Source organism: Aulostomus chinensis, chromosome 1 (genome assembly GCF_037954235.1).
Source record: "Aulostomus chinensis isolate RoL2024-O1b breed Wild chromosome 1, RoL_Achi_v1.0, whole genome shotgun sequence".
Taxonomy (NCBI): Eukaryota; Metazoa; Chordata; class Actinopteri; order Syngnathiformes; family Aulostomidae; genus Aulostomus; species Aulostomus chinensis.
Window position 1 is genome coordinate 28565197 of NC_141320.1, and position 72089 is coordinate 28637285.

The 72089-nt window shown below is 38.6% G+C and overlaps 2 non-coding genes across 2 annotated transcripts; both read right to left on the reverse strand.

The window, feature by feature from the left end:
• Positions 1–25815: 25815 nt before the first annotated feature.
• trnaa-agc (transfer RNA alanine (anticodon AGC)) lies at positions 25816–25887 on the reverse strand. The gene has a single exon. It is a non-coding gene; the product is annotated as a tRNA-Ala (tRNA).
• Positions 25888–29758: 3871 nt separating this feature from the next.
• trnaa-ugc (transfer RNA alanine (anticodon UGC)) lies at positions 29759–29830 on the reverse strand. The gene has a single exon. It is a non-coding gene; the product is annotated as a tRNA-Ala (tRNA).
• Between the last annotated feature and the right edge of the window lie 42259 nt (positions 29831–72089).

A 72089-nucleotide genomic window follows, 5' to 3' on the forward strand; every position in this document is an offset into this window, starting at 1 on the left:
TTGTAGACATCACTGTCGCATTAAATTGAGGTTAGTAGCAACTCTTACTGCATGACTTTCAGCATCACTTTGAGGTTGTTCGAAACACTTATTACATCACTTGAGTTTATAGCAACTATCACTACATTACTGTTAGCATCGTTCTGAGTTCGATAGCAATTCTTACGACATCACTGTCAGCATCATTTTTAATTTACTCGCAACTCAAACCACATGACTGTCAGCATCACTTTGAGGTTATTCGAAACTTTCACTCCATTACTGTTAGCATCATTTTGAGTTCATTAGCAATTCTTACTACATTACTGTAGCATTATTTTGAGGTTCGTAGTAACTCTTACTACATGACCGTCAGCATCATTTTGAGGTTATTCGAAACTTTCACTCCATTACTGTTCGCATTATTTTGAGTTCATTAGCAATTCTTACTACATCACTGTCGCATCATTTTGAGATCATTAGCAATTCTTCTGACATCACTGTCGCACTATTTTGAGGTTCGGAGCAACTTTTACGACATCACTGTCGCATTATTTTGAGGTTCGTAGCAACTCTTACTACATGACCGTCAGCATTACTTTGAGGTTATTCGAAACACTTACTACATGACTGTAAGCAACACTGAGTTTATTAGCAACTATCACTACGTTACTGTTAGCATCGTTTTGAGTTCAACAGCAGTTCTTACTACGTCACTGTCACATCATTTTGAGATCATTAGCAATTCTTCCGACATCACTGTCGCATTATTTTGAGGTTCGTAGCAACTCTTACTACATGACTGTCAGCATCACTTTGAGGTTCTTCGAAACGTTCAATCCATTACTGTTAGCATCATTTTGAGTTCATCAGCAATTCTTACTAAATCACTGTCGCATCATTTTGATATCTTTAGCAATTCTTCTGACATCACTGTCGCATTATTTTGAGGTTCGTAGCAACTCTTACTACATTACTGTCAGCATCACTTTGAGGTTATTCGAAATGTTCACTCCATTACTGTTAGCATCATTTTGAGTTCATGTGCAATTCTTACTACATCACTGTTGCATCATTTTGAGATCATTAGCAATTCTTCCGACATCACTTTCGCATTATTTTGAGGTTCGTAGCAACTCTTACTACATGACCGTCAGCATTACTTTGAGGTTATTCGAAACTTTCACTCCATTACTGTTAGCATCATTTTGAGTTCATTAGCAATTCTTACTACATGACTGTCGCATCATTTTGACATCATTAGCAATTCTTCTGACATCACTGTGGCATTATTTTGAGGTTCGTAGCAACTTTTACTACATCACTGTCGCATCATTTTGAGATCATTAGCAATTCTTCCGACATCACTGTCGCATTATTTTGAGGTTCGTAGCAACTCTTACTACATGACCGTCAGCATTACTTTGAGGTTATTCGAAACTTTCACTCCATTACTTTTAGCATCATTTTGAATTCATGAGCAATTCTTACTACATGACTGTCGCATCATTTTGACATCATTAGCAATTCTTCTGACATCACTGTCGCATTATTTTGAGGTTCGTCGCAACTTTTACTACATTACTGTTTCATTATTTAAAGGTTCGTAGCAACTCTTCCTACATGACTTTCAGCATCACTTTTAGGTTGTTCGAAACAGTTACTACATTACTGTAAGCGTCACTGAGTTGATTAGCAACTATCACTACATTACTTTTAGCATCATTTTGAGTTCATTAGCAATTCTTACTACATCACTGTCGCATCATTTTGAGTTAATTAGCAATTCTTCTGACATCACTGTCGCATTATGTTGAGGTTCGTAGCAACTTTTACTACATTACTGTTGCATTATTTAAACGTTCGTAGCAACTCTTACTACATGACTGTCAGCATCACTTTGAGGTTGTTCCAAACACTTACGACATTACTTTACGCATCACTGAGTTGATTAGCAATTATCACTACATTACTTTTAGCATAATTTTGAGTTCATTAGAAATTCTTCCGACATCACTGTCGCAAAATTTTGAGGTTCGTAGCAACTTTTACTACATCACTGTCGCATTATTTTGAGGTTCGTAGCAACTCTTACTACATGACCGTCAGCATCACTTTGAGGTTATTAGCAACTATCACTACATTACTGTTAGCATCATTTTGAGTTTATTAGCAATTCATAGACATCACTGTAGCATTAAATTGAGGTTAGTAGCAACCCTTACTACATGACTGTCATAATCACTTTGAGGTTATTCGAAACACTTCCTACACTACTGTAAGCATCACTGAGTTGATTAGCAACTATCACTACATTACTTTTAGCATCATTTTGAGTTCATTAACAATTCTTACTACATCACTGTCGCATCATTTTGAGTTCATTAGCAATTCTTATGACATCACTGTCACATTATGTTGAGGTTCGTAGCAACTTTTACTACATTACTGTTGCATTATTTATGGGTTTGTAGCAACTCTTACTACATGACTGTCACCATCACTTTGAGGTTGTTCGAAATACTTACTACATTACTGTAAGCATCACTGAGTATATTAGCAACTATCACTACGTGACTGTTAGCATCGTTTTAAATTCAATAGCAATTCTTACGACATCACTGTCAGCATCATTTTTAATTTACTCGCAACTCAAACCACATGACTGTCAGCATCACTTTGAGGTTATTCGAAACTTTCACTCCATTACTGTTAGCATCATTTTGAGTTCATTAGCAATTCTTACTACATCACTGTCGCATCATTTTGAGGTCATTAGCAGTTCTTCCGACATCACTGTCGCATTATTTTGAGGTTCATAGCAACTCTTACTACATGACTGTCAGCATCACTTTGAGGTTATTCGAAACGTTCACTCCATTACTGTTAGCATCATTTTGAGTTCATTAGCAATTCTTACTACATCACTGTCGCATCATTTTGAGATCATTAGCAATTCTTCCGACATCACTGTCGCATTATTTTGAGGTTCGTAGCAACTCTTACTACATGACTGTCAGCATCACTTTGAGGTTATTCGAAACGTTCACTCCATTACTGTTAGCATCATTTTGAGTTCATTAGCAATTCTTACTACATCACTGTCGCATCATTTTGAGATCATTAGCACTTCTTCCGACATCACTGTCGCATTATTTTGAGTTTCGTAGCAACTCTTACTACATGACTGTCAGCATCACTCTGAGGTTGTTCCAAACACTTACTACATTACTTTACGCATCACTGAGTTGATTAGCAATTATCACTGCATTACTTTTAGCATAATTTTGAGTTCATTAGAAATTCTTCCGACATCAGTGTCGCAATATTTTGAGGTTCGTAGCCACTTTTACTACATCACTGTCGCATTATTTTGAGGTTCGTAGCAACTCTTACTACATGACCGTCAGCATCACTTTGAGGTTATTAGCAACTATCACTACATTACATTTAGCATCATTTTGAGTTTATTAGCAATTCATAGACATCACTGTAGCATTAAATTGAGGTTAGTAACAACCCTTACTACATGACTGTCATAATCACTTTGAGGTTGTTCGAAACACTTACTACATTACTGTAAGCATCACTTTGACTTTATTAGCAACTATCACTACGTTACTGTTAGCATCGTTTTGAGTTCAATAGCAATTCTAACAACATCACTGTCAGCATCATTTTTAATTTACTCGCAACTCAAACCACATGACTGTCAGCATCACTTTGAGGTTATTCGAAACTTTCACTCCATTACTGTTAGCATCATTTTGAGTTCATTAGCAATTCTTACTACATCACTGTCGCATAATTTTGAGGTTCATAGCAACTCTTACAACATGACTCTCAGCATCATTTTGAGGTTATTCGAAACTTTCACTCCATGACTGTTAGCATCATTTTGAGTTCATTAGCAATTCTTCCGACATCACTGTCGCATAATTTTGAGGTTCGTAGCAACTCTTACTACATGACTGTCAGCATCACTTTGAGGTTATTCGAAACGTTCCCTCTATTACTGTTAGCATCATTTTGAGTTCATTAGCAATTCTTCCTACATCACTGTCGCATCATTTTGAGATCATTAGCAATTCTTCTGACATCACTGTCGCATTATTTTGAGGTTCGGAGCAACTCTTCCTACATGACTGTCAGCATCACTTTTAGGTTGTTCGAAACAGTTACTACATTACTGTAAGCATCACTGAGTTGATTAGCAACTATCACTCCATTAATTTTAGCATCATTTTGAGTTCATTAGCAATTCTTACGAAATCACTGTCGCATCATTTTGAGATCTTTTGCAATTCTTCTGACATCACTGTAGCATTATTTTGAGGTTCGTAGCAACTCTTACTACATGACTGTCAGCATCACTTTGAGGTTGTTCGAAACTCTTACTACATTACTGTTAGCATCACTGAGTTTATTAGCAACTATCACTACATTACTATTAGCATCGTTTTGAGTTCAATAGCAATTCTTACGACATCACTGTCAGCATCATTTTTTATTTACTCGCAACTCAAACCACATGACTGTCAGCATCACTTTGAGGTTATTCGAAACTTTCACTCCATTACTGTTAGCATCATTTTGAGTTTATTAGCAATTCTTACTACATCACTGTCGCATCATTTTGAGTTCATTAGCAATTCTTCTGACATCACTGTCGCATTATTTTGAGTTTCGTAGCAACTTTTACTACATTACTGACGCATTATTTTGAGGTTCGTAGCAACTCTTACTACATGACTGTCAGCATCACTTTGAGGTTATTCGAAACTTTCACTCCATTACTGTTAGCATCATTTTGAGTTCATTAGCAATTCTTACGACATCACAGTAGCATTAAATTGAGTTCATTAGCAACTTTTACTACATGACTGTCAGCATCACTTTGAAGTTGTTTGAAACTCTTATTACATGACTGTCAGCATCACTTTGAGGTTGTTCGAAACTCTTACTACATTACTTTAAGCATCACTGAGTTTATTAGCAACTATCACTACATTACTGTTCGTATCATCTTGAGTTCATTCGCAATTCTTCCGACATCACTGTCGCATCATTTTGAGATCATTAGCAATTCTTCCGACATCACTGTCGCAATATTTTGAGGTTCGTATTAACTCTTACTACATGACTGTCAGCATTACTTTGAGGTTATTCGAAACTTTCACTCCATTAATGTTAGCATAATTTTGAGTTCATTAGCAATTCTTACTAAATCACTGGAGCATCATTTTGAGAACATTAGCAATTCTTCTGACATCACTGTCGCATGTTTTTGAGGTTCGTAGCAACTCTTACTACATTACTTTCAGCATCACTTTGCGGTTGTTCGAAACGTTCACTCCATTACTGTTAGCATCATTTTGAGTTCATTAGCATTTCTTACTACATCACTGTCGCATTATTTTGAGGTTCGTAGCAACTCTTACTACATGACTGTCAGCATCACTTTGAAGTTATTCGAAACGTTCACTCCATTAATGTTAGCATCATTTTGAGTTCATTAGCAATTCTTACGAAATCACTGTAGCATCATTTTGAGATCTTTTGCAATTCTTCTGACATCACTGTCGCATTATTTTGAGTTTCGTAGCAACTCTTACTACATTACTGTCAGCATCACTTTGAGGTTGTTCGAAACATTTACTACATTACTGTAAGCATCACTGAGTTGATTTGCAACTATCACTACATTACTGTTAGCATCGTTTTGAGTTCAATAGCAATTTTCACGACATCACTGTCAGCATCATTTTTTATTTACTCGCAACTCAAACCACATGACTGTCAGCATCACTTTGAGGTTATTCGAAACTTTCACTCCATGACTGTTAGCATCATTTTGAGTTCATTAGCAATTCTTACTAAATCACTGTCGCATCATTTTGAGATCATTAGCAATTCTTCCGACATCACTGTCGCAACATTTTGAGGTTCGTATTAACTCTTACTACATGACTGTCAGCATCACTTTGAGGTTATTCGAAACTTTCACTCCATTAATGTTAGCATCATTTTGAGTTCATTAGCAATTCTTACTAAATCACTGTCGCATCATTTTGAGATCATGAGCAATTCTTCTGACATCACTGTCGCATTATTTTGAGGTTCGTAGCAACTCTTACTACATTAATGTCAGCATCACTTTGAGGTTGTTCGAAACGTTCACTCCATTGCTGTTAGCATCATTTTGAGTTCATGAGCAATTCTTACTTCATCACTGTCGCATCATTTTGAGATCATTAGCAATTCTTCCGACATCACTGTAACATTATTTTGAGGTTCGTAGCAACTTTTACTACATTACTGTCGCATTATTTTGAGGTTCGTAGAAACTCTTACTACATGACTGTCAGCATCACTTTGAAGTTATTCGAAACGTTCACTCCATTAATTTTAGCATCATTTTGAGTTCATTAGCAATTCTTACGAAATCACTGTCGCATCATTTTGAGATCTTTTGCAATTCTTCTGACATCACTGTAGCATTATTTTGAGGTTCGTAGCAACTCTTACTACATGACTGTCAGCATCACTTTGAGGTTGTTCAAAACTCTTACTACATTACTGTTAGCATCACTGAGTTTATTAGCAACTATCACTACATTACTATTAGCATCGTTTTGAGTTCAATAGCAATTCTTACGACATCACTGTCAGCATCATTTTTTATTTACTCGCAACTCAAACCACATGACTGTCAGCATCACTTTGAGGTTATTCGAAACTTTCACTCCATTATTGTTTGCACCCTTTTTAGTTAATTAGCAATTCTTACTACATCACTGTCGCATCATTTTGAGTTCATTAGCAATTCTTCTGACATCACTGTCGCATTATTTTGAGTTTCGTAGCAACTTTTACTACATTACTGTCGCATTATTTTGAGGTTCGTAGCAACTCTTACTACATGACTGTCAGCATCACTTTGAGGTTATTCGAAACTTTCACTCCATTACTGTTAGCATCATTTTGAGTTCATTAGCAATTCTTACGACATCACAGTAGCATTAAATTGAGTTCATTAGCAACTTTTACTACATGACTGTCAGCATCACTTTGAAGTTGTTCGAAACTCTTATTACATGACTGTCAGCATCACTTTGAGGTTGTTCGAAACTCTTACTACATTACTTTAAGCATCACTGAGTTTATTAGCAACTATCACTACATTACTGTTCGTATCATCTTGAGTTCATTCGCAATTCTTACGACATCACTGTCGCATCATTTTGAGATCATTAGCAATTCTTCCGACATCACTGTCGCAATATTTTGAGGTTCGTATTAACTCTTACTACATGACTGTCAGCATTACTTTGAGGTTATTCGAAACTTTCACTCCATTAATGTTAGCATAATTTTGAGTTCATTAGCAATTCTTACTAAATCACTGGAGCATCATTTTGAGAACATTAGCAATTCTTCTGACATCACTGTCGCATGTTTTTTAGGTTCGTAGCAACTCTTACTACATTACTTTCAGCATCACTTTGCGGTTGTTCGAAACGTTCACTCCATTACTGTTAGCATCATTTTGAGTTCATTAGCATTTCTTACTACATCACTGTCGCATTATTTTGAGGTTCGTAGCAACTCTTACTACATGACTGTCAGCATCACTTTGAAGTTATTCGAAACGTTCACTCCATTAATGTTAGCATCATTTTGAGTTCATTAGCAATTCTTACGAAATCACTGTCGCATCATTTTGAGATCTTTTGCAATTCTTCTGACATCACTGTCGCATTATTTTGAGTTTCGTAGCAACTCTTACTACATGACTGTCAGCATCACTTTGAGGTTGTTCGAAACTCTTACTACATTACTGTAAGCATCACTGAGTTTATTAGCAACTATCACTACATTACTATTAGCATCGTTTTGAGTTCAATAGCAATTCTTACGACATCACTGTCAGCATCATTTTTTATTGACTCGCAACTCAAACCACATGACTGTCAGCATCACTTTGAGGTTATTCGAAACTTTCACTCCATTATTGTTTGCACCCTTTTTAGTTAATTAGCAATTCTTACTACATCACTGTCGCATCATTTTGAGTTCATTAGCAATTCTTCTGACATCACTGTCGCATTATTTTGAGTTTCGTAGCAACTTTTACTACATTACTGTCGCATTATTTTGAGGTTCGTAGCAACTCTTACTACATTACTGTCGCATTATTTTGAGGTTCGTAGCAACTCTTACTACATTACTGTCAGCATCACTTTGAGGTTGTTCGAAACGTTCACTCCATTACTGTTAGCATCATTTTGAGTTTATTAGCAATTCTTACTTAATCACTGTCGCATCATTTTGTGATCTTTAGAAATTTTCCCGACATCACTGTCGCATTATTTTGAGGTTCGTAGCAACTTTTTCGACATTACTGTCGCATTATTTTGCGGTTAGTTGCAACACTTACTACATGACTGTCAGCATCACTTTGAGGTTTTTCAAAACTTTCACTCCATTACTGTTAGCATCATTTTGAGTTCATTAGCAATTATTACTACATGACTGTCTCATCAATTTGACATCATTAGCAATTCTTCTGACATCACTGTCGCATTATTTTGAGGTTCGTAGCAACTTTTACCACATTACTGTTGCATTATTTTCAGGTTCGTAGCAACCCTTACTACAAGACTGTCATAATCACTTTGAGGTTGTTCAAAACACTTACTACATTACTGTCAGCATCACTTTGACTTCATCAGCAACTATCACTACATTACTGTAAGCATCATTTTGAGGTGAGTAGCAACTCTTATTACATGACTGTCAGCATCATTTTGAGATCATTAGCAATTCTTCCGACATCACTGTCGCATTATTTTGAGGTTCGTAGCAACTCTTACTACATGACTGTCAGCATCACTTTGAAGTTATTCGAAACGTTCCCTCCATTACTGTTAGCATCATTTTGAGTTCATTAGCAATTCTTACTAAATCACTGTCGCATCATTTTGAGATCTTTTGCAATTCTTCTGACATCACTGTCGCATTATTTTGAGGTTCGTAGCAACTCTTACTACATGACCGTCAGCATCACTTTGAGGTTGTTCGAAATACTTACTACATTACTGTAAGCATCACTGAGTATATTAGCAACTATCACTACGTGACTGTTAGCATCGTTTTAAATTCAATAGCAATTCTTACGACATCACTGTCAGCATCATTTTTAATTTACTCGCAACTCAAACCACATGACTGTCAGCATCACTTTGAGGTTATTCGAAACTTTCACTCCATTACTGTTAGCATCATTTTGAGTTCATTAGCAATTCTTACTACATCACTGTAGCATTATTTTGAGGTTCGTAGTAACTCTTACTACATGACCGTCAGCATCATTTTGAGGTTATTCGAAACTTTCACTCCATTACTGTTCGCATTATTTTGAGTTCATTAGCAATTCTTACTACATCACTGTCGCATCATTTTGAGATCATTAGCAATTCTTCTGACATCACTGTCGCACTATTTTGAGGTTCGTAGCAACTCTTACTACATGACCGTCAGCATTACTTTGAGGTTATTCGAAACTTTCACTCCATTACTGTTAGCATCATTTTGAGTTCATTAGCAATTCTTACTACATGACTGTCGCATCATTTTGACATCATTAGCAATTCTTCTGACATCACTGTGGCATTATTTTGAGGTTCGTAGCAACTTTTACTACATCACTGTCGCATCATTTTGAGTTAATTAGCAATTCTTCCGACATCACTGTCGCATTATTTTGAGGTTCGTAGCAACTCTTACTACATGACCGTCAGCATTACTTTGAGGTTATTCGAAACTTTCACTCCATTACTGTTAGCATCATTTTGAATTCATGAGCAATTCTTAGTACATGACTGTCGCATCATTTTGACATCATTAGCAATTCTTCTGACATCACTGTCGCATTATTTTGAGGTTCGTCGCAACTTTTACTACATTACTTTTTCATTATTTAAAGGTTCGTAGCAACTCTTCCTACATGACTTTCAGCATCACTTTTAGGTTGTTCGAAACAGTTACTACATTACTGTAAGCGTCACTGAGTTGATTAGCAACTATCACTACATTACTTTTAGCATCATTTTGAGTTCATTAGCAATTCTTACTACATCACTGTCGCATCATTTTGAGTTAATTAGCAATTCTTCTGACATCACTGTCGCATTATGTTGAGGTTCGTAGCAACTTTTACTACATTACTGTTGCATTATTTAAACGTTCGTAGCAACTCTTACAACATTACTGTCAGCATCACTTTGAGTTCATTAGCAACTATCAATACATTACTTTTAGCATCATTTTGAGTTTATTAGCAATATATAGACATCACTGTAGCATTAAATTGAGGTTAGTAGTAACTCTTACTACATGACTGTCAGCATCACTTTGAGGTTGTTCCAAACACTTACTACATTACTTTACGCATCACTGAGTTGATTAGCAATTATCACTACATTACTTTTAGCATAATTTTGAGTTCATTAGAAATTCTTCCGACATCACTGTCGCAAAATTTTGAGGTTCGTAGCAACTTTTACTACATCACTGTCGCATTATTTTGAGGTTCGTAGCAACTCTGACTACATGACCGTCAGCATCACTTTGAGGTTATTAGCAACTTTCACTACATTACTGTTAGCATCATTTTGAGTTTATTAGCAATTCATAGACATCACTGTAGCATTAAATTGAGGTTAGTAGCAACCCTTACTACATGACTGTCATAATCACTTTGAGGTTGTTCGAAACACTTCCTACACTACTGTAAGCATCACTGAGTTGATTAGCAACTATCACTACATTACTTTTAGCATCATTTTGAGTTCATTAGCAATTCTTACTACATCACTGTCGCATCATTTTGAGTTCATTAGCAATTCTTATGACATCACTGTCACATTATGTTGAGGTTCGTAGCAACTTTTACTACATTACTGTTGCATTATTTAAAGGTTTGTAGCAACTCTTACTACATTACTGTCACCATCACTTTGAGGTTGTTCGAAATACTTACTACATTACTGGAAGCATCACTGAGTATATTAGCAACTATCACTACGTGACTGTTAGCATCGTTTTAAATTCAATAGCAATTCTTACGACATCACTGTCAGCATCATTTTTAATTTACTCGCAACTCAAACCACATGACTGTCAGCATCACTTTGAGGTTATTCGAAACTTTCACTCCATTACTGTTAGCATCATTTTGAGTTCATTAGCAATTCTTACTACATCACTGTCACATCATTATGAGATCATTAGCAATTCTTCCGACATCACTGTCGCATAATTTTGAGGTTCGTAGCAACTCTTACAACATGACTGACAACATCATTTTGAGGGTATTCGAAACTTTCACTCCATGACTGTTAGCATCATTTTGAGTTCATTAGCAATTCTTCCTACATCACTGTCGCATCATTTTGAGATCATTAGCAATTCTTCTGACATCACTGTCGCATTATTTTGAGGTTCGGAGCAACTCTTCCTACATGACTGTCAGCATCACTTTTAGGTTGTTCGAAACAGTTACTACATTACTGTAAGCATCACTGAGTTGATTAGCAACTATCACTACATTACTTTTAGCATCATTTTGAGTTCATTAGCAATTCTTTCTACATCACTGTCGCATCATGACCGTCAGCATCATTTTGAGGTTATTCGAAACTTTCACTCCATTACTGTTAGCATCATTTTGAGTTCATTAGCAATTCTTACTAAATCACTGTCGCATCTTTTTCAGATCTTTAGCAATTCTACTGACATCACTGTCGCATTATTTTGAGGTTCGTAGCAACTCTTACTACATGACTGTCAGCATCACTTTGAGGTTGTTCGAAACACTTACTACATTACTGGAAGCATCACTGAGTTGATGAGCAACTATCACTACATTACTGTTAGCATCATTTTGAGTTCATTAGCAGTTCTTCCGAAATCACTGTCGCAATATTTTGAGGTTCGTAGCAACTTTTACTACATTACTGTTGCATTATTTTGAGGTTCATCGCAACTCTTACTACATGACTGTCAGCATTACTTTGAGGTTATACGAAACTTTCACTCCATTACTGTTTGCATCATTTTGAGTTCATTAGCAATTCTTACTACATGACTGTCTCATCATTTTGACATCATTAGCAATTCTTCTGACATCACTGTCGCATTATTTTGAGGTTCGTAGCAACTTTTACCACATTACTGTTGCATTATTTTCAGGTTCGTAGCAACCCTTACTACAAGACTGTCATAATCACTTTGAGGTTGTTCGAAACACTTACTACATTACTGTCAGCATCACTTTGACTTCATCAGCAACTATCACGACATTACTGTTAGCATCATTTTGAGGTGAGTAGCAACTCTTATTACATGACTGTCAGCATCATTTTGAGATCATTAGCAATTCTTCCGACATCACTGTCGCATTATTTTGAGGTTCGTAGCAACTCTTACTACATGACTGTCAGCATCACTTTGAGGTTATTCGAAACGTTCACTCCATTACTGTTAGCATCATTTTGAGTTCATTAGCAATTCTTACTAAATCACTGTCGCATCATTTTGAGATCTTTTGCAATTCTTCTGACATCACTGTCGCATTATTTTGAGGTTCGTAGCAACTCTTACTACATGACCGTCAGCATCATTTTGAGGTTATTCGAAACTTTCACTCTTTTACTGTTAGCATCATTTTGAGTTCATGAGCAATTCTTACTAAATCACTTTCGAATCATTTTGAGAGCTTTAGCAATTTTTCTGACATCACTGTCGCATTATTTTGAGGTTCGTAGCAACTCTTACTACATTATTGTTGCATTATTTTAAGGTTCTTAGCAACTCTTAATACATTACTGTCAGCATCACTTTGAGTTCATTAGCAGCTATCACTACATTACTGTTAGCATCATCTTGAGTTCATTAGCAATTCCTCCGACATCACTGTCGCAATATTTTGAGGTTCGTAGCAACTTTTACTACATTACTGTCGCATTATTTTGAGGTTCGTAGCAACACTTACTACATGACTGTCAGCATCGCTTTGAGGTTATTCGAAACGTTCACTCCATTACTGTTGGCATCATTTTGAGTTCATGAGCAATTCTTACTAAATCACTTTCGAATCATTTTGAGAGCTTTAGCAATTCTTCTGACATCACTGTCGCATTATTTTGAGGTTCGTAGCAACTCTTACTACATGACCGGTTCATTAGCAATTTTTACTAAATCACTGTCGCATCATTTTGAGATCATTAGCAATACTTCTGACATCACTGTCACATTATTTTGAGGTTTGTAGCAACTCTTACTACATTATTGTTGCATTATTTTAAGGTACGTAGCAACTCTTACTACATGACTGTCAGCATCACTTTGAGGTTATTCGAAACACTTACTACATTACTTTAAGCATCACTGAGTTGATTAGCAACTATCACTACATTACTGTTAGCATCATTTTGAGTTCATTAGCAATTCTTCCTACATCACTGTCGCAATATTTTGAGGTTCGTCGCAACTTTTACTACATTACTGTCGCATTATTTTGAGGTTCGTAGCAACACTTACTACATGACTGTCAGCATCACTTTGAGGTTATTCGAAACGTTCACTCCATTACTGTTAGCATCATTTTGAGTTCATGAGCAATTCTTACTAAATCACTTTCGAATCATTTTGAGAGCTTTAGCAATTCTTCTGACATCACTGTCGCATTATTTTGAGGTTCGTAGCAACTCTTACTACATGACTGGTTCATTAGCAATTTTTACTAAATCACTGTCGCATCATTTTGAGATCATTAGCAATACTTCTGACATCACTGTCACATTATTTTGAGGTTTGTAGCAACTCTTACTACATTATTGTTGCATTATTTTAAGGTACGTAGCAACTCTTACTACATGACTGTCAGCATCACTTTGAGGTTATTCGAAACACTTACTACATTACTTTAAGCATCACTGAGTTGATTAGCAACTATCACTACATTACTGTTAGCATCATTTTGAGTTCATTAGCAATTCTTCCGACATCACTGTCGCAATATTTTGAGGTTCGTAGCAACTTTTACTACATTACTGTCGCATTATTTTGAGGTTCGTAGCAACACTTACTACATGACTGTAAGCATCACTTTGAGGTTATTTGAAAGTTTCACTCCATTACTGTTAGCATCATTTTGAGTTCATGAGCAATTCTTACTCCATCACTGTCGCATCATTTTGAGATCATTAGCAGTTCTTCCGACATCACTGTCACATTATTTTGAGGTTCGTAGCAACTCTTACTACATTATTTTTGCATGAGTTTAAGGTTCGTAGCAACTCTTACTACATGACTGTCAGCATCACTTTGAGGTTGTTCGAAACACTTACTACATCACTGTCAGCATCACTGAGTTCATTAGCAACTATCACTCCATTACTGTTAGCATCATTTTGAGTTCATGAGCAATTCTTACTAAATCACTGTCGCATCATTTTGAGATCATTAGCAATTCTTCTGACATCACTGCCGCAATATTTTGAGGTTCGAAGCAACTCTTACTACATTATTGTTGCATTATTTTAAGGTTCCTAGCAACTCTTACTACATTACTGTCACCATCACTTTGAGTTTATTAGCAACTATCACTACATTACTGTTAGCATCATTTTGAGTTCATGAGCAATTCCCACGACATCACTGTAGCATTGAATTGAGTTCAATAGCAACTCTTACTAAATGACTGTCAGCATCACCTTTAGGTTGTTCGAAGCAACACTTACTACATGACTGTAAGCATCACTTTGAGGTTATTCGAAACTTTCACTCCATTACTGTTAGCATCATTTTGAGTTCATTAGCAATTCTTACTACATCACTGTCGCATCATTTTGAGATCATTAGCAATTCTTCCGACATCACTGTCGCATTACTTTGAGGTTCGTAGCAACTCTTAGTACAAGACTGTCAGCATCACTTTGAGGTTATTTGAAACGTTCACTCCATTACTGTTAGCATCATTTTGAGTTCATGAACAATTCTTACTAAATCACTGTCGCATCATTTTGAGATCTTTAGCAATTCTTCTGACATCACTGTCGCATTATTTTGAGGTTCATAGCAACTCTTACCACATGACTGTCAGCATCACTTTGAGGTTATTCGAAACACTTACTACATCACTGTCAGCATCACTGAGTTGATTAGCAACTATCACTACATTACTGTTAGCATCATTTTAAGTTCATTAGCAATTCTTCCGACATCACTGTCGCAATATTTTGAGGTTCGTAGCAACTTTTACTTCATTACTGTTGCATTATATTCAGGTTCGTCGCAAGTCTTAGTACATGACTGTCAGCATCACTTTGAGGTTATTCGAAACGTTCACTCCATTACTGTTAGCATCATTTTGAGTTCATGTGCAATTCTTACTAAATCACTGTCGCATCATTTTTAGATCTTTAGCAATTCTTCTGACATCACAGACGCATTATTTTGAGATTCGTAGCAACTCTTCCTACATGACTTTCACCATCACTATGAGGTTATTCGAAACACTTACTACATCACTGTCAGCATCACTGAGTTGATTAGCAACTATCACTCCATTACTGTTAGCATCATTTTGAGTTCATTAGCAATTCTTACTACATCACTGTCGCATCATTTTGAGGTCATTAGCATTTCTTCTGACATCACTGTCACATTATTTTGAGGTTCGTAGCAACTCTTACTACATTATCTTTGCATTATTTTAAGGTTCGTAGAAACTCTTACTACATGACTGTCAGCATCACTTTGAGGTTATTCGAAAGTTTCACTCCATTACTTTTAGCATCATCTTGAGTTCATTAGCAATTCTTCCGACATCACTTTCGCAATATTTTGAGGTTCGTAGCAACTTTTACTACATTTCTGTCGCATTATTTTGAGGTTCGTAGCAACTCTTAGTACATGACTATCAGCATCACTTTGAGGTTTTTCGAAAGTTTCACTCCATTACTGTTAGCATCATCTTGAGTTCATTAGCAATTCTTCCGACATCACTGTCGCAATATTTTGAGGTTCGTAGCAACTTTTACTACATTACTGTCGCATTATTTTGAGGTTCGTAGCAACACTTACTCCATGACTGTAAGCATCACTTTGAGGTTATTCGAAAGTTTCACTCCATTGCTGTTAGCATCATTTTGAGTTCATTAGCAATTCTTACTACATCACTGTCGCATCATTTTGAGGTCATTAGCATTTCTTCTGACATCACTGTCACATTATTTTGAGGTTCGTAGCAACTCTTACTACATTATTGTTGCATTATTTTAAGGTTCGTAGCAACTCTTCTTACATGACTGTCAGCATCACTTTGAGGTTGTTCAAAACACTTACTACATCACTGTCAGCATCACTGAGTTGATTAGCAACTATCACTACATTACTGTTAGCATCATTTTGAGTTCATGAGCAATTCTTCTGACATCACTGTCGCATTATTTTGAGATTCGTAGCAACTCTTACTACATTATCTTTGCATTATTTTAAGGTTCGTAGAAACTCTTACTACATTACTGTCAGCATCACTTTGAGTTTATTAGCAACTATCACTAAATTACTGTTAGCATCATTTTGAGTGTATGAGTAATTCTCACGACATCACTTTAGCATTAAATTGAGTTCATTAGCAACTCTTACTAAATGACTGTCAGCATCACTTTGAGGTTTTTCGAAACTCTTACTACATTACTGTAAGCATCACTGAGTTTCTTAGCAACTATCACTACATTACTGTTAGCATAATCTTGAGTTCATTAGCAATTCTTCCGACATCACTGTCGCATTATTTTGAGGTTCGTAGCAATTCTTACTACATGACTGTCAGCATCACTTTGAGGTTATTCTAAACGTTCACTCCATTACTGTTTGCATCATTTTGAGTTCATTAGCAATTCTTACTACATCACTGTCGCATCATTTTGAGATCATCAGCAATTCTTCTGACATCTCTGCCGCAATATTTTGAGTTTCGTAGCAACTCTTACTACATTATTTTTGCATTATTTTAAGGTTCCTAGCAACTCTTACTACATTACTGTCAGCATCACTTTGAGTTTATTAGCAACTATCACTACATTACTTTTAGCATCATTTTGAGTTCATTAGCAATTCTTACTACATCACTGTCGCATCATTTTGAGATCATTAGCAATTCTTCTGACATCACTGTCACATTATTTTGAGGTTCGTAGCAACTTTTACTACATTACTGTCGCATTATTTTGAGGTTCGTACCAACTCTTACTACAGGACTGTCAGCATCACTTTGAGGTTACTCGAAACTTTCACTCCATATCTGTTAGCATCATTTTGAGTTCATTAGCAATTCTTACTACATCACTGTCGCATCATTTTGAGTTCATTAGCAATTCTTACGACTTCACTGTAGCATTATTTTGAGGTTTGTAGCAACTCTTACTACATGACTGTCAGCATCACTCTGAGGTAGTTCAAAACACTTACTACATTACTGTAAGCATCACTGAGTTTATTATCAACTATCACTACGTTACTGTTCGCATCATTTTGAGTTTAATAGTTTTTCTTACGACATCACTGTCAGCTTCATTTTTAGGTTATTAGAAACTTTCACTCCATTATTGTTAGCATCATTTTGAGTTCATTAGAAATTCATGCGACATCACTGTCACATTATTTTGCGGTTCGTAGCAACTCTTACTACATTATTGTTGAATAATTTAAATTTGTACCAACTCTTACTACATTACTGTCATCATCACTGTTCGCATCATTTTGAGTTTAATAGCAGTTCTTATGACATCACTGTCAGCATCATTTTTAGGTTACTTGCAACTCCAACAGCATGACTGTCAGCATCACTTTGAGGTTATTCGAAACTTTCACTCCATTACTATTCGCATCATTTTGAGTACATTAGCAATTCTTACTACATCACTGTCGCATCATTTTGAGATCATTAGCAATTCTTCCGACATCACTGTCGCATTATTTTGAGGTTCGTAGCAACTCTTACTACATCACTGTAGCATTATTTTGAGGTTATTAATAACTCTAACTACATTACTTTCAGCATCATTTTTAGGTTACTCGCAACTCAAACCACATGACTGTCAGCATCACTTTGAGGTTATTCGAAACTTTCACTACATTACAGTTAGCATCATTTTGAGATCATTATCAATTCTTCTGACATCACTGTCGCATTATTTTGATATTCGTAGCAACTCTTACTACATTACTGTCAGCATCACTTTGAGGTTGTTCGAAACATTTACTACATTACTGTCAGCATCACTGAGTTTATTAGCAACTATCACTACATTACTGTTAGCATCATTTTGAGGTTAATGGCAATTCTTCCGACATCACTGTCGCATTATTTTGAGGTTTGTAGCAACTCTTACTACATGACTGTCAGCATCACTTTGAGGTTGTTCGAAACAGTACATTACTGCAAGCATCACTGAGTTTATTAGTAACCATCACTACATGACTGTTAGCATCATTTTGAGTTCATTAGCAACACTTACTACATGACTGTCAGCATCACTCTGAGGTTTTTCGAAACACTTACTACATTACTGTAAGCTTCACTGAGTTTATCAACTATCACTACGTCATTGTTAACATCATTTTGAGTTCATTAGCAATTCTTACTACATGACTGTCAGCATCATTTTGAGGTTCGTAGCAACTCTTACTACATGACTGTCAGCATCACTTTGAGTTTATTAGCAACTATCACTCCATTACTGTTAGCATCCTTTTGAGATGATAAGCAATTCTTACGACATCACTGTCGCATCATTTTGAGATCATTACCAATTCTTCTGACATCACTGTCGCATTATTTTGATATTCGTAGCAACTCTTAATACGTTACTGTTGCATTATTTTAAGGTTAGTAGCAACTCTAACCACATGACTGTCAGCATCACTTTGAGGTTGTTAGAAACACTTACTACATTACTTTCAGCATCACTGAGTTTATTAGCAACTCTCACTACATTACTGTTAGCATCATTTTGAGTTCATTAGCAATTCTTACGACTTCACTGTAGCATTATTTTGAGGTTTGTAGCAACTCTTACTACATCACTGTAGCATTATTTTGAGGTTTGTAGCAACTCTTACTACATGACTGTCAGCATCACTTTGAGGTTGTTTGAAACACTTACTACATTACTGTAAGCATCACTGAGTTTATTCGCAACTATCACTACGTTACTGTTAGCATCTTTTTGAGTTTAATAGCAGTTCTTAAGACATCACTGTCAGCATCATTTTTAGGATACTTGCAACTCCAACAGCATGACTGTCAGCATCACTTTGAGGTTATTCGAAACTTTCACTCCATTATTATTCGCATCATTTTGAGTACATTAGCAATTCTTACTACATCACTGTCGCATCATTTTGAGATCATTAGCAATTCTTCCGACATCACTGTCGCATTATTTTGAGGTTCGTAGCAACTCTTACTATATCACTGTAGCATTATTTTGAGGTTATTAGCAACTCTTACTACATCACTGTCAGCATCATTTTTAGGTTACTTGCAACTCCAACAGCATGACTGTCAGCATCACTTTGAGGTTATTCGAAACTTTCACTACATTACAGTTAGCATCATTTTGAGATAATTATCAATTCTTCTGACATCACTGTCGCAATATTTTGAGGTTCGTAGCAACTCTTACTACATCACTGTAGCATTATTTTGAGGTTTTTTAGCAACTCTTACTACATGACTGTCAGCATCACTTTGAGGTTATTCGAAACTTTACTCCATTACTGTTGGCATCATTTTGAGTTCATTAGCAATATTTACTACATCACTGTCGCATCATTTTGGGATCATTAGCAATTCTTCCGACATCACTGTCGCATTATTTTAAGGTTCGTAGCAACTCTAACCACATGACTGTCAGCATCACTTTGAGGTTGTTTGAAACACTTACTGCATTACTGTAAGCATCACTGAGTTTATTAGCAACTCTCACTACATTACTGTTAGCATCATTTTGAGTTCATGAGCAATTCTTACGACATCACTGTAGCATTATTTTGAGGTTAGTAGCAACTCTTACTACATGACTGTCAGCATCACTTTGAGGTTGTTCGAAACACTGACTACATTACTGTAAGCATCACTGAGTTTTTTAGCAACTATCACTTCGTTACTGTTAGCATCGTTTTGAGTTTAATAGCAATTCTTACGACATCACTGTCAGCATCATTTTTAGGTTACTCGCAACTCTAACCACATGACTGTCAGCATCACTTTGAGGTTATTCGAAACTTTCACTACATTACTGTTAGCATCATTTTGAGTTCATTAACAATTCTTACTACATCACTGTCGCATCATTTTGAGATCATGAGCAATTCTTCTGACATCACTTTCGCATTTTTCGAGGTTCGTAGCAACTCTTACTACATTACTGTTGCATTATTTTGAGTTTAGTAGCAACTCTTACGACATCACTGTCAGCATCACTTTGAGGTTGTTAGAAACACTTTCTACATTATTGTAAGCATCACTGAGTTCATTAGCAATTCTTACGACATCACTGTCGCATCATTTTGAGGTCATTCGCAATTCTTACGACATCACTGTAGCATCATTTAGAGATCATTACCAATTCTTCCGATGTCACTTTCGCATTATTTTGAGGTTCGTAGCAACCCTTACTACATGACTTTCAGCATCACTTTGAGGTTATTCGAAACTTTCACTCCATTACTGTTAGCATCATTTTGAGATCATTAGCAATTCTTAAGACATCACTGTCGCATTATTTTGAGGTTATTAGCAACTCTTACTATATTCCTGTCAGCATCATTTTTAGGTTACTCGCAACTCTAACCGCATGAGTGTCAACATCACTTTTAGGTTATTCAAAACTTTCACTACATTACTGTTACCATCATTTTGAGTTCATTAGCAATTCTTCTGACATCACTGTCGCATTATTTTGATATTCGTAGCAACTCTTACTACATTATTGTTGCATTATTTTAAGGTTCGTACCAACTCTTACTACGTGACTGTCAGCATCACTTTGAGGTTGTTGTAAACACTTTCTACATTACTGTAAGCATCCCTGAGTTTATTAGCAACTATCACTACATTACTTTTAGCCTCATTTTTAGTTCATTAGCAATTCTTACGACGTCACTGTTGCATTATTTTGAGATTGGTATCAATTCTTATTACATCACTGTCGCATCATTTTGAGAGCTTTAGCAATTCTTCCGACATCACTGTCGCATTATTTTGAGGTTCGTAGCAACTCTTACTACATGACTGTCAGCATCACTTTGAGGTTGTTCGAAACACTTACTACATTACTGTAAGCATCACTGAGTTTATTAGCAACTATCACTACATTACCGTCAGTACCATTTTGAGTTTATTCGCAAGTCTTAAGAATATCACTGTCACCTCATTTTGAGATCATTAGCAATTCTTCTGACATCACTGTCGCATTATTTTTAGGTTCGTAGCAACTCTTACCACATTACTGTGTCATTATTTTAAGGTTTGTTGCAACCCTCACTACATTACTATCAGCATCACTGAGTTTATTAGCAACTATCACTCCATTACTGTTAGCATCATTTTGAGTTTATTAGCAATTCTTACTACAGCACTGTCGCATCATTTTGAGATCATTAGCAATTCTTCCCACATCACTGTCGCATTTTTCGGTTTTTTATCAACTCTTACTACATTACATTCAGCATCACTGAGTTTATTAGCAACTATTACTACATTACTGTGAGCATCATTTTGAGTTCATTAGCAATTCTTACTACATCACTGTAGCATCATTTGGAGATCATTAGCAATTCTTCCGACATCACTGTCGCATTATTTTGAGGTTAGTAGCAACTCTCACTACATGACTGTCGCATTATTTTGAGGTTCGTAGCAACTCTTACTACAATACTGTTGCATTATTTTAAGTTTAGTAGAAACTCTCACTACATCACTGTAGCATCATTTTGAGGTTTTTAGCAACTCTCACTACATCACTGTAGCGTAATTTTATCCTTGAGATTGGGGACCAATAATTTTATTTTCCATTTTTGGGACATGTACTGTACACAGACACACAGATTTATGAAAGTCACTTTCAGGTGCCTGAAATTCCTTTGGGGACTAAAGTCTAGAAAAGTAATTTGAACATTTGTGTGTACTTTGTTCATTTATGATAAGATTTACACCGACCAAGTCAGCCATATTGGCACCACAATCCAATTGGCATGTCAATAAACATCACCCAATAAACCCAGGTCTTCTGTCTCAATGTATGTCACTGAAACATACTGTATTGTATTGCCTCACACTTACAGCATACAAGGATGCATGGCGTGGGTGGAACTGCCTGAATCTCTTCTGCAATGGAAGTTTGGTCAACCGTGTGGAACATTCCTGCACGATCCCCTTTGAGTGTGAAAGTAGCATCAACACAGCACCACGTGGTCCACCAGCAGCTTGGATTTCTGCTCCTTGTCAATTAGTTCCACTTGACTTCTCCAAGGGAAGAGACTGCAAATAGTCAAGAACTCTGGGAAATTTGGTGGCTGTGGCCTCCTCAAATTCCACATTGATGTGGACACCAGTTCAAATTTTGAAGTGCAGTTATCAACTCTGCACTGAAGTTGTTTCGTTAAAGGATAAATGATTTCCATTGTCCAATGATTATTTTACATTCCAATCCTCTAAAGTGATGGAGTAATACTGTAAATATGTAGAAATTCTCTATTGTTCAAAGTACAGATTCTGTGTTTATACATTGTTGTAGTTTTTATACTTGGAGAAACCAGAATCTAACAGGAAATCACTGTAGAAAGTTGGCTCAGTTTCATAAAGTAACAACTAAATAGCTTCAATTGACAGTGATTGACCTTAAACTTGGCAATTTTAATGCACTATGCTTGCTTTTCCACTGTCAAATGAACTTTTTAATGGGAAATTCCTGCTCATAGACTGGTTTGTTTCATACATGAACCAGTAAGAGCCCTGAACTTAGAGAAGAACCTGAAAGGTCCTTGTTCTTCATGTGTTTTTACGTGATGGGCCTTTTTTCCTGCAGTTTAATTCACATTTATCAACAATTAAAGGGCACCTAGAATGAAAATCATTGTTTTTGTGTTTTTGGTGTTTCTTCAACGTCCCCCAGCTGTGGGGAACACACACCAAGTGTGAGGCAGTGTCATAACCTCTGTTTGAAGGATCTCCCCTTTTTTGAATCGCCGTGGGAAAATGGACCAATGCGATTTTGGCTGAAGTGTTACGTCACAGTTCAGTCAGTGCCCCCCCCCCACTCACACACACCCCTTTGACATATTTCGGGGGGGGGGGCGATTATGCGAGCGAGCCGAGTGAGTGCAGCGCTCTTGTGTCGCAACTGGAGCCTGCAGCAGCAGCAGTGACTGAGCAGATTGATTGAAGGAATGGCCTCGATACAATTGACACCTTTGTTTTATCTGCGCTGTCTGTCGCTAGCTGGCCTGGCCTGGCTTGAGGGGGAAGGAATCTCGCCAGCCAGGCAGGCTACCAAGGGGCCAGGCCACCAGGAAAACTCCCAGTTGTCCCGACGGTCACCCCGCCGCTGCATATACGGCTGGATCTGCGAATGGGCCGTGGCTACTTGGTATCTTATCTTACGAATGTTGTTGTATGATATGGAATGTTGTCAATTGACAGTAGCCGTCACACTTAGCACTGGCGACAGTTAGCCGAGAAAGTGGGAGTACTTTCTTTTCAGTGACAGTGAGGGCAGCCAATCACCGAGTAGTAGTTAAATGAGGTTGCCAGATAAACAACTGCAACTGATCTCCGTCAACTCATGCACTTGCATAAATAATGAGGTTGAGGTTAATGAGGTTGAGGTTATTCCATGTAATTTTGTGGAACAGTTCATCACTGTAATTTGACGGTATTCGTCTGGAAACTCTGCTGCCAGACTTTTTACCGTTTTTTTATAGTTTTTTTGTCTTGACAGTGTACACAGAGGTCTCGTGGTTGAGCCGGGGCACACAGAGTCCCGCCCCCACACAGCTGAGAAACGCAGCTCACAGCAGCTGCCCCAGTCACACAGAAGATAGACGCGTTTCCTGGTTGGCGAGTGCAGACACAACTTCTCTGAGTGCAGGGTTCACTTCTCTCATTGCTGTTTGTTCACTGTTGAGGTTTTATTCCTCCACCAACCTGCTTCTGTCTGGAAAGAAACAAATAACTGGAGTGCTGCACATCAACAGACGTGGAGTTTGGACACGGACGAATGAAGTTTGGCTTTTTGTTTCTTCCATCAGATCAGAGCTGATAGGAAAAACAATCAGGTGGTTTTATTAAACCAGCAGTGAGCTGGACTTCAGCCCAGGTCCTCAGTCCCACTGTCAGTTCACTTCAACATGGACGAACAAAATCCAACCCTCACCTGGCCTGGAAATCAATAACAATTACATAACAACTCCTTTATTTCTCTCCTGTTCAGGTCCAGTTGGACTCCATCCATCATCCATCGTCATCTTCCGCTTATTCCTTACTATTAAGGGTCGCGGGGGGGCTGGAGCCTATCCCAGCATCTACGGGCAAGAGGCGGGGTACACCCTGGACAGGTCGCCAGTCCCAGTTGGACTCATTCATCTCTATTTGTTAGGATTTCACTTCATGAGTTCAGAAGCATCTTCACATGAGATGCTGGTTCCTCAAATTGATTGATCGTTGAATTCTGTGTTTGATGTCTGAATTCTGTCTTTGATCTCTGGGTTCTGTGCATTGAATTCCTGCTCCAGTCTTTGATCTCAGACTGATTCTAAACTCATCAAAGGATCACATCAGCATCTTGGTCCAGACTCCAGATGGTGATTTTACCAAGTGCACCACAGTCCTTGTTGCTGTCTGCTGTTGGGTCACAGCAAAGTAAGGAAACAGCCTGACGGTCCTCAGGAGGAAATTCAACAGCCTCCAAAGATGGAGGTGAATCTAGACCCTCTCATGTTGGCCATCCTTGATGAACTTGAGCGGTACTCTGGTGCAGGGATGAGGTCATGGAGCTGATCTGGGAGCAGTCCTGATGTTAAATGCTGTGATGAAGGACAGTGTGGAGGCAAAGTGGACAAAATGTGTCAACATCAAATAAAGTTGTAAACCTGTTTGAAGTCTTATTTTGTGTTTGATGGACATTTTTAAAATCACTAATGATTTTTTGACTGAACGTCCTGGATCCTGTGGTGCCTGATGAGGAGACAACTTGAGTACAGAGTTGGAGAAGAGGGTTTTTGGAGGGGAGATGATTTTTGCAGTGCTACAAGTCAATAAAATGTCATCATTTTTCAAAATGTCCTCACTAAGATGGTTATTAATTCTCTCTCTCCCTCATTCTCAGCTGCTACAGCCTTTAAAGAAAACCTTTGACTGGTGGATCTAACAAAGATCAGATGTTGTCTCCTCTAGAACATCAACAGCTTCACGTCGTGGGCAGGACTCCTACCTGAGCAGGGAGACCCCAATGGATTTCTAGTCCTGATAGGGAGAGGGTCACGGAGTGGGGAACCTGATAGGGAGTGGGATGACCCGCCCATTGTGGGTGATTGACAGGGCAGGTTTGATCTATGTTTTCATTTTCAAAAGTAATTTTGAATATTTGTGGAAAGTTCGCCCAACTTGAACATGGAGAAGATGTCTTCTGATAGTGAATCGACTGTTGTCACATTTAAGGATCACTTTAGCTGACAAGATGAAGGCTACAAAGGACCAGCTGGAGATGCCAGGGATTGAACCCAGGGCCTCATACATGCTCAGCATGCGCTCTACCACTGAGCTACACCCCCTCTGGTAGAGTCACTGTTTAACTGATGCAGGAACACAAACACAGACACAACATTTATTTTCTTCATTTTAGGGATGTCTGTGTAGGTTCTCATTCATCCAGGTCATCGTAGATCGAAGCGAAGTAAAATCTGGTCAAATGGACGTAAGTTTATCTTGAAGACGTTTCACCTCTCATCCGAGAGGCTTCTTCAGTTCTAGTGAAGAGTGTGGAAACTCCAGCTTATAAACCTATGTGGGAGTGGTCAGTGCTAATGTGGTGGAAACGACCCTCCCGAGACTCACCTGGCCTCCCCAAACGACAGACGTTGTGCGGTGTCAGGGAGTTTCAGGGGTGGTCGTTAGGGAGTTTCACCGACCACTCAGATGCTAATGGACTGTGCTGGCAGCAGCAACTCAGTCGCGTTTTAAGGTCTCATATGTGTGAATGTCACTGAGAAGAGAACTGATCTTGTCCTGGTAGTCAGTTGTGTCAAGGACCACCATGCATCTTCCTTTGTCAGCCGGAGGGATGGTGATGTTCTCATCTTTGCTCAGTGCATTCAAGGCCTTCCTTTCCTGGACCGAGAGGTTGGCAGAGGGGACCTTCGCTTCGGAGAGGGCCGCTGTGGCCTTGAGTCGTAGTTCATCTGCTTTTGTGGTGGAGAGGTTGTTCTTCTTGATGGCGGATTCTGTGGCAGTGATGAGGTCCACCGTCGGGAGATGTTTCGGGGTGACAGCAAAGTTCATTCCTTTGGCAAGGACGCGTTTCTCAGGACTGGTGAGCTCCCTGTTGGATAAGTTCCTTATCCACCTGTCCTGTGAGTCCGCTGGGGTTGGGCCTTCTGCTTCTCGTTCCCGGTCGAGGCGAGACTGGAGGCGAGCGAATGTCCTTTTCTGCCTCTCCTTGCTCTTCTGATGTTGAGATAGTTGGGCTGTCCCAACGAAGGAGGTGACCTTGTCCAAGATGGCGGGTGGCAAAAATGGCGATAACTCTTGATTAAGGTGATCTAGCTTGGTCTTTAGTCCCTCAATGGTGAAATGGACCTGTCTCACTCTCTCGTTGAGAAGCTGATTTTGTGCCCGTTCCAAAATCTTGCTGGCCCTGTGGCCCCTCACGGTGGATCCTAGTAGTAGGCTAGTGGGAATGAGGTTGTGTTGGCGGCATCGGAGGTTGGAACGTAGATGGTTCCTGTAGTCTGCGATTTTCCTTGCAGTCCTTTCGCATTCCCGCACCACACTAAGGATGTCCTTCCCATAGTGTTCGGCAAGATGTCTGTGTAGGTTCTCATTCATCCAGGTCATCGTAGATCGAAGCGAAGTAAAATCTGGTCAACTGGACGTAACTGAGCCTGTGATCTCAAAGGCTCTGTGATCTCTGTCATTTCACTGTGATGTCAGCCCTCACAGTCTGAAGGCGTGTTCACATCAATCGTGACACAAATTTTCGTGCAACAAGTTCACATGTAAAGTCCATGTAGAGAGCTGAACTGGTGTGTGTACTCGCCGGCAACGTGAGTGACGCGTATTCATGCATTTGAAAGTATTCAACTTTTGTGACAAATTCTCATGACAAGGAGTCCAGAGAGCCTGTCAGCGTTGAGATTCCCCTGGCGTCAGGGAAGTCATGTCAACGGTCCTGGAGCCTGGAGTTGGTGTTGGACCTTGATATCCTGGCACCGATCCTCACAAACAGGTCATCGAACAGGAACCTCGTCAGCCTGAAGTATCGCTGGAAACGGCCGTCGTCCAGGCGCAGTTCTTGGAGAAAGAGAGTTAAGAAGTTTAGAGGTCCAAGAAGCTTCTTCAGTTAAAAACTTGCCTTTAACCTTCAGTCTAACGCTGTTCCAGCATTGGATGAAAGAGACTGGTGCTCTCATCTTCTTCAACATTGACTTGTTCTACCAGGACAAGAGAATCTGAGCTTGGATGTCATTTAGCAGTCAAAGGCTTGTTAAACTGGTCAACATCAGCTGGTGTTCACTCTGATGATGTAGCGATGGTCTGGATTCTTCCTTCTGGAGCACCAAGCTGCTGGGAAGAAGCCTGATGATGTCAGAGTTGTGTTCAGTGGCTCCTGCTGGGTCCACCACCTACTGAATTGGATGATAAAATGCATTTGTTGGACTTTTGGTTTTTGGTGACAGCGCCACCTATCGAATTAGATTATAGCAAAATACTACTTTCTAACTGTAGTATTAAAGGTTTATTCCACCAAAATACTACTTCCTGTCCTTTAATTTCTAACTACTGTATAAAAGGTTTATTCCAATTCCTCCAAAATACTTTATAATTTATAGTTTTAAAGGTTCATTCCACCAAAATACTTTATAATTTATAGTTTTAAAGGTTCATTCTACCAAAATACTTTCTAATTTATAGTTTTAAAGGTTCATTCCACCAAAATACTTTCTAATTTATAGTTTTAAAGGTTCGTTCCACCAAAATACTTTCTAATTTATAGTTTTAAAGGTTCGTTCCACCAAAATACTTTCTAATTTATAGTTTTAAAGGTTCATTCCACCAAAATACTTTCTAATTTATAGTTTTAAAGGTTCGTTCCACCAAAATACTGCTTTCTGTCCAACTTCTCAGTTTTAAAGGTTCCTTCAGTTGAGGGCTCCTGGTTCTGTGTGAGGGGTTGAGGGTCGATATGGGATGATGAGGACGATTTCAAGTCACGATGGTCCTGCTAAAGTAACTGTGAGTCATGAAATCAAACAATGTCATCAAAATACGCTTGAACTCTTAAAATGGCAATAAAATCTACTGGAATCATTTTAGCACAAACACTTTTATTGTGTTTTTGTGAGCATCATTTTTCAAACATTATAACATAAACTTTAAAAAGGGTCCATTCACTAACACTCTTACTTGAAGGTAGTCACTGATATCAGTAAATAGCTGATAAAGATTTGTGTTCATGTTTTAATTCTCTACTCTGACCTGTGCTGAGACACTGGACCAGAGAGGAAGACCTGCTCAGCCTCCTGCATGGACCAGTTCTGCAGCTCAGTGATGACGACGAGGGATTCAGCATTGAGTTCATTTTAAACTTTTTGGAGGAAACAACTGTAAATTAACCAGCAGTTACTGGTGATGCTTCACAGTTTCCAAGCTCAAACGGCCTCCTGCTTGTTGGACTCACAATTTCCAAAAAATGTAGACATCAAAAGTCAAATCATGTTTTTGTTTGGTTTTGTGTTGTTTTGTTTTTTACTGGAGGAAAACTTCAAATTGTGATGATGTGTCTGACTTAGAAACTGAACCCCCAAAAATCAAAAAGTCTCCTTCTTCTGTGCCGTGATCTCTGAGCTGATCATGATTGATCTCATCAATAATCCTTGGCAGCCGACCAGTCACACACAGCCCCCCCCCCACACACACACTGAGACATGCAGCAGCTCACAGTAACTACCTCAGTCACACAACAGATAGACTCCTCTCTATAACAAGATAAGCAGTAGAAATGGATGGAAGTGATGATGAACTGATGAACAGGTGATTTGTCCAAAAGTCAACATCAGATTCATTTCCAATCTGTGGAAGCAGTTTCATCTTGAGGTTCCAGGTAAGAACAGCCAGCATCTCTTCAGGAGCACTTCTCTGCTCCAAACTTGCCAGGTTGAATTGTGTCTGTATTCTGAGGGCAGCAGGAGGACGGAGGAGTGAGGACACACACATTTGGAACTGAGAGCAGCTGTGTGTGGGATTTCCCCTCCAAAGATAAAACCAGCTCCTTCATGCTGGCTATGAAGGCTCACAGTCACACTGACGCAGCTACAAATACTTTGATATGCAACAGACTGGTTTCTCTTCTGGTAGTTTGTTATCAACTGTTGTCACATTTAAGGATCAATTTAGCTGGTAAGATGAAGGCTCCAAAGGACCAGCTGGAGATGCCGGAGATTGAACCCGGGGCCTCATACATGCAAAGCATGCGCTCTACCACTGAGCTACATCCCCTCTGGTAGAGACACTGTTTAACTGATGCACCAACACAAATGTAGAAACAACATTTTTTAATTATTATTCTTAATTTTAGGGATAAAAAGGAAGTCAGCCTGTGATCTCAAAGGCTCTGTGATCTCAGTAGTTTCACTGTGATGTCAGCCCTCACAACCTTAGACCACAGAGGCAAGTCAGGCTCCAGGAAGCTGAGGCTGCTCCGTTCTCAGTCCAGTCCAGAGTGAAGGTTTTCCTCTCAGAAGCTTTCCAATCCAGCCCAGATCCTCTCTGACTAGCAGGAGTCTTTGACCAGGAAATGAGAATTATATTGAACGTCTGCTCATCCTCAGAATGAAGTAAAAGTATTTGTGTTCCTAAAATAATCTCCAGATGCTAAGATCAATTATTAACATTGATTGACAGCTCTAAACTGAGCCATCATCACTATACAGTTGCAACTGAAATATTTAGAAATATTTCAAGGAAGCAGCAGGCCCTCATCCGCCCCGGTCCACCCGACTGTGTCCCCTGAGACAGATGACAGCTCACTTCTGGCAGAGGCAGTTAGGTTGAGGACCGTTGCTGATGTCATCAACTGATGTCTCCATCACAAAAGGTGACAGACAGGATGGTCATGGACATAAAACAGAGGCCGAAGAATGAGAAAGAATGGTTGTCCTGACTGAAGTTTAGCTTGAGCTTTTTAATTTGTTACTAAAGGAAGTATTGGTACAAGTAAAGGCAGGCGAACTTTCCACAAATATTCAGAATTAACTTTGACAACCAAAACATGAACCAAGACGACAAAATAGTGAACATGAAAAAGGAACCAGTCCCACCTTCTTGTGTGTTCCTGCTGAAGTAAATGTTTATGAAGATTTGTTGTGTTCTTTTTCCAAAGGTCCAGCCAGCATTGCAGGTCTCAGGAGGAGGAGCCACTTCAGCAGGATCTGTGGGACAAATCCCCCCATGGTGAGACCTGTCCAGCTCCCTGCAGCTCTGCAAGTGTTACCAACTCTTCATTCCAGCTGTTTGGTTGAATCCCATTTTTTCACCTTTGAACCTTTTGAACACTGATGAGGAGGTGAGGCTGGAGGCAAAACCACAACCTCACGTCATCTCATAGGATGAACCAAAATGCTAGACACTTCCTGTCACTGCTCCAGCACCACCTGTCTCCCCTCCATGTCTTTACCATCTGTGCAGCTTCCTGCTGTCCCTGGACCCTCACAGGTGATCGCTCCACCTGGAGCCTCACAGATGGGTTCTAACCTCCCAATACCTGCAGCCCAGCCTCGACCCACTCAGACACAGTCACCCGTTCAAGCTGGGCCTGGTACCACACTCAAGTACAGACAGAGAGAAAGAAGACACACGGGATCCTTTGAAGAAAATGTAATAAAGACAGGAAGCCCCATCACATTGTCAGTGTTTCAGTGACTAGTGACTTCAGTGTCTATACTATAGACAATGACTCAAGAACACATTGTCTATACTATAGACAATGTGTTCTTGAGTCATTGTCTATACTAATGACAATGACTCAAGAACACAGGACTCTGTGGTCTCAGCTTGAGATGCAGAGGGTCCACCAAGACCACCAGACACCTCAGCCTCCTAAAACCAGTGCACCCCCAGGATCCTGCCCCCCTCTGCTCCAACTCAGCCCTCCATTCATAACTGACTTTGTCTCAGTCTCTTCACAATGCCAGTCACTGAAACACTGACAATGTGATGGGGCTTCCTGTCTTTAATGCATTTTCTTCAAAGGATCCCGTGTGTCTTCTTTCTCTCTGTCTGTACAGCAGTGTGGTACCAGGCCCAGCTTGAATGGGTGACTGTGTCTGAGTGGGTCAAGGATGGGTTTGGGCGCTCTCACCGCCGCGGCCTGGGTTCGATTCCCGGTCAGGGAATGAGTTATTTAGAGGTTGAGGGAGAGGTGATCAGGTGGTCCACATGATGGTGGAGGTGATGAACTGTGAATCCATCATGGCTCCACTCTCACCCCCATTGTAGTGTTCTTGGTTCACTCTGCCATGGCCCCATGTTGAAGGGTGACTGTCTCATTCAGGTTCAACCCTTAGTTAGACTCTATTAAGTCACTGACTCCTGCAAGGACAAACTCTGTAATCCTCCTTAGTAGCTTTGGCTCCTTGCAGCACAGAAAGTCCATTCACTGATGTAGGAACTGGAAAACTTAGAGCTCCGTTCCTTCCTCCATTGAGCAGAACAAACACAGAAAAGAGAGCAGTTCCTCCTACAGTTCTCAGAAAGTCTGAGGGCACCAAAGAAAGGAGGGAAATGCAATCAATGTTGAATTATTTTACATTTCTTATATTTGATCAAAGATAGAACTTAATAAGCGTCCGTGGGAATTGTTGGGTGTAAATTCATTTAGGGAGTGTTGAACTGGACCTGTTCTTCTTGTAAAGTGTAACTTTTGTTGTTATTTGGTGCTTTACAGGGTGATGACTTGACTTCATTGCAGCTTTGACCTGAGCAGGTGTTCATCCACATCTCAGTAACAGGGGACACTTTATCACAGCAGTGGACAAACATCAGCATTCATCACCCAGCAGCTCCTCTGATCAACAGAACAAGCTGAAGTATTCTGAGAAGGAGGGCATGGATCCCTCTACCTCTCACATGCTAAGCTAGCGCTCTACCATTGGAGCTAAGTCCCCTTTTGAGCTTCCATTTGAGTTTTCTGTTCCCATCTCAATGGTAACGGTCAGTTTTACAGTCATGTAGTGAGTTGCTAAAAACCTCAAAATGATGCTTACATTTTTGTTGTGACAGTTGCTATGAAATTAAAAATGATACGATAGTGATGTAGTGAGAGTTGCTACTAACCTAAGAAATGATGCTACAGTGATGTAGTGAGAGTTGCTGCTAACCTGAAAATGATGCTAAAGTGATGTAATGAGAGTTGCTACGAAGCTAAGAAATGATGCTACAGTGATGAAGTGAGAGTTGCTTCTATGCTCAAAATGATGCTGACTGTGATGTAGTGAGAGTTGCTACTAACCTCAAAATGATGCTAAAGTGATGTAATGAGAGTTGCTTCTAACCTAAGAAATGATGCTACAGTGATGTAATGAGAGTTGCTACTATGCTAAAAAAGGATGCTGACACGAATGTAGTGAGAGTTGCTTAAAACCTTAAAATAATGCTGACAGTCATGTAGTGAGAGTTGCTACTATCCTCAGAATGATGCTACAGTGATGTAGTAAGAGTTGCAAAAAATCTCAAAATGATGCTACAGTGATGTAGTAAGAGTTGCTACTAACCTGAAAATGATGCTGTCAGTAATGTAGTGAGAGTTGCTACGAACCTCAAAATTATGCTACAGTACTGTAGTAAGAGTTGCTAAAAATCTCAAATTGATGCTACAGTGATGTAGTAAGAGTTGCTACGAACCTCAAAATGATGCTCCAGTGATGTGGTGAGAGTTTCTTAAAATCTCAAAATGATGCTGACAGTAATGTGGTTAGAGTTGCGAGTAACCTTACAGTAATGTAGTAAGTGTTTCGAACAACCTCAAAGTGATGCTGACAGTCATGTATTAAGAGTTGCTCCGAACCTTAAAATAAGGCAACAGTAATGTAGTAAGAGTTGCTACGAATATAAAAATAATGCGACAGTGATGTCAGAAGAATTGCTAATAAACTCAAAATGATGCTAACAGTAATGTCATGATAGTTGCTATAAACTCAGAGTGATGCTGACAGTAATGTAGTAAGAGTTGATACTTACCTCCAAATTATGCAATAGTAATGTAGTAAGAGTTGCTACGAACCTCCAAATAATGCAACAGTGATGTCGGAAGAATTGCTAATGATCTCAAAATGATGCGACAGTGACGTAGTAATAATTGAAATGAACTCAAAATGATGCTAACTGTAATGTAGTGAAAGTTTCGAATAACCTCAAAGTGATGCTTACAGTAATGTAGTAAGAGCTGCTACGAACCTAAAAATAAAGTGACAGTGATGTCAGAAGAATTGCTAATGAACTCAAAATGATGCTAACAGTAATGTAGTGATAGTTGCTAATAAACTTAAAGTGATGATGACAGTAATCTAGTAAGTGTTTCGAACAAACTCAAAGTGATGCTGACAGTAATGTAGTAAGAGTTGTTACGAACCTTAAAATAATGCAACAGTAATGTAGTAAGAGTTGCTACCAACCTCAAAATAATGCGACAGTGATGTCGGAAGAATTGCTAATGATCTCAAAATGATGCGACAGTGATGTAGTAAGAATTGCTAATGAACTCAAAAAGATGCTAATAGTAATGTAGTGATAGTTGCTAATAAACTCAGTGATGCTTACAGCAATGTAGTAAGAGTTTCGAACAACCTCACAGTGATGCTGACAGTCATGTAGTAAGAGTTCCTACTGACCTCAAAACAATGCAATAGTAATGTAGTAAGAGTTGCTACAAACCTCCAAATAATGCGACAGTGATGTCCGAAGAATTGCTAATTATCTCAAAACGATGCGACAGTGATGTAGTAAGAATTGGTAATGAACTCAAAATGATGCTAACAGTAATGGAGTGAAAGTTTCGAATAACCTCAAAGTGATGTTGACAGTCATGTGGTTCGAGTTGTGAGTAAGCTAAAAATGATGCTGACAGTAATGTAGTAAGAGTTGCTACGAACCTCAAAATAATGCGACAGTGATGTCGGAAGAATTGCTAATGATCTCAAAATGATGCGACAGTGATGGAGTAAGAATTGCTAATGAACTCAAAATGATGCTAACAGTAATTTAGTGAAAGTTTCGAATAACCTCAAAGTGATGCTGACAGTCATGTGATTAGAGTTGCGAGTAACCTTAAAATGATATTGACAGTAATGTAGTAAGAGTTATTAATCACCTCAAAATAATGCTACGGTGATGTCGTAAGAATTGCTAATGAACTCAAAATAATTCTACGGTGATGTCGTAAGAATTGCTAATGAACTCAAAATAATTCTACGGTGATGTCGTAAGAATTGCTAATGAACTCAAAATGATGCTGACAGTGATGTAATGAGAGTTTCTACTAACCTCAAAATGATGCTACAGTCATGTAGTGAGTTGCTAAAAACCTCAAAATGATGCTTACATTTTTGTTGTGACAGTTGCTATGAAATTAAAAATGATGCGACAGTGATGTAATGAGAGTTACTACTAACCTAAGAAATGATGCGACAGTGATGTAGTGAGAGTTGCTGCGAACCTGAAAATGATGCTTAAGTGATGTAATGAGAGTTGCTACGAAGCTAAGAAATGATGCTACAGTGATGTAGTGAGAGTTGCTTCTATGCTCAAAATGATGCTGACTGTGATGTAGTGAGAGTTGCTACTAACCTCAAAATGATGCGAAAGTGATGTAATGAGAGTTGCTACTAACCTAAGAAATGATGCTACAGTGATGTAATGAGAGTTGCTACTATGCTAAAAAAGGATGCTGACACTAATGTCGTGAGAGTTGCTTAAAACCTTAAAATAATGCTGACAGTCATGTAGTGAGAGTTGCTACTATCCTCAAAATGATGCTACAGTGATGTAGTAAGAGTTGCAAAAAATCTCAAAATGATGCTACAGTGATGTAGTAAGAGTTGCTACTAACCTCAAAATGATGCTGTCAGTAATGTAGTGAGAGTTGCTACGAACCTCAAAATGATGCTACAGTAATGTAGTAAGAGTTGCTAAAAATCTCAAATTGATGCTACAGTGATTTAGTAAGAGTTACTCCGAACCTTAAAATAAGGCAACAGTAATGTAGTATGAGTTGCTACGAATATCAAAATAATGCGAAAGTGATGTCAAAAGAATTGGTAATGATCTCAAAATGATGCGACAGTGATATCGTAAGAATTGCTAATAAACTCAAAATGATGCTGACTGTCATGTAGTGATAGTTGCTAATAAACTTAAAGTGATGATGACAGTCATGTGGTAAGAGTTGCTATGAACCTTAAAAGAATGCAACAGTAATGTAGTAAGAGTTGCTACCAACCTAAAAATAATGCGACAGTGATGTCGGAAGAATTGCTAATGATCTCAAAATGATGCGACAGTGATGTAGTAAGAATTGCTAATGAACTCAAAATGATGCCAAAAGTGATGTTGTGAAAGTTTTGAATAACCTCAAAGTGATGTTGACAGTCATGTGGTTGGAGTTGTGAGTAACCTAAAAATGATGCTGACAGTAATGTAGGAAGAGTTCCTAATAACCTCAAAATAATGCTACAGTGATGTCGTAAGAATTGCTCATGAACTCAAAAAGATGCTAACAGTAACGTAGTGATAGTTGCTAATAAATTCAGTGATGCTTACAGTAATGTGGTAAGTGTTTCAAACAACCTCAAAGTGATGCTGACAGTCATGTACTAAGTGTTGCTACGAACCTCAAAATAACGCGACAGTAATGTAGTAAAAGTTGCTACGAACCTCAAAATATTGTGACAGTGATGTCGGAAGAATCGCTAATGAACTCAAGATGATGCTAACAGTAATGTAGTGATAGTTGCTAAGAAACTCAATGATGCTTACAGTAATGTAGTAAGAGTTTCTAACAAGCTCAAAGTGATGCTGACAGTCATTTAGTAAGAGTTGCTAATGAACTTAATTTAATGCTACAGTGATGTCGTGAGAATTGCTCAACAACTCAAAATGATGCTAACAGTAATGTAGTGATATTTGCTAATAAACTCAAAGTGATGCTGACAGTAATGTAGTAAGAGTTGCTACGAACCTTAAAATAATGCAACAATAATGTAGTAAGAGTTGCTACGAACCTCAAAATATTTCGACAGTGATGTCGGAAGAATTGCGAATGATCTCAAAATGATGCGCAGTGATGTAATAAGAATTGCTAATAAACTCAAAATGATGCTAACAGTAATGGAGTGAAACTTTCGAATAACCTCAAAGTGATGCTTACAGTCATGTAGTAAGTGTTGCTCCGAACCTCATAATAATGCGACAGTGATGTCGGAATAATTGCTAATGATCTCAAAATGATGCGACAGTGATGTAGTAAGAATTGCTAATGAACTCAAAATGATGCTAAAAGTAATGGAGTGAAAGTTTGGAATAACCTCAAAGTGATGCTGACAGTCATTTGGTAAGAGTTGCTACGAACCTCAAAATAATGCGACAGTTATGTCAGAAGAATTTCTAAAGATCTCAAAATGATGCGACAGTGATTTAATAAGAATTGCTAATGAACTCAAAATGATGCTAACAGTAATGGAGTGAACGTTTCGAATAAACTCAAAGTGATGCTGACAGTCATGTAGTAAGAGTTTCTACGAACCTCAAAATAATGCGACAGTGATGTCGCAAGAATTGCTAATGATCTCAAAATGATGCGACAGTGATGTAGTCAGAATTGCTAATGAACTCAAAATGATGCTAACAGTCATGGAGTGAAAGTTTCGAATAACCTCAAAGTGATGCTGACAGTCATGTGGTTTGAGTTGCGAGTAAATAAAAAATTATGCTGACAGTGATGTCATAAGAATTGCTATTGAACTCAAAACGATGCTAACAGTAATGTAGTGATATTTGCTAATCAACTCAGTGATGCTTACAGTAATGTAGTAAGAGTTTCGAACAACCTCAAAGTGATGCTGACAGTCATGTAGTAAGAGTTGCTACAAACCTCAAAATAATGCGACAGTGATGTCAGAAGAATTGCTAATGATCTCAAAATGATGCTACAGTGATTTAGTAAGAATTGCTAATGAACTCAAAATGATGCTAACATTAATGGAGTGAAAGTTTCGAATAACCTCAAAGTGATGCTGACAGTCATGTAGTAAAAGTTGCTACGAACCTAAAAAATAATGCGACAGTAATGTAGTAAAAGTTGCTACGAACCTCAAAATATTGCGACAGTGATGTCGGAAGAATTTCTAATGAACTCAAGATGATGCTAACAGTAATGTAGTGATAGTTGCTAATCAACTCAGTGATGCTTGCAGTAATGTACTAAGTGTTTCGAAATACCTCAAAGTGATGCTGACAGTCATGTAGTAAGAGTTGCTTCGAACCTCAAAATAATGCGACAGTAATGTCAGAAGAATTGCTAAAGATCTCAAAATGATGCGACAGTGATTTAGAAAGAATTGCTAATAAACTCAAAATGATGCTAACATTAATGGAGTGAAAGTTTCGAATAACCTCAAAGTGATGCTGACAGTCATGTAGTAAGAGTTAATACGAACCTCAAAATATTGCGACAGTGATGTCGGAAGAATTGCTAATGATATCAAAATGATGCGACAGTGATGTCGGAAGAATTGCTAATGAACTCAAGATGATGCTAACAGTAATGTAGTGATAGTTGCTAATAAACTCATTGATGCTTACAGTAATGTAGTAAGAGTTTCGAACAACCTCAAAGTGATGCTGACAGTCATGTAGTAAAAGTTGCTAATAAACTCAGTGATGCTTACAGTAATGTAGTAAGTGTTTCGAACAACTTCAAAGTGATGCTGACAGTCATGTAGTAAGAGTTGCTAATGAACTCAATTTAATGCTACTGTGATGTCGTAAGAATTGCTAATGAACTCAAAATGATGCTAACAGTTATGGAGTGAAAGTTTTGAATAACCTTTAAAGTGATGCTGACAGTAGTGTAGTAAGAATTGCTACGTACCTCAAAATAATGCGACAGTTATGTCAGAAGAATTGCTAAAGACCTCAAAATGATGCGACAGTGATTTAGTAAGAATTGCGAATGAACTCAAAATGATGCTAACAGTAATGGAGTGAACGTTTCGAATAAACTCAAAGTGATGCTGACAGTCATGTAGTAAGAGCTTCTACGAACCTCAAAATAATGCGACAGTGATGTCGGAAGAATTGCTAATGATCTGAAAATGATGCGACAGTGATGTAGTAAGAATTGCTAATGAACTCAAAATGATGCTAAAAGTAATGGAGTGAAAGTTTCGAATAACCTCAAAGTGATGCTGACAGTCATGTGGTTTGAGTTGCGAGTAAATAAAAAATGATGCTGACAGTGATGTCGTAAGAATTGCTATTGAACTCAAAACGATGCTAACAGTAATGTATTGATAGTTGCTAATCAACTCAGTGATGCTTACAGTAATGTAGTAAGAGTTTCGAACAACCTCAAAGTGATGCTGACAGTCATGTAGTAAGAGTTGCTACAAACCTCAAAATAACGCGACAGTGATGTCAGAAGAATTGCTAATGATCTCAAAATGATGCGACAGTGATTTAGTAAGAATTGCTAATGAACTCAAAATGATGCTAACAGTAATGGAGTGAAAGTTTTGAATAACCTCAAAGTGATGCTGACAGTAGTGTTGTAAGAGTTGCTACGTAAATCAAAATAATGCGACAGTTATGTCAGAAGAATTGCTAAAGATCTCAAAATGATGCGACAGTGATTTAGTACGAATTGCAAATGAACTCAAAATGATGCTAACATTAATGGAGTGAAAGTTTCGAATAACCTCAAAGTGATGCTGACAGTCATGTGGTTTGAGTTGCGAATAAACTCAGTGATGCTTACAGTAATGTAGTAAGTGTTTCGAACAACTTCAAAGTGATGCTGACAGTAATGTAGTAAGAGTTGCTAATGAACTCAATTTAATGCTACTGTGATGTCGTAAGAATTGCTAATGAACTCAAAATGATGCGACAGTGATGTAGTAAGAACTGCTAATGAACTCAAAATGATGCTAACAGTAATGGAGTGAACGTTTCGAACAACCTCAATGTGATGCTGACAGTCATGTAGTAAGAGTTGCTACAAACCTCAAAATAATGCGACGGTTATGTCAGAAGAATTGCTAAAGATCTCAAAATGATGCGACAGTGATTTAGTAAGAATTGCTAATGAATTCAAAATGATGCTAACAGTCATGGAGTGAACGTTTCGAATAAACTCAAAGTGATGCTGACAGTCATGTAGTAAGAGTTTCTACGAACCTCAAAATAATGCGACAGTGATGTCGGAAGAATTGCGAATGATCTCAAAATGATGCGACAGTGATGTCAGAAGAATTGCTAAAGATCTCAAAATGATGCGACAGTGATTAAGTAAGAACTGCTAATGAACTCAAGATGATGCTAACAGTAATGTAGTGATAGTTGCTAATAAACTCAGTGATGCTTACAGTAATGTAGCAAGAGTTTCGAACAACCTCAAAGTGATGCTGACAGTAATGTAGTAGGAGTTGCTACGAACCTCAAAAAAATGCGACAGTGATGTCAGAAGAATTGCTAATGATCTCAAAATGATGCTACAGTGATTAAGTAAGAATTGCTAATGAACTCAAAATGATGCTAACATTAATGGAGTGAAAGTTTCGAATAACCTCAAATTGATGCTGACAGTCATGTAGTAAGAGTTAATACGAACCTCAAAATATTGCGACAGTCATGTAGTAAGAATTGCTAATGAACTCAAGATGATGCTAACAGTAATGTAGTGATAGTTGCAAATAAACTCAGTGATGCTTACAGTAATGTAGTAAGAGTTTCGAACAACCTCAAAGTGATGCTGACAGTCATGTAGTAAAAGTTGCTAATAAACTCAGTGATGCTTACAGTAATGGAGTAAGTGTTTCGAACAACTTCAAAGTGATGCTGACAGTTATGTAGTAAGAGTTGCGAATGAACTCAATTTAATGCTACTGTGATGTCGTAAGAATTACGAATGAACTCAAAATGATGCTAACAGTTATGGAGTGAAAGTTTTGAATAACCTCAAAGTGATGCTGACAGTAGTGTTGTAAGAGTTGCTACGTAACTCAAAATAATGCGACAGTTATGTCAGAAGAATTGCTAAAGATCTCAAAATGATGCGACAGTGATTTAGTACGAATTGCAAATGAACTCAAAATGATGCTAACAGTAATGGAGTGAACGTTTCGAATAAACTCAAAGTGATGCTGACAGTCATGTAGAAAGAGTTTCTACGAACCTCAAAATAATGCGACAGTGATGTCGGAAGAATTGCTAATGATCTGAAAATGATGCGACAGTGATGTCGTAAGAATTGCTAATGAACTCAAAATGATGCTAACAGTAATGGAGTGAAAGTTTCGAATAACCTCAAAGTGATGCTGACAGTCATGTAGTTTGAGTTGCGAGTAAATAAAAAATGATGCTGACAGTGATGTCGTAAGAATTGCTATTGAACTCAAAACGATGCTAACAGTAATGTATTGATAGTTGCTAATCAACTCAGTGATGCTTACAGTAATGTAGTAAGTGTTTCGAACAACCTCAAAGTGATGCTGACAGTCATGTAGTAAGAGTTGCTACAAACCTCAAAATAATGCGACAGTGATGTCAGAAGAATTGCTAATGATCTCAAAATGATGCGACAGTGATTTCGTAAGAATTGCTAATGAACTCAAAATGATGCTAACATTAATGGAGTGAAAGTTTCGAATAAACTCAAAGCGATGCTGACAGTCATGTAGTAAGAGTTGCTACGAACCTAAAAAATAATGCGACAGTGATGTCAGAAGAATTGCAAATGATCTCAAAATGATGCTATAGTGATTTAGTAAGAATTGCTAATGAACTCAAAATGATGCTAACAGTAATGGAGTGAAAGTTTCGAATAACCTCAAAGTGATGCTGACGGTCATGTGGTAGGAGTTGCTACGAACCTCAAAATAATGCGACAGTAATGTAGAAAAAGTTGCTAAGAAACCTAAAAATATTGCGACAGTGATGTCAGATGAATTGCTAAAGATCTCAAAATGATGCGACAGTGATTTAGTAAGAATTGCTAATAAACTCAAAATGATGCTAACAGTAATGTAGTGAAAGTTTCGAACAAACTCAAAGTGATGCTGACAGACATGTTGTAAGAGTTGCAACGAACCTCAAAATGATGCGACAGTGATGGAGTAAGAATTGCAAATAAACTCAAAATGATGCTAACAGTAATGTAGTGAAAGTTTCGAATAACCTCAAAGTGATGCTGACAGTCATGTGGTTTGAGTTGCGAGCAACCTAAAAATGATGCTGACCGTGATGTCGGAAGAATTGCTCATGATCTCAAAATGATGCGACAATGATGTCGTAAGAATTGCTAATGAACTCAAAATGATGGTAACAGTAATGTAGTGAAAGTTGCCAATAAACTCAAAGTGTACTGACAGTCATGTAGGAAGAGTTGCTACGAACCTTAAAACAATGCAACAGTAATGTAGTAAGAGTTACTACGAACTTCAAAATGATGTGACAGTGATGTAGTAAGAATTGCTTATGATCTGAAATGATGGGACAGTGATGTAGTAAGAATTGCTAATGAACTGGAAATGATGCTAACAGTAATGTAGTGAAAGTTGCAAGTAACCTAAAAATGATGCTGACAGTAATGTAGTAAGAGCTGCTGATAACCTCAAAATAATGCTACAGTGATGGAGGAAGAATTGCTAATGAACTCAAAATGATGCTAACAGTAATGTAGTGAAAGTTTTGAATAACCACAAGTGATGCTGACAGTCATGTAGTTAGAGTTGCAACGAACCTAAAAATGACGCAACAGTGATGGAGTAAGAATTGCTAATGAACTCAAAATGATGCTAACAGTAATGTAGTGAAAGTTTCGAATAAACTCAAAGTGATTCTGACAGTCATGTGGTTAGAGATGTGAGTAACCTCAAAATGGTGCTGACGGTAATGTAGTAAGAGCTGCTAATAACCTCGAAATGATGCTTACAGAAATGTAGTAAGAGTTGAAACTAGAACAACAAACTGTCCTCTGATGGTTGGACAGGTTGGTTTGGTCCGTCCTCTCACTCATCATTAAAAGCCCTTGTTACTCATCATTCATCCAATCTGACACTCACGTCTGCAGTGAGGAATCCCCAGCAACCCGCGGCCCACATGGAGCAATCTTGGCCAATCACGTGGGGCCTGCAGCGGCACCGACCACCAAATGACTCGCAGGTGTCACTCTCAGCTCCAACCTCATGGCAGGCACAAGGCAGGGCGCCGTTGTTGAAGAGAGCCCAAGAGACACAACTGAGCTGAGACAGAATGGAGACCAAGGACAGGAGGGACGACAGAGAAAAAGGAAACGTTAGCGAGACATTTTAGGAAAATTAGTTTAGTGGGGAAACGGTTCTTAGCCAAACTTGCTAAATGGAAGGACAACAAAAAACAAAGATCTTAAAAAGAAAATTTGCACAAAGTGAAACCCTGCAAGAGAAAGTAAATCAAGAACTAAATATTCTTGAGGCTCAGGTCTTTAGTTCCAATGCTTGTAAATGACATCTGAATGCATTCACAACCCAAATCTGAGCAGACAGAAGCGTCCCAGTCAGGCCCAGTTTAGTTCCTCTAGAACATTCAGGGATACAGAACATGGACCAACTCAGGCTGAGAGACACCGACTTGACATGAAAGCTGTTGAGGCCACAGTTGCTGATGAAGTGGTCAGATTTCTCCAGTGGTTCTTGGTTCAGGGAGCTGGAGCTGGAGCTGCTCTCAGGCACCACCAGGACGTGATCCTGGAGAGACAGAAGGAAGAAGTCCAGGCCTGACAGAGGAGAAGGAGGCACAGAGTAGAAACAGCAGATACGTGTGGGGAAAGGGAGAGGGTATCAGTCCAGCAGAGGAGCAGGAAACCTACCACCACAGGGCTCTGCCTGCAGGAACCTGCAGGTGAGGAGGACCTGAGCCCCCTTAATTGTTAATGAACTCAAAATGATGCTAACAGTGATAATAGTGAAAGAATTGTCGGAAGAATTGTTAATGAATTCAAAAATGAATGAAGGATGAGAGCGATGTTCAATGGTACATGTTTTCTTTCCTGAACCGCCGATGTTTCCAATCACGAATCTCAGTCATGAGATTTGAACATCATGAAGGAGTTCAAAAGTGTCAAACTGGGCCGGTCTCCATTTTATGAGTCCAGAGACCGAGGATAAAACTACAAGTCCCTGGTTCAGATTTGACTCGTCTGAATCCAAACACAGCAGCGTTCTTCCACCAGGCCAGAGGAGTTGATCATGATAACAAGATATCTTCATGCTACTACAACACACAAACTCATCACCAGAAAAGACTTCATGGTGGAACAACAAATCTCCTCCCAATGGGAAAAACATTGAGTTGAACAATCAACTTTTCCATGATGACATGGAGAGCTTGGCAGCAGCAGCAGGCTTCCATTGGGGGCTGATATGCCAGCTCCACTTAGCCTTCTTTGGAATGGTTTCAGCTGGAGTGATGCTGTTATTGAGACCTTTTATCTGGAACAACACCACCTGCATGGAGACTGAGGACTTCAACAGATGCAGATGTTGACCCAGAATGAATCTAAATATTCCAGATGTGTTAAATCAATCCAGCAGCAGTGGTGGGAGCGTCGTAAACTCACTCACTCAGCAGCCGTCAGCCTCCGTACCTGCACGGAGTCCAGCCTGATGTGGTCTCTGTTGTCTGCTCCCAGAGGTGGTCTGTCACCTCTGAACCAGGGGGCTCATCTCTCTGGTGGGAGGTCAGTGGAGGAGCTGCAGCGGGGGAGGCTAGGATGGGCTCCTGTAGGAGGAGCTCTGGCCCTCCTTCAGCACCAGCCAGTGGGAGGGAGTTTGGAAACCTGAGGGGACACAGGAGGAGCTACAGGGGGAGGGAAGGTGGATCAGAACCATTCTCACAAGAGCGCTGAGGGGACACAGGAGGAGCTACAGGGGGAGGGAAGGTGGATCAGAACCCTTCTAACAAGAGCGCTGAGGGGACACAGGAGGAGCTACAGGGGGAGGGAAGGTGGATCAGAACCCTTCTAACAAGAGCGCTGAGGGGACACAGGAGGAGCTACAGGGGGAGGGAAGGTGGATCAGAACCCTTGTAACAAGAGCGCTGAGGGGACACAGGAGGAGCTACAGGGGGAGGGAAGGTGGATCAGAACCCTTCTAACAAGAGCGCTGAGGGGACACAGGAGGAGCTACAGGGGGAGGGAAGGTGGATCAGAACCGTTCTAACAAGAGCCTGAGGGGACACAGGAGGAGCTACAGGGGGAGGGAAGGTGGATCAGAACCGTTCTAACAAGAGCGCTGAGGGGACACAGGAGGAGCTACAGGGGGAGGGAAGGTGGATCAGAACCGTTCTAACAAGAGCGCTGAGGGGACACAGGAGGAGCTACAGGGGGAGGGAAGGTGGATCAGAACCGTTCTAACAAGAGCGCTGAGGGGACACAGGAGGAGCTACAGGGGGAGGGAAGGTGGATCAGAACCGTTCTTACAAGAGCGCTGTCCCACTAATGTTCCTCACCAGAATCCTCCTGTCAGGGGGGAACCGTCCATGGGTGCTGATGCAGCAGACTGAAGGTTCAACGTAGTCCATGCTGAACTGGTCTTTAGGCACCAGGTGGACTTTGTGCTAAAAACAGCAGAAAAAAAAGACAAAAAGGGGAGAATTTTAACAAAAGTATGCAAATGAGCTGAAGATCAAAATACAAAAAGTAAATCAAGGTTTTTTTCAAATGATTGCCAGCTATTTAGCTAAGAGAAGGACAAATGTCAATCAAGATGTCAGAATGGAACGATCCCACTGGCTTCTGGTCAAGGGAACCATGGAGATGCTAACTTCCTGTTGGACTATCAGGGTGTCTCATCCCTGACATGCTAACTTCCTGTTGGACGATAAGCGTGTCTCATCCCTGACATGCTAACTTCCTGTTGGACGATAAGCGTGTCTCATCCCTGACATGCTAACTTCCTGTTGGACGATAAGCGTGTCTCATCCCTGACATGCTAACTTCCTGTTGGACGATAAGGGTGTCTCATCCCTGACATGCTAACTTCCTTTTGGACTATGAGGGTGTCTCATCCCTGACATGCTAACTTCCTGTTGGACTATGAGGGTGTCTCATCCCTGACATGCTAACTTCCTGTTGGACTATAAAGCCTGATTTAAGCCTGATTTATGCTTCTGTGTCGAGTAGTATTCGTACCTACGCCGTCGACGCAGACCGTACGCCGTAGCCTGAAACGCGCCTCCAAAAAAATCCTGCTTACTCATCGCGTCGACGCGTGGTGACGTCACCGTCGAGGACTGTGATTGGTCCGCTCAGAACGTTTTTTCCGGTTCAGTCGCAGCACAACACCGCCATTTTCAAAGTTTCTGTGGTAAAAGCTCCAAGAAAAAAAAGACCAAGCCGAAGAGAGGATTATCGAGGAGGTGCTCAAGTACGACCACCTCTACAACTCCTCTTCGCGGCACTACAAAGACTGACAAATGGCCAACAATTGTTGTCTGTGACCGGAAGAAAACCAAGGAATCCGACAAGAGCCCCGTAAACAATACAAAGACAAAGCCACACCCCCTAGCGGCTTGGCGGTGTATTGCAGAGCAACGCGTTCCCTCGACGCAGAATAAACCAGGCTTGTCAGTCGCACCTGTTTTACGCCCCCGTGCCAGATAAGGACCCCCATCGGGCTGTGCCACCCTGGAGGGAGCGCGTCTCACAGTCAGTCAGCGGAACCATGCGGATCCGGGCCGGAGCTGTGGGAAGGAGCGCCAATTGTATCGGGTTGTTGTTTTCTGGACTGCAGCAGAACAGGAGCAGCCGGGACTGGAATGTAGAAGTAGGTTATCTTGAAGTTGACTCAGTTATGGTGAACGATATTGTGGTTCAACACTTTAATGAGCTTTAAGGCAAACACATTTCATGAGGAAACAACGCCGGAATTGGACGGATTTCAGCGGCACACAACAACGTATCCGATACACCTCATTGGAAACCTGGTGGTCTAAGACTAAGAAACACCAGTCACCATGAAGAAAGGAACTTTTAGCTGAGCACTCATGTTCTTTTCTGCAGGTTGAATGTCGCATTTGTTGGACAGAAGCGTCTCATCTCAACAAAAGCACCTCTTCAGTGCTGAGGCATGATGGGGCCAGGCATGAGAATGAAGTCCCAGATCCACCAGGATGAACTCAGGTATACAGCCACTCTCCAACTGACTCACAGTTGCTTCATTGATCATTAATTCCTCTTCATTTCTTCTCTCCTTCATCTTTAACCATCCAGCTTCCAGGAAGCAGATGCTGGATGAGGCTCTGCTGAATTTCATCCTGAAGGACTGCCAGCCCCTCAGCACTGTTGAGAGGGAAGGGTTCAGGGAACTGGTTCAGGTCCTTGAGCCTCATATGTTTGCCAACCAGAAAGGTTTGTGTGGAAATGATCTAAAGCAGTCGTTGATATCTCCAGTTTATTTCATCTTTAATTTCAATGTATTGATTTACTCTGGGTGTCATTTTCAGACCATCAAACAAACGGTGGCCAAAAAGTACCAGGAGGAACGGGAAGGAGTGAAAAAGGAAGTCCAGCTGCCATGTGGACATCTGTGGACATGGAGGCTCCCTTGGCTCTGACCTGTCACTGCATTAGTGAGAATGAATGTGTTGGGAGTGCAAGACTTTCCACAAAGTCACCCTGCATCATTTTGAGGTTCGTAGCAACTCTTACTGCATCACTGTAGCTTCATTTTGAGGTCAACAGAAAGTCTACATTACTGTCAACATCATTTTTAGGTTAGTAGCAACTCTCATTACATCACTTTAGAATCATTTTGACATTAGTAGCAACTCTCATTACATCACTTTAGCATTTTTTGAAATTTATACCAACTCTCACCACATCACTTTAGCATCATTTCGTAGGTTACTAGAAACTCTCATTACATCATCTTAGCATCATTTTGAGATGATTAGCAACTCTCATCACATCACTGTAGCATCATTTCTTAGGTTAGTAGCAACTCTCACGACATCACTGTCAACATCATTTTGAGGTTCGTAGCAAACCTCACTACATCATTGTAGCATCATTTCTTAGGGAAGTAGCAACTCTCATTACACCGCTTTAGCATTATTTTGAAATTACTATCAACTCTCACCACATTACTTTCGCATTATTTTAAGGTTTTTAGAAACTCTCATTATATCACTTTTAGCATCATTTTGAGGTTTTTAGCAACTCTCACCACATCACTGTAGCATCATTTTGTAATTAATAGCAACTCTCATTACATCACTGTAGCATCATTTCTTGGGTTAGGAGCAACTCTTATTAAGTCACTGTAGCATCATTTTAAGATGATGAGCAACTCTCATCACATAAATGAAGAATAATTTCTTAGGTTAGTAGAAACTCTCATTGCATCACTTCAGCATTGTTTTGAGATGATTAGCAACTCATCACATCACTGCAGTACCCTTTCTTAGGTAAGTAGCAACTCTCACTACATCACTGTAGCATCATTTCTTAGGTTAGAAGAAACTCTCATTACATCACTGGCATCATTCTGAGATTGGATTGCAACTCTCATGACATCACTTTAGCATCATTTTGAGATTAGTAGCAAGTCTCACTACATCACTGTAGCATCATTTCTTAGGTTAGTAGCAACTGTCATTACATCACTTTAGGATCATTTTTAGATTAGTAGCAACTCTCACCACATCACTGTAGCATCATTTCTTAGGTTTGTAGCAACTCTCATGAAGTCACTGTAGCATCATTTTGAGGTTCGTAGCAACTCTCACTACATCACTTTAGCATCATTTTTAGATTAGTAGCAACTCTCACGACATCACTGTAGCATCATTTCTTTGGTTCGTAGCAACTCTCATTACATCACTTTAGGATCATTTTTAGATTAGTAGCAACTCTCACCACATCACTGTAGTATCATTTCTTTGTTTAGTAGCAACTCTCACTGCATCACTGTAGCATCATTTCTTAGGTTCGTAGCAACTGTCATTACATTACTGTAGCATCATTTCTTAGGTTTGAAGCAACTCTCATTACATCACTTTAGCATAATTTTGAAATTCTTAACAACTCTCATTACATCACTTTAGCATCATTTTGAGATGATTAGCAACTCTCATTACATCACTTTAGCATAATTTTGAAATTCTTAACAACTCTCATTACATCACTTTAGCATCATTTTGAGATGATTAGCAACTCTCATCACATCACTGTCGCATCCTTTCTTAGGTTAGTAGCAACCCTCACTACATCACTGTCAACATCATTTTGAGGTCAGGAGCAACTCTCACTACATCACTGTAGCATCATTTCTTCGGTTCGTAGCAACTCTCATTACATCACTTCAGCATCATTATGAGGTTCGTAGCAACTCTCACTACATTACTGTAGCATCATTTCTTAGGTTCCTAGCAACTCTCACTACATCACTGTAGCATCATTTCTGAGGTTAGGAGCAACTCTCATGAAGTCACTGTAGCATCATTTTGAGGTTCGTAGCAACTCTCACTACATCACTGTAGCATCATTTCTTAGGTTAGTAGCAACTCTCATTACATCACTGTAGCATCATTTCTTAGGTTCCTAGCAACTCTCACTACATCACTGTAGCATCATTTCTTAGGTTCGTAGCAACTCTCATGAAGTCACTGTAGCATCATTTTGAGGTTCGTAGCAACTCTCACTACATCACTGTAGCATCATTTCTTAGGTTAGTAGCAACTCTCATTACATCACTGTAGCATCATTTCTTTGTTTAGTAGCAACTCTCACTACATCACTGGAGCATCATTTCTTAGGTTCGTAGCAACTGTCATTACATTACTGTAGCATCATTTATTAGGTTCTTCGCAACTCTCACTCTGTCACTGTCGCATTATTTTGAGAGTTTTAGCAAATCTTACTACATTACTGTCAGCTTCATTTTCAGCATCATAGTAACTCTCACTACATTACTGTAGCATCATCTCTTAGGTTAGTAGCAACTCTCATTACATCACTTAAGCATCGTTTTGAGATGAGTAGCAACTCTCACTACATCACTGTAGCATCATTTCTTTGGTGAGTAGCAACTCTCACTACATGACTGTAGCATCATTTCTTAGGTTCGTAGCAACTGTCATTACATTACTTTAGCATCATTTCTTTGGTTAGTAGCAACTCTCACTACATCACTGTAGCATCATTTCTTAGGTTAGTAGCAACTCTCATTACATCACTTTAGCATCATTTTGAGATGAGTAGAACTCTCACTACATCACTGTCAGCATCATTTTGAGGTTAGTAGCAACTCTCACTACATCACTGTAGCATCATTTCTTAGGTTTGTAGCAACTCTCATTACATCACTTTAGCATAATTTTGAAATTCTTAGCAACTCTCATTACATCACTTTAGCATAATTTTGAGATGATTAGCAACTCTCATTAAATCACTTTAGCATAATTTTGAAATTCTTAACCACTCTCATTACATCACTTTAGCATCATTTTGAGATGATTAGCAACTCTCATCACATCACTGTAGCATCATTTCTTTGTTTCGTAGCAACTCTCACTACATCACTGTAGCATCATTTCTTAGGTTCGTAGCAACTCTCACTCCATTACTGTAGCATTATTTTGAGAGTTTTAGCAAATCTTACTGCATCACTGTCAGCATCATTTTGAGCATCATAGCAACTCTCACTACATCGCTGTAGCATCATTTCTTAGGTTAGTAGCAACTGTCATTACATCTATTCAGCATCATTTTGAAATTAGTAGCAACTCTCATTACATCACTGTAGCATCATTTTGAGATGAGTAGCAACTCTCACTACATCACTGCAGCCTTATTTTGAGGTAAGCAGAACTTCTCAGTACATTACTGTCAGCATCATTTTGAGGTTAGTAGCAACTCTCACTACATGACTGTAGCATCATTTTTAGGTTAGTAGCAATTTATTACATCACTGTAGCATCATTTCTTAGGTTAGGAGCAACTCTCATTAAGTCACTGTGGCATCATTTTGAGGTTCGTAGCATCTCTCACCACATCACTGTAGCATCATTTCTTCGGTTTGTAGCAACTCTCATTACATCACTTTAGCATAATTTTGAAATTCTTAACAACTCTCATTACATCACTTTCGCATCATTTTGAGATGATTAGCAACTCTCATCACATCACTGTAGCATCCTTTCTTAGGTTAGTAGCAACCCTCACTACATCACTGTCAACATCATTTTGAGGTCAGTAGCAACTCTCACTACATCACTTTAGCATAATTTTGAGATGATTAGCAACTCTCATTAAATCACTTTAGCATAATTTTGAAATTCTTAACCACTCTCATTACATCACTTTAGCATCATTTTGAGATGATTAGCAACTCTCATCACATCACTGTAGCATCATTTCTTTGTTTCGTAGCAACTCTCACTACATCACTGTAGCATCATTTCTTAGGTTCGTAGCAACTCTCACTCCATTACTGTAGCATTATTTTGAGAGTTTTAGCAAATCTTACTACATCACTGTCAGCATCATTTTGAGCATCATAGCAACTCTCACTACATCGCTGTAGCATCATTTCTTAGGTTAGTAGCAACTGTCATTACATCTGTTCAGCATCATTTTGAAATTAGTAGCAACTCTCATTACATCACTGTAGCATCATTTTGAGATGAGTAGCAACTCTCACTACATCACTGCAGCCTTATTTTGAGGTAAGCAGAAATTCTCAGTACATTACTGTCAGCATCATTTTGAGGTTAGGAGCAACTCTCACTACATGACTGTAGCATCATTTTTAGGTTAGTAGCAATTTATTACATCACTGTAGCATCATTTCTTAGGTTAGGAGCAACTCTCATTAAGTCACTGTGGCATCATTTTGAGGTTCGTAGCATCTCTCACCACATCACTGTAGCATCATTTCTTAGGTTTGTAGCAACTCTCATTACATCACTTTAGCATAATTTTGAAATTCTTAACAATTCTCATTACATCACTTTCGCATCATTTTGAGATGATTAGCAACTCTCATCACATCACTGTAGCATCCTTTCTTAGGTTAGTAGCAACCCTCACTACATCACTGTCAACATCATTTTGAGGTCAGTAGCAACTCTCACTACGTCACTGTAGCATCATTTCTTCGGTTCGTAGCAACTCTCATTACATCACTTCAGCATCATTATGAGGTTCGTAGCAACTCTCACTACATTACTGTAGCATCATTTCTTAGGTTCGTAGCAACTCTCACTCCATCACTGTAGCATTATTTTGAGAGTTTTAGCAAATCTTACTACATTACTGTGAGCATCATTTTGAGCATCATAGTAACTCTCACTACATCACTGTAGCATAATTTCTTAATTTAGTAGCAACTCTCATGACATCACTTAAGCATCGTTTTGAGATGAGTAGCAACTCTCACTACATCACTGTAGCATCATTTCTTAGGTTAGGAGCAACTCTCATTAAGTCACTGTGGCATCATTTTGAGGTTCGTAGCATCTCTCACCACATCACTGTAGCATCATTTCTTCGGTTTGTAGCAACTCTCATTACATCACTTTAGCATAATTTTGAAATTCTTAACAACTCTCATTACATCACTTTCGCATCATTTTGAGATGATTAGCAACTCTCATCACATCACTGTAGCATCCTTTCTTAGGTTAGTAGCAACCCTCACTACATCACTGTCAACATCATTTTGAGGTCAGTAGCAACTCTCACTACATCACTTTAGCATAATTTTGAGATGATTAGCAACTCTCATTAAATCACTTTAGCATAATTTTGAAATTCTTAACCACTCTCATTACATCACTTTAGCATCATTTTGAGATGATTAGCAACTCTCATCACATCACTGTAGCATCATTTCTTTGTTTCGTAGCAACTCTCACTACATCACTGTAGCATCATTTCTTAGGTTCGTAGCAACTCTCACTCCATTACTGTAGCATTATTTTGAGAGTTTTAGCAAATCTTACTACATCACTGTCAGCATCATTTTGAGCATCATAGCAACTCTCACTACATCGCTGTAGCATCATTTCTTAGGTTAGTAGCAACTGTCATTACATCTGTTCAGCATCATTTTGAAATTAGTAGCAACTCTCATTCCATCACTGTAGCATCATTTTGAGATGAGTAGCAACTCTCACTACATCACTGCAGCCTTATTTTGAGGTAAGCAGAAATTCTCAGTACATTACTGTCAGCATCATTTTTAGGTTAGTAGCAATTTATTACATCACTGTAGCATCATTTCTTAGGTTAGGAGCAACTCTCATTAAGTCACTGTGGCATCATTTTGAGGTTCGTAGCATCTCTCACCAAATCACTGTAGCATCATTTCTTAGGTTTGTAGCAACTCTCATTACATCACTTTAGCATAATTTTGAAATTCTTAACAACTCTCATTACATCACTTTCGCATCATTTTGAGATGATTAGCAACTCTCATCACATCACTGTAGCATCCTTTCTTAGGTTAGTAGCAACCCTCACTACATCACTGTCAACATCATTTTGAGGTCAGTAGCAACTCTCACTACGTCACTGTAGCATCATTTCTTCGGTTCGTAGCAACTCTCATTACATCACTTCAGCATCATTATGAGGTTCGTAGCAACTCTCACTACATTACTGTAGCATCATTTCTTAGGTTCGTAGCAACTCTCACTCCATCACTGTAGCATTATTTTGAGAGTTTTAGCAAATCTTACTACATTACTGTGAGCATCATTTTGAGCATCATAGTAACTCTCATTACATCACTTTCGCATCATTTTGAGATGATTAGCAACTCTCATCACATCACTGTAGCATCCTTTCTTAGGTTAGTAGCAACCCTCACTACATCACTGTCAACATCATTTTGAGGTCAGTAGCAACTCTCACTACGTCACTGTAGCATCATTTCTTCGGTTCGTAGCAACTCTCATTACATCACTTCAGCATCATTATGAGGTTCGTAGCAACTCTCACTACATTACTGTAGCATCATTTCTTAGGTTCGTAGCAACTCTCACTCCATCACTGTAGAATTATTTTGAGAGTTTTAGCAAATCTTACTACATTACTGTGAGCATCATTTTGAGCATCATAGTAACTCTCACTACATCACTGTAGCATAATTTCTTAATTTAGTAGCAACTCTCATGACATCACTTAAGCATCGTTTTGAGATGAGTAGCAACTCTCACTACATCACTGTAGCATCATTTCTTAGGTTAGGAGCAACTCTCATTAAGTCACTGTGGCATCATTTTGAGGTTCGTAGCATCTCTCACCACATCACTGTAGCATCATTTCTTCGGTTTGTAGCAACTCTCATTACATCACTTTAGCATAATTTTGAAATTCTTAACAACTCTCATTACATCACTTTCGCATCATTTTGAGATGATTAGCAACTCTCATCACATCACTGTAGCATCCTTTCTTAGGTTAGTAGCAACCCTCACTACATCACTGTCAACATCATTTTGAGGTCAGTAGCAACTCTCACTACATCACTTTAGCATAATTTTGAGATGATTAGCAACTCTCATTAAATCACTTTAGCATAATTTTGAAATTCTTAACCACTCTCATTACATCACTTTAGCATCATTTTGAGATGATTAGCAACTCTCATCACATCACTGTAGCATCATTTCTTTGTTTCGTAGCAACTCTCACTACATCACTGTAGCATCATTTCTTAGGTTCGTAGCAACTCTCACTCCATTACTGTAGCATTATTTTGAGAGTTTTAGCAAATCTTACTACATCACTGTCAGCATCATTTTGAGCATCATAGCAACTCTCACTACATCGCTGTAGCATCATTTCTTAGGTTAGTAGCAACTGTCATTACATCTATTCAGCATCATTTTGAAATTAGTAGCAACTCTCGTTACATCACTGTAGCATCATTTTGAGATGAGTAGCAACTCTCACTACATCACTGCAGCCTTATTTTGAGGTAAGCAGAAATTCTCAGTACATTACTGTCAGCATCATTTTTAGGTTAGTAGCAATTTATTACATCACTGTCGCATCATTTCTTAGGTTAGGAGCAACTCTCATTAAGTCACTGTGGCATCATTTTGAGGTTCGTAGCATCTCTCACCACATCACTGTAGCATCATTTCTTAGGTTTGTAGCAACTCTCATTACATCACTTTAGCATAATTTTGAAATTCTTAACAACTCTCATTACATCACTTTCGCATCATTTTGAGATGATTAGCAACTCTCATCACATCACTGTAGCATCCTTTCTTAGGTTAGTAGCAACCCTCACTACATCACTGTCAACATCATTTTGAGGTAAGTAGCAACTCTCACTACGTCACTGTAGCATCATTTCTTCGGTTCGTAGCAACTCTCATTACATCACTTCAGCATCATTATGAGGTTCGTAGCAACTCTCACTACATTACTGTAGCATCATTTCTTAGGTTCGTAGCAACTCTCACTCCATCACTGTAGCATTATTTTGAGAGTTTTAGCAAATCTTACTACATTACTGTGAGCATCATTTTGAGCATCATAGTAACTCTCATTACATCACTTTCGCATCATTTTGAGATGATTAGCAACTCTCATCACATCACTGTAGCATCCTTTCTTAGGTTAGGAGCAACCCTCACTACATCACTGTCAACATCATTTTGAGGTCAGTAGCAACTCTCACTACGTCACTGTAGCATCATTTCTTCGGTTCGTAGCAACTCTCATTACATCACTTCAGCATCATTATGAGGTTCGTAGCAACTCTCACTACATTACTGTAGCATCATTTCTTAGGTTCGTAGCAACTCTCACTCCATCACTGTAGCATTATTTTGAGAGTTTTAGCAAATCTTACTACATTACTGTGAGCATCATTTTGAGCATCATAGTAACTCTCACTACATCACTGTAGCATAATTTCTTAATTTAGTAGCAACTCTCATGACATCACTTAAGCATCGTTTTGAGATGAGTAGCAACTCTCACTACATCACTGTAGCATCATTTCTTAGGTTCGTAGCAACTGTCATTACATTACTGTAGCATCATTTCTTAGGTTCGTAGCAACTCTCACTCCATCACTGTAGCATTATTTTGAGAGTTTTAGCAAATCTTACTACATTACTGTCAGCATCATTTTGAGCATCATAGTAACTCTCACTACATCACTTTAGCATCATTTCTTAGGTTAGTGGCAACTCTCATTACATCACTTAAGCATCGTTTTGAGATGAGTAGCAACTCTCACTACATGACTGTAGCATCATTTCTTAGGTTCGTAGCAACTCTCATTACATCACTTTAGCATCATTTTGAGATGAGTAGAACTCTCACTACATCACTGTCAGCATCATTTTGAGGTTAGTAGCAACTCTCACTACATCACTGTAGCATCATTTTTAGGTTAGTAGCAATTTATTACATCACTGTAGCATCATTTCTTAGGTTAGTAGCAACTCTCATTACATCACTTTAGCATCATTTTGAGATGAGGAGCAACTCTCACTACATCACTGTAGCATCATTTCTTTGTTTAGTAGCAACTCTCACTCCATCACTGTAGCATTACTTTGAGAGTTTTAGCAAATCTTACGACATTACTGTCAGCATCATTTTGAGCATCATAGCAACTCTCACTACATCACTGTAGCATCATTTCTTAGATTAGTAGCAACTCTCATTACATCACTTAAGCATCGTTTTGAGATGAGTAGCAACTCTCACTACATCACTCTAGCATCATTTCTTTGGTGAATAGCAACTCTCACTCCATCACTGTAGCATTATTTTGAGATTTTTCGCAAATCTTGCTAGATTACCCTCAGCGTCATTTTGAGGAAAGGAGCAACTCTCACCACATTACTATCGCATTATTTTAAGTTTTTTTCGAAACTCATTATATCACTTTTAGCATCATTTTGAGGTTTTTAGCAACTCTCTACACATCACTGGAGCATCATTTCTTGGGTTAGTAGCAACTCTCATGACATTACTGTTAGCACCATGATGAGGTTCGTCGCAACTCTCATGACATTATGTAAGCATCATTATGAGGTTAGTAGCAACTCTCACGACATCACTGTAGCATTCTTGAGGTTTTAAAAAAAATGTAAAGAAAATTTCGTTGACATTTCCACCATGGTTAATGAAAATAAAGCAATCTTGAATCTAAGCAACTCTCACAAGATTACTGTGAGCATCATTTTAGCATAGTAGCAGCTCTCACCACATCACTGTAGCATCATTTTGAGATGAGTAGCAGCTCTCACCACATCACTGTAGCATCATTTTGAGATGAGTAGCAGCTCTCACTACATGACTGCAGCATCATTTTTAGGTTAGTAGCAATTTATTACATCACTGTAGCATCATTTCTTAGTTTAGGAGCAACTCTCATTAAGTCACTGTAGCATCATTTTGAGGTACGTAGCAACTCTCACTACATCACTGTCAGCATCATTTTAAAGTTAGAAGCAAGTCTCAATTCATCATTTTAGCATCATTTTTAAATTAGTAGGAACTCTCATTACATCACTTTAGCATCATTTTGAGATGAGTAGCAACTCTCATCACACCACTGTAGCATCATTTCTTAGGTTAGGAGCAACTCTCATGAAGTCACTGTAACATCATTTTGAGGTTCGTAGCAACTCTCACTACATCACTGTCAGCATCATTTTAAGGTTAGAAGCAAGTCTCACGACATGACTGTAGCATCATTTTGAGGTTTTAATCAACTCTCATGACATCACATTAGCATCATTTTGAGATTAGTAGCAAGTCTCACTGCATCACTGTCGCATAATTCCTTAGGTTAGCAGCAACTGTCATTACATCTATTCAGCATCATTTTGAAATTAGTAGCAACTCTCATTACATCACTGTAGTATCATTTTGAGATGAGTAGCAACTCTCACTACATCACTGAAGCCTTATTTTGAGGTAAGCAGAAATTCTCAGTACATTACTGTCAGCATCATTTTGAGGTTTGTAGCAACTCTCACTACATGACTGTAGCATCATTTTTGGGTTAGCAATTTATTACATCACTGTAGCATCATTTCTTAGGTTAGGAGCAACTCTCATTAAGTCACTGTAGCATCATTTTGAGGTTCGTAGCAACTCTCACCACATCACTGTAGCATCATTTCTTAGGTTTGTAGCAACTCTCATTACATCACTTTAGCATAATTTTGAAATTCTGAGCAACTCTCATTACATCACTTTAGCATCATTTTGAGATGATTAGCAACTCTCATCACATCACTGTAGCATCCTTTCTTAGGTTAGTAGCAACTCTCACTACATCACTGCAACATCCTTTCTTAGGTTAGTAGCAACCCTCACTACATCACTGTCAACATCATTTTGAGGTCAGTAGCAACTCTCACTAAATCACTGGAGCATCATTTCTTAGGTTAGGAGCAACTCTCATGAAGTCACTGTAGCATCATTTTAAGGTTCGTTGCAACTCTCACTACATCACTGTCAGCATCATTTTAAGGTTAGTAGCAACTCTCACTACATCACTGTAGCATCATTTCTGAGGTTAGTAGCAACTCTCATTACATCACTTTAGCATTTTTTGAAATTAATAGCAACTCTCATTACATCGCTTTAGCATCATTTTTCGATTAGTAGCAAATGTCACTACATCACTGTAGCATCATTTCTTTGGTTAGTAGCAACTCTCATTACAACACTTTGGCATCATTTTGAGGTTCGTCACAACTGTCACTACATTACTGTAGCATCATTTTGAGATGAGTAGGAACTCTCACTACATCACTGTAGCATCATTTTGAGATGAGTAGGAACTCTCACTACATCACTGTAGCATCATTTCTTTGTTTAGTAGCAACTCTCACTACATCACTGTTGCATTATTTTGAGAGTTTTAGCAAATCTTACTGCATTACTGTCAACATCATTTTGAGCATCATAGCAACTCTCACTACATTACTGTAGCATCATGTTGAGGTTCGTAGCAACTCTCACTACATTACTGTAGCATCATGTTGAGGTTCGTAGCATCTCTCACTACATTACTGACAGCATCATTGTGAGGTTTTTAGCAACTCTCGCCACATCACTTTAGCATCATTTTGAAATTTTGAGCAACACTTCCGACATCACTGTAGCAGCATTTTGAGGTTTTTAGCAACTTTCACTACTTCACTGTAGCAGCATTTGGAGGATAGTAGCAACTCTCACCACATCACTGTAGCATCATTTTGAGATGAGTAGCAGCTCTCACCACATCACTGTAGCATCATTTTGAGATGAGTAGCAGCTCTCACTACATGACTGCAGCATCATTTTTAGGTTAGTAGCAATTTATTACATCACTGTAGCATCATTTCTTAGTTTAGGAGCAACTCTCATGAAGTCACTTTAGCATCATTTTGAGATGAGTAGCAACTCTCATCACACCACTGTAGCATCATTTCTTAGGTTAGGAGCAACTCTCATGAAGTCACTGTAACATCATTTTGAGGTTCGTAGCAACTCTCACTGCATCACTGTCAGCATCATTTTAAGGTTAGAAGCAAGTCTCACGACATGACTGTAGCATCATTTTGAGGTTTTAATCAACTCTCATGACATCACATTAGCATCATTTTGAGATTAGTAGCAAGTCTCACTGCATCACTGTCGCATAATTTCTTAGGTTAGCAGCAACTGTCATTACATCTATTCAGCATCATTTTGAAATTAGTAGCAACTCTCATTACATCACTGTAGTATCATTTTGAGATGAGTAGCAACTCTCACTACATCACTGCAGCCTTATTTTGAGGTAAGCAGAAATTCTCAGTACATTACTGTCAGCATCATTTTGAGGTTTGTTGCAACTCTCACTACATGACTGTAGCATCATTTTTGGGTTAGTAGCAATTTATTACATCACTGTAGCATCATTTCTTAGGTTAGGAGCAACTCTCATTAAGTCACTGTAGCATCATTTTGAGGTTCGTAGCAACTCTCACCACATCACTGTAGCATCATTTCTTAGGTTTGTAGCAACTCTCATTACATCACTTTAGCATAATTTTGAAATTCTGAGCAACTCTCATTACATCACTTTAGCATCATTTTGAGATGATTAGCAACTCTCATCACATCACTGTAGCATCCTTTCTTAGGTTAGTAGCAACTCTCACTACATCACTGTCACATCCTTTCTTAGGTTAGTAGCAACCCTCACTACATCACTGTCAACATCATTTTGAGGTCAGTAGCAACTCTCACTAAATCACTGGAGCATCATTTCTTCGGTTCGTAGCAACTCTCATTACATCACTTCAGCATCATTATGAGGTTCGTAGCAACTCTCACTTCATCACTGTTGCATCATTCCTTTGGTTAATAGCAACTCTCACTGCATCACTGTAGCATCATTTCTGAGGTTAGTAGCAACTCTCATGACGTCACTTTAGCTTCATTTTTAAATTAGTAGGAACTCTCATTACATCACTTTATTATCATTTTGAGATGAATGGCAACTCTCATCACATCACTGTAGCATCATTTCTTAGGTTAGGAGCAACTCTCACTACATCACTGTAGCATCATTTCTGAGGTTAGTAGCAACTCTCATTACATCACTTTAGCATTTTTTGAAATTAATAGCAAATCTCATTACATCGCTTTAGCATCATTTTTAGATTAGTAGCAAATGTCACTACATCACTGTAGCATCATTTCTTTGGTTAGTCGCAACTCTCATTACAACACTTTAGCATCATTTTGAGGTTCGTCACAACTGTCACTACATTACTGTAGCATCATTTTGAGATGAGTAGGAACTCTCACTACATCACTGTAGCATCATTTTGAGATGAGTAGGAACTCTCACTACATCACTGTAGCATCATTTCTTTGTTTAGTAGCAACTCTCACTACATCACTGTAGCATTATTTTGAGAGTTTTAGCAAATCTTACTGCATTACTGTCAACATCATTTTGAGCATCATAGCAACTCTCACTACATTACTGTAGCATCATGTTGAGGTTCGTAGCAACTCTCACTACATTACTGTAGCATCATGTTGAGGTTCGTAGCATCTCTCATTACATTACTGACAGCATCATTGTGAGGTTTTTAGCAACTCTCGCCACATCACTTTAGCATCATTTTGAGATTTTGAGCAACTCTTCCGACATCACTGTCGCAGCATTTTGAGGTTTTTAGCAACTTTCACTACTTCACTGTAGCATCATTTGGAGGATAGTAGCAACTCTCATTACATCACTGTAGCATCATTTTGAGGTTCGTAGCAACTCTCACTACATTACTGTAGCATCATGTTGAGGATTTTAGCAACTCTCACTACATTACTGTACCATCATTTTGAGATTCGTAGCAACTCTCAATTCATCACTATAGCATCATTTTGAGGTTCGTGGCACCTCTCACTTCATCACTGTAGCATCACATTGAGGATTTTAGCAACTCTCACCACATCACTTTAGCATCATTTTGAGATTTTTAGCAACACATACAACATCACTGTAGCATTGTTGAGGTTCGTAGCAAGTCTCACTACATTACTTACAGCATCATTTTTAGATTTTTATTAGCAACTCTCACTACATTACTGTCAGAATCATTTTAAGGTTTTAAGCAACTCTTATTGCATCGCTGGAGCATCATTTTGAGGTCCGTAGCAACTCTCACTACATTACTGGAGCATCATTTGGAGATTTTAAGCAACTGTCACTACATCACTGTAGAATCATTTGAAGGATAGTAGCAATTCTCACCACATCACTGTCGCATCATTTTTAGTTTTTTAAGAAACTCTCACCACATCACTGTGGCATCATTTTGAGATTTTAAGCAACTCTCACTACATGAATGTCAGCATCATTTTAAGGTTTTTACCAACACTAAATACATCACTGCAGCATCATTTTGAGGTTCGTAGCATCTCTCACTACATAACTGACAGCATCATTTTTAATTTTTTTGCAACTCTCACCACATCACTTTAGCATCATTTTGAGGTTTTTAGTTACTTAATACATGACTGGAGTATCATTTTTAGGATCGTAGCAACTCTCACTACATCACTGTAGCATCATTTTGAGGTTTTTAGCAACTTAATACATTACTGGAGCATCATTTTTAGGATCCTAGCAACTCTCACTACATTACTGGAGCATCATTTTGAGGTTCGTAGCAACTCTCACTACATCACTGTAGCATCATTTTGAAGATTTTTGCAACTCTCACCACATCACTTTAGCATCATTTTGAGATTTTTAGCAACACTTACAACATTACTGTAGCATTATTGAGGTTCGTAGCAAGTCTCACTACATTACTTACAGCATCATTTTTAGATTTTTAGCAACTCCTGCAACATTACTGTAGCATCATTTTGAGGTTCGTAGCAACTCTCACTACATAACTGTAGCATCATTTTGAGGTTCGTAGCAACTCTCACTACATCAGTGGAGCATCATTTTGAGGTTTTTAGCAACTTAATACATTACTGTAGCATCATTTTGAGGATCGTAGCAACTCTCACTACATTACTGTAGCATCATTTTTAGGTTCGTAGCAACTCTCACTACATTACTGTAGCATCATGTTGAGGTTCGTAGCATGTCTCACTACATTACTGACAGCATCATTGTGAGGTTTTTAGCAACTCTCTCCACATCACTTTAGCATCATTTTGAGATTTTTAGCAACTCTTCCGACATCACTGTAGCAGCATTTTGAGGTTTTTAGCAACTTTCAATTCATCACTTTAGCATCATTTTGAGGTTCGTGGCAACTCTCACTTCATCACTGTAGCATCACTTTGAGGATTTTAGCAACTCTCACCACATCACTGTCGCATCATTTTGAGGTTTTTAGCAACTTAATACATTACTGGAGTATCATTTTTAGGATCGTAGCAACTCTCACTACATCACTGTAGCATCATTTTCAGGTTTTTAGCAACTTAATACATTACTGGAGCATCATTTTTAGGATCCTAGCAACTCTCACTACATTACTGGAGCATCATTTTGAGGTTTGTGGCAACTCTCACTACATCACTGTAGCATCATTTTGAAGATTTTTGCAACTGTCACCACATCACTTTAGCATCATTTTGAGATTTTTAGCAACACTTACAACATTACTGTAGCATTATTGAGGTTCGTAGCAAGTCTCACTCCATTACTTACAGCATCATTTTTAGATTTTTAGCAACTCCTGCAACATTACTGTAGCATCATTTTGAGGTTCGTAGCCACTCTCACGACATAACTGTAGCATCATTTTGAGGTTCGTAGCAACTCTCACTACAACAGTGGAGCATCATTTTGAGGTTTGTAGCAACTTAATACATTACTGTAGCATCATTTTGAGGTTCGTAGCAACTCTCACTACATAACTGTGGCATCATTTTGAGGTTCGTAGCAACTCTCACTACAACAGTGGAGAATCATTTTGAGGTTTTTAGCAACTTAATACATTACTGTAGCATCATTTTGAGGATCGTAGCAACTCTCACTACATTACTGTAGCATCATTTTTAGGTTCGTAGCAACTCTCACTACATTACTATAGCATCATTTTCAGGTTCGTAGCATGTCTCACTACATTACTGACAGCATCATTGTGAGGTTTTTAGCAACTCTCGCCACATCACTTCAGCATCATTTTGAGATTTTTAGCAACTCTTCCGACATCACTGTAGCAGCATTTTGAGGTTTTTAGCAACTTTCAATTCATCACTTTAGCATCATTTTGAGGTTCGTGGCAACTCTCACTTCATCACTGTCGCATCATTTTGAGGTTTTTAGCAACTTAATACATTACTGGAGTATCATTTTTAGGATCGTAGCAACTCTCACTACATCACTGTAGCATCATTTTGAGGTTTTTCGCAACTTAATACATTACTGGAGCATCATTTTTAAGATCCTAGCAACTCTCACTACATCACTGTAGCATCATTTTGAAGATTTTTGCAACTCTCACCACATCACTTTAGCATCATTTTGAGATTTTTAGCAACACTTCCAAAATTACTGTAGCATTATTGAGGTTCGTAGCAAGTCTCACTACATTACTTACAGCATCATTTTTAGATTTTTAGCAACTCCTGCAACATTACTGTAGCATCATTTCAAGGTTCGTAGCAACTCTCACTAATTAACTGTAGCATCATTTTGAGGTTTTTAGCAACTTAATACATTACTGTAGCATCATTTTGAGGATCGTAGCAACTCTCACTACATTACTGTAGCATCATTTTTAGGTTCGTAGCAACTCTTTACTACATTACTGTAGCATCATGTTGAGGTTCGTAGCATCTCTCAATACATTACTGACAGCATCATTGTGAGATTTTTAGCAACTCTCGCCACATCACTTTAGCATCATTTTGAAATTTTTAGCAACTCTTCCGACATCACTGTAGCAGCATTTTGAGGTTTTTAGCAACTTTCACTACTTCACTGTAGCAGCATTTGGAGGATAGTAGCAACTCTCACCACATCACTGTAGCATCATCACTTAGATTAGTAGCAACTCTCACTACATCACTGGAGCATCATTTTGAGGTTTTTAGCAACTTAATACATTACTGTAGCATCAGTTTGAGGTTTTAAGCAACTCTCACTACATGACTGTGGAATCATTTTGAGGTTTTAAGCAACTCCTACCACATCACTGTAGCATCATTTATAGGTTCGTAGAAACTCTCACTTCATTACTGGAGCATCATATTTGGTTCGTAGCAACTCTCACTACATTACTGTGGAGTCATTTTGAGATTTTTAGCAAGTCTCACCACATCACTGTAGCATCATTTTGAGATTTTTAGCAACTCTTACTACATTACTGTAGCATCATTTTTAGATTCGTAGCAACTCTCACTACATCACTGACAGCATCATTTTGAGGTTTTTAGCAACTTAATACATTACTGTAGCATCATTTTGAGGATCGTAGCAACTCTCACTACATTACTGTAGCATCATTTTGAGGGTCGTAGCAACTCTCACTACATTACTGTAGCATCATGTTGAGGATTTTAGCAACTCTCACCACATCACTTTAGCATCATTTTGAGATTTTTAGCAACACATACAACATTACTGTAGCATTATTGAGGTTCGTAGCAAGTCTCACTACATTACTTACAGCATCATTTTTAGATTTTTAGCATCTCTCACTACATTACTGTCAGCATCATTTTAAGGTTTTAAGCAACTCTTATTGCATCGCTGGAGCATCATTTTGAGGTCCGTAGCAACTCTCACTACATTACAGTAGCATCATTTGGAGATTTTAAGCAACTCTCACTACATCACTGTAGAATCATTTGAAGGATAGTAGCAACTCTCATCACATCACTGTCGCATCATTTTTAATTTTTTGAGAAACTCTCACCACATCACTGTGGCATCATTTTGAGATTTTAAGCAACTCTCACTACATGAATGTCAGCATCATTTTAAGGTTTTTACCAACACTAAATACATCACTGCAGCATCATTTTGAGGTTCGTAGCAACTCTCACTACATTACTGTAGCATCATTTTGAGGTTCGTAGCATCTCTCACTACATTACTGACAGCATCATTTTTAATTTTTTGCAACTCTCACCACATCACTTTAGCATCATTTTGAGGTTCGTAGCAACTCTCACTACATCACTGGAGCATCATTTTGATGTTTTTATTAACACTTACTACATTACTGTAGCATCATTTTGAGGTTCATAGCAACTCTCACTACATAACTGTAGCATCCTTTTGAGGTAAGTAGCAACTCTCACTACATCACTGTAGCATCATTTTGAGTTTTTTAGCAACTTAATACATTACTGGAGCATCATTTTTAGGATCCTAGCAACTCTCACTACATTACTGGAGCATCATTTTGAGGTTCGTGGCAACTCTCACTACATCACTGTAGCATCATTTTGAAGATTTTTGCAACTGTCACCACATCACTTTCGCATCATTTTGAGATTTTTAGCAACACTTACAACATTACTGTAGCATTATTGAGGTTCGTAGCAAGTCTCACTACATTACTTACAGCATCATTTTTAGATTTTTAGCAACTCCTGCAACATTACTGTAGCATCATTTTGAGGTTCGTCGCAACTCTCACTACATAACTGTAGCATCATTTTGAGGTTCGTAGCAACTCTCACTACATCAGTGGAGCATCATTTTGAGGTTTTTAGCAACTTAATACATTACTGTAGCATCATTTTGAGGATCGTAGCAACTCTCACTACATTACTGTAGCATCATTTTTAGGTTCGTAGCAACTCTCACTACATTACTGTAGCATCATGTTGAGGTTCGTAGCAACTCTCACTACATTACTGACAGCATCATTGTGAGGTTTTTAGCAACTCTCGCCACATCACTTTAGCATCATTTTGAGATTTTTAGCAACTCTTCCGACATCACTGTAGCAGCATTTTTAGGTTTTTAGCAACTTTCACTACTTCACTGTAGCAGCATTTGGAGGATAGTAGCAACTCTCACCACATCACTGTCCCATGTTTTTAAGATTTTAAGAAACTCTCACCACATCACTGTAGCATCATTTCTTAGATTAGTAGCAACTCTCACTACATCACTGGAGCATCATTGTGAGGTTTTAAGCAACTCTTACTACATCACTGTAGCAGCATTTTGAGGTTTTTAGGAACTTAATACGTTACTGTAGCATAATTTTGAGGTTTTTAGCAACTTAATACATTACTGTAGCATTATTTTGAGGTTCGTAGCAACTCTTACAACATTACTGTCGCATCATTTTGAGGTTTTAAGCAACTCTCACTACATGACTGTGGAATCATTTTGAGGTTTTAAGCAACTCCTACCACATCACTATAGCATCATTTATAGGTTCGTAGCAACTCTCACTTCATTACTGTAGCATCATTTTGAGGTTCGTAGCAACTGTCACTACATTACTGTGGAATCATTTTGAGATATTTAGCAACTCTCACTACATCAGTGGAGCATCATTTTGAGGTTTTTGCAACTTTCAACACATCACAGTCGCATCATTTTGAGTTTTTAAGCAACTCTCACTACATCACTCTAGCATCATTTTGAGGTTTTTAGCAACTTAATACATTACTGTAGCATCATTTTGAGGATTTTAGCAACTCTCACCAAATCACTGGAGCATCATTTTCAGTTCCGTAGCAACTCTCACTACATCACTGTAGCATCATTTTGAGATTTTAAGCAACTCTCACTACATCACTGTCGCATCATTTGGAGTATAGTAGCAACTCTCACCACATCACTGTCGCATCATTTTGAGATTTTAAGCAACTCTCACTACATGACTGTAAGCATCATTTCAAGGTTTTAAGCAACTCTTACTGCATCACTGGAGCATCATTTTGAGATTTGAAGCAACTCTCACTACATCACTTTAGCATCATTTTCTAGATTAGTAGAAACTCTCACTACATCACTGGAGCATCATTTTGAGGTTTTTACCAACACTTAATACATCACTGCAGCATCATTTTGAGGTTTTTAGCAACTCTCCCCACATCACTGTCGCATCATTTTGAGATTTTAAGCAACTCTCACGACATCACTGTAGCATCATTTGGAGGATAGTAGCAAGTCTCACCACATCACTTTAGCATCATTTCTTAGATTAGTAGCAACTCTCACTACATCACTGTAGCATCATTTTGAGGATAGTAGCAAATCTCACTTCACGACTGTCAGCATCATTTTGAGGTTCGTCGCAACTCTTACTACATCACTGGAGCATCATTTTGAGTTTTTTGAAACTATTACCACATCGCTGTCACATCATTTTGAGATTTTAAGCAACTCTCACTACATCACTGTAGCATCATTTGGAGGATAGTAGCAACTCTCACTACATGACTGTCAGCATCATTTTGAAAGGTTTTAAGCAACTCTGACTGCATCACTGGAGCATCATTTTGAGGTTTTTAGTCAACCTAATACATTACTGTAGCATCATTTTGAGGATCGTAGCAACTCTCACTACATCACTGTAGCATCATTTTGATGTTTTTAGCAACCTAATACATTACTGTAGCATCATTTTGAGGATCGTAGCAACTCTCACTACATCACTGTAGCATCATTTTGAGGTTCGTAGCAACTCTCACTACATTTCTGTAGCATCATTTTTAGGTTCGTAGCAACTCTCACTACATTACTGTGGCATAATTTTTAAGATTTTAGCAACTCTCACCACATCACTTCAGCATCATTTTGAGATTTTTAGCAACTCTTACTACATTACTGTAGCATCATTTTGAAGTTCGTAGCAACTCTCACAACATTACTGTCAGCATCATTTTGAGGTTTTTAGCAACTCTCACTACATCACTGTAGCATCATTTTGAGGTTCTTAACAACTCTCACAACATTACTGTCAGCATCATTTTGAGGTTTTAAGCAACTCTTACTGCATCACTGGAGCATCATTTTGAGGTCCGTAGCAACTCTCACTATATCACTGGAGCATCATTTTGAGGTTTTTACCAACACTTACTACATCACTGCAGCATCATTTTGAGGTTTTTAGCAACTCTCACTACATGAGTGTAGCATCATTTTGAGGTTCGTAGCAACTCTCACTACATCACTGTAGCATCATTTTGAGGGTCGTAGCATCTCTCACTACATTACTTACAGCATCATTTTGATTTTTTTTTTCAACTCTCACCACATCACTTCAGCATCATTTTGATATTTTTAGCAACTCTTCCTACATTACTGTAGCATCATTTTGAGGTTCGTTGCAAATCTCACTACATCACTTTAGCATCATTTTGAGATTTGCAGCAACACTTACAACATTACTGTAGCATTATTGAGGTTCGTAGCAAGTCTCACTACATTACTTACAGCATCATTTTTAGATTTTTAGCAACTCCTACTACATTACTGTAGCATCATTTTGATTTTGGTAGCAATTCTCACCACATTACTGTAGCATCATTTTGAGGTTCGTAGCAACTCTCACTACATTACTGTCGCATCATGTTGAGGTTCGTAGCATCTCTCACTACATTACTGACAGCATTATTGTGAGGTTTTTAGCAAGTCTCGCCACATCACTTTAGCATCATTTTGAGATTTTTAGCAACTCTTCCGACATCACTGTCGCATCTTTTTAAGATTTTAAGAAACTCTCACCACATCACTGTAGCATCATTTCTTAGATTAGTAGCAACTCTCACGACACCGCTGGAGCATCATTTTGAGGTTTTAAGCAAATCTTACTACATCACTGTAGCAATATTTTGAGGTTTTTAGCAACTTAATACATTACTGTAGCATCATTTTGAGGTTTTTAGCAACTTAATACATTACTGTAGCATCATTTTGAGGTTCGTAGCAACTCTTACAACATTACTGTAGCATCATTTTTAGGTTTTAAGCAACTCTCACTACATGACTGTGGAATCATTTTGAGGTTTTAAGCAACTCCTACCACATCACTGTAGCATCATTTATAGGTTCGTAGCAACTCTCACTTCATTACTGGAGCATCATTTATAGGTTCGTAGCAACTCTCACTACATTACTGTGGAATCATTTTGAGATTTTTAGCAAGTCTAACCACATCACTGTAGCATCATTTTGAGATTTTTAGCAACTCTTACTACATCACTGTAGCATCATTTTGAGGTTCGTAGAAACTCTCACTACATTACTGTAGCATCATGTTGAGGTTCGTAGCATCTCTCACTACATTACTGACAGCATCATTGTGAGATTTTTAGCAACTCTCGCCACATCACTTTAGCATCATTTTGAGATTTTTAGCAACTCTTCCGACATCACTGTAGCAGCATTTTGAGGTTTTTAGCAACTTTCACTACTTCACTGTAGCAGCATTTGGAGGATAGTAGCAACTTTCACTACATGACTGTCGCATGTTTTTAAGATTTTAAGAAACTCTCACCACATCACTGTAGCATCATTTCTTAGATTAGTAGCAACTCTCACTTCATCACTGGAGCATCATTTCGAGGTTTTAAGCAACTCTCACTACATCACTGGAGCATCATTTTGAGATTTTAAGCAACTCTCACTACATCACTTTAGCATCATTTGGAGGATAGTAGCAACTCTCACCACATCACTGTCGCATCATTTTTAGATTTTAAGCAACTCTCACTACATGACTGTATGCATCATTTTAAGGTTTTAAGCAACTCTTTCTGTATCACTGGAGCATCATTTTGAGATTTGAAGCAACTCTCACTACATCACTTTAGCATCATTTTCTAGAGTAGTAGCAACTCTCACTACATCACTGGAGCATCATTTGAGGTTTTTACCAACACTTAATACATCACTGCAGCATCATTTTAAGGTTTTTAGCAACTCTCACCACATTACTGTCAGCATCATTTTGAGGTTCCTCGCAACTCTCACTACATCACTGTAGCATCATTTGGAGGATAGTAGCAAGTCTCACCACATCACTTTCGCATCATTTTGAGGAAAGTAGCAAATCTCACTTCATGACTGTCAGCATCATTTTGAGGTTCGTAGCAACTCTCATTACATCACTGTAGCATCATTTTGAGGTTTTTTGCAACACTTACATTACTGTAGCATTATTGAGGTTCGTAGCAAGTCTCACTACATTACTTACAGCATCATTTTTAGATTTTTAGCAACTCCTACTACATTACTGTAGCATCATTTTGAGGTTCGTAGCAACTTAATACATTACTGTAGCATCATTTTGAGGTTCGTAGCAACTCTTACAACATTACTGTGGAATCATTTTGAGATTTTTAGCAAGTCTAACCACATCACTGTAGCATCATTTTGAGATTTTTAGGAACTCTTACTACATTACTGTAGCATCATTTTGAGATTCGTAGCAACTCTCACTTCATTACTGGAGCATCATTTATTGGTTCGTAGCAACTCTCATTACATTACTGTGGAATCATTTTGAGATTTTTAGCAAGTCTCACCACATCACTGAAGCATCATTTTGAGATTAGTAGCAACTCTCACTACATCACTGGAGCATCATTTTGAGGTTCGTAGCAACTCTCACTACATCACTGGAGCATCATTTTGAGGTTCGCAGCAACTCTCACTACATTACTGTAGCATCATTTTGAGGTTCGTAGCATCCCTCACTACATTACTGACAGCATCATTTTAAGGTTTTAAGCAACTCTTATTGCATCACTGAAGCATCATTTTGAGATTTTTAGCAACTCTCACCACATCACTGAAGCATCATTTTGAGATTTTTAGCAACTCTTCCTACATCACTGTAGCATCATTTCTTAGATTAGTAGCAACTCTCACTACATCACTGAAGCATCATTTTGAGATTAGTAGCAACTCTCACTACATCACTGTAGCAAAATTTTGAGGTTTTTAGCAACTTAATACATTACAGTAGCATCATTTTGAGGTTTTTAGCAACTTAATACATTACTGTAGCATCATTTTGAGGTTCGTAGCAACTCTTACAACATTACTGTAGCATCATTTTGAGGTTTTAAGCAACTCTCACTCCATGACTGTGGAACCATTTTGAGGTTTTAAGCAACTCCTACCACATCACTGTAGCATCATTTATAGGTTCGTAGCAACTCTCACTTCATTACTGGAGCATCATTTATAGGTTCGTAGCAACTCTCACTACATTACTGTGGAATCATTTTGAGATTTTTAGCAAGTCTAACCACATCCCTGTAGCATCATTTTGAGATTTTTAGGAACTCTTACTACATTACTGTAGCATCATTTTGAGATTCGTAGCAACTCTCACTACATCACTGACAGCATTATTTTGAGGTTTTTAGCAACTCTCACCACATCACCGAAGCATCATTTTGAGATTTTTAGCAACTCTTCCGACATCACTGCAGCATCATTTTGAGGTTTGTAGCAACGCTCACTACATCAGTGGAGCATCATTTTGAGATTTTAAGCAACTTAATACATTACTGTACCATCATTATGAGGATCGTAGCAACTCTCACTACATTACTGTAGCATCATTTTGAGGATCGTAGCAACTCTCACTACATTACTGTAGCATCATTTTTAGGTTCGTAGCAACTCTCACTACATTACTGTAGCATCATGTTGAGGTTCGTAGCATCTCTCACTACATTACTGACAGCATCATTGTGAGGTTTTTAGCAACTCTTGCCACATCACTTTAGCATCATTTTGAGATTTTTAGCAACTCTTCCGACATCACTGTAGCAGCATTTTGAGGTTTTTAGCAACTTTCACTACTTCACTGTAGCAGTATTTGGAGGATAGTAGCAACTCTCACCACATCACTGTCGCATCATTTCTTAGATTAGTAGCAACTCTCACTACATCACTGAAGCATCATTTTGAGATTAGTAGCAACTCTTACTACATCACTGTAGCAACATTTTGAGGTTTTTAGCAACTTAATACATTACAGTAGCATCATTTTGAGGTTTTTAGCAACTTAA